Source organism: Pelodiscus sinensis, chromosome 4, assembly GCF_049634645.1.
Source record: "Pelodiscus sinensis isolate JC-2024 chromosome 4, ASM4963464v1, whole genome shotgun sequence".
In the NCBI taxonomy this organism is placed as follows: domain Eukaryota; kingdom Metazoa; phylum Chordata; order Testudines; family Trionychidae; genus Pelodiscus; species Pelodiscus sinensis.
The window spans coordinates 8427879-8499078 of record NC_134714.1 but is presented as its reverse complement, the minus strand read 5'-3'; the positions used below and the strand labels follow the sequence as shown (position 1 = coordinate 8499078).

The 71200-nt window shown below is 48.1% G+C and overlaps 1 protein-coding gene and 1 long non-coding RNA gene across 2 annotated transcripts; both read left to right on the top strand.

Annotated features, from left to right (window-relative positions):
* The first annotated feature begins 18643 nt into the window (after positions 1 to 18643).
* On the top strand, positions 18644 to 55460 carry LOC142829051 (uncharacterized). Its single transcript, XR_012903249.1, has 3 exons — positions 18644 to 19161; positions 20988 to 21082; positions 54837 to 55460. It is a non-coding gene; the product is annotated as an uncharacterized LOC142829051 (long non-coding RNA).
* A 557-nt stretch (positions 55461 to 56017) lies between these two features.
* On the top strand, positions 56018 to 59524 carry BMP4 (bone morphogenetic protein 4). Its single transcript, XM_075926224.1, has 3 exons — positions 56018 to 56177; positions 56809 to 57185; positions 58498 to 59524. The coding sequence occupies exons 2-3, from the start codon at positions 56816 to 56818 to the stop codon at positions 59334 to 59336; spliced, it is 1209 nt and encodes a 402-aa protein (XP_075782339.1). The 5' UTR covers positions 56018 to 56177; positions 56809 to 56815; the 3' UTR covers positions 59337 to 59524.
* The last annotated feature ends 11676 nt before the right edge of the window (positions 59525 to 71200 follow it).

The window sequence follows — 71200 nt, the reverse complement described above, 5'->3', positions numbered from 1 at the left end:
CATCTTGTTAGTCTTTAAAGTGCTACATAGTCCTGTATTTTGTTTCAGCTACACCAGACTAACACGGCTACATTTCTATCACTTCCCTTCTCATAGACTCAGTACTGCCTTTGAGCCTAGTAACTCTTGGTGCTCAGAATCAAAGGACCTTGAATGTTACGCTCTGACTTGTAATTCCAGTCTATTTTGAGCACATTAATTTATATTCCTTTTTAATAGTAACTAATTTTTAAATCCATGATTAATGGCTATTTTAAAAGTGAGAGAGCGAACTTTGTGTGGATACTTTATCTTCCATGCAGCTGTCTCTGAGGCTTCTCTATTACTGCGCTTCCTCTCGAATGATCATGTCATTATTTCTGATTCAACCACTGAGCCTTCAAAAATCTGTGATAAAACCAGAATGATCATCAAGGTATGAGAGTTTCTGTCATCATGGTGTGGTTGCTCTCAGCTTGTGACTCATTTATATATGAGGCACCATAATTTGTTCACACTGACAGTAGGATATAACAATGATAACTGGGTGGTTTCTCTCAGAAAAATGTTGACTATTAAGTGGCTACCAAAGTTATTCATGCTTAAGTATTTGTAGAACTGAGACCTAACTTCTGAACAAAACCATGCAGATTCGCCTGAAGGAAAATCAGAGGTGCATGGCCAACTCTAGTAACATCACAGGTCTGATTTTTTTCCCCTTTTTTCTTAAAATCCTAGTTCTTGGCATCGTGTGAGTATGTGAACATCTCAGCCTTTATTAAAAATGTAAAGTAATTTTTTATCTGTCATGGTTGTGTAGTAAAGCTTGAAAATGTGAGCCCAAAACCTATGAAGAAAATACCTCCCCCACATTTATTGTTTTTTAAAATCTTCTGATCTTCAGGGGCCTGACCCATCATTTTCAAAGAATTGAGGTTGGCAAAGCCAATAAAGCGTTGTCCATACCGGTGCTGCTTGTTGTTAAAACTTTTGTAGTTCTGCGCTGTGTTTTATCACAGCCCGAAGTGACAAAACTTTTTAACGAAAGTGCCAGTGTAGACATAACCCAAATGTTTGCAGGATCAGCACTTTCAAGAGAGTAGTCCAACATTTTCTGTCAATGTGATTTTCAGCTGCCAAAAACAAACAACAATTTTAAATCATAGATTTTTGGTTTTTCAACAGAGATGAAAAAAATGTTGATGCAAAGGAAATTTTTTCCATTTTCATCTAACTATTTTATGGAAACATAAATAATTTACTAATTTGGTCTAGCTTTGATTTTGCTGCCTTCAGCTGTGTTAGGGCATTGACTCAATGATATCGCGAGACCGATTTTGTTTTTAAAATACAAGTACATACACAAAGAGTCGATATAGGTATGGACAGTAATCTAATAGATTCACAGTTATGATAGATTGGATAAATACTATTTCAGCCACTAAACAATTTTCAATTAGGAACAGTTTTGTTGCTGCAGAGGTCGAATAGTTTGCCAAATATATTTCTTAAAAATCAAACATTTTCACAGAACCGAATGGGATCTCTTACTCTTCTATCTTTTTTGTGAGTACTTCTGTCATTCAAAATGGTCAAACTAAAAGCTCCAAGTCTACCAATATTTGCGTAGATGAATAACTTTGCACACATGGGTTCAAAGGGATTTCCCACATGTTTAAAGTTACCCACATATGAAAAGTTTTATGGTCCACTGACATGGGTACTGGGCTGAAAGAGAGATCTAGAAAGCTGGCTTCTATTACTAGCTCTGCTGTTATTCTTCTGCATGACCTTGGAAGTCACCCCCTTATTCCTCCTAGCTTTATCTGTCTTGTAAGCTCTTTGGGGCAGGGTGCATTTTTTACTATCAGTTTGTACCCTAACCTTAATCTCATCTGGGGCCTCTAGGCCTTGGCTAGTGAGTGAGCCACCCTCATCTCCGTGGGCCGCTAAACAGTCGTAACCAAGGCGCTTTCTCAGGATAGGGTAGTTATGGTAACTGCACTTGTGTACCTAGAATGTGCAGCGGGTGCCGGTTGAACTGTAGCAGTGCTTTTGCTTGACTTCAGAGGGAGCGCCCGGCTCTCACGGTCAGTGTGGTGTGCAACTAGCACGCACCTCACATCATATGCCCTGGCTTCCGTGTGTGCTGCTTTAGTAATACAGGCAGGAAAAACCAACACAGATGGAAACCAGGAGAATCTGGCAACGAGAAACAAAATATCTGGAGGGCCACACACAGAATCCCAATGGGCCACATGTGGCCCTCGGGCCGCAGGTTGCCCACCACTGCTCAAGATGCTACCATAATATAAATATTGACAGTGTGTTTGCAGGATTGGTCAACAAGTTTGGAACGAGGCTTATTTATGACCAGTATTCTAGAAGTTGTTTGCAGTGAACAGTGCCGATTGTATTATGCGTAAGTAACAGGAGAGCTATGCATTTTTCCACTAAGAAACATGCCGTGGGTAATTATTCCTGAATTAAAACGACATGTGGACATATTTGTGACATGCCGCGGTCCCATTTCTTTGAAGAGAAGTATTATTCTAAACAAGGTTAGCCACCACTCGTTCCAAGGAGCTCTTGCTTTTCCGTGTTTGAAGCACTTCTTGTGGCTTTCCTTGTCTATTTGATAATCATTAACATGCTCCGGCGTTAACCTTCAAGCCGCTTTGCTTGAAACTTTATATGCAAGTGTTCCAACATTTGCCTTGCATTGCAGACTGTGGTTTGCTGGGGCTGGTTTTATAATCACTCGTGGGACAATCAAGGAGATGAAAAATGGGCGGGTCTGGAAGTGTAGCTCATCCAACATGCGAGACCTTAAATTAGAGTGACGAGCACAAACGCTGCAAACAGAGCTTCTCCAACTGGATTGCGGTTATATTTGAAATTGCCTACAATTACCAGTGACCATTTCAAAGGTAGACGTTAAACTTCTGAGGCTCTCCTCCAGAGGGATCGCTGTTACATGTGCTATGTTGTGCAGCCGACTGGAGGGAGGCGAAAGCGTGAACGAGAGGCACGAATAGCAACTGTGTTGTGTTCTGGCACAAGCAGAGTTGTGGGGTTGCTACCATCGTTACTGGGTTGTAAATGTGCATTTCATTTTGGACTAAAATGGTGGGGTTTTTTTTTTTTTTTTTGAGGATGGCAATTGTGGAATCCACTTGAAAAGACCATGGAGCCAATTCTCTGCTGCTGTACATGGCCATAGCTCTACTGACTTCAAAGACTTTTAGTCATTTATTCCAGAGGAGGATTTGGCTCTTTATTTCTGACTCTTGCCTCAGAAACTGCTCTCGCTCTCCTCCCTAAAGGAGATCTGGAGGAGAAGTCAGAGCCTTGGCAATCCCTCCACTCCCTGGCCATACTTATTAGGAGTTGTAGCAGTGTGCATCAGGTTGCTGTGGAAGGCAGCATCCCTTTTTGAGCTGGAATGCCTCCCTGGGTTCCCTCTGCAGGGTTGTACCTCTGTGTTCTCCCCGCCCCCTGCTGTGCAATTTTCAGAGCGTAGCGCTTCCAGATTATGAGATCAATAAAATGCTTCCAAGTGTAAAGTCAAGGGACCCTGCTCGTTGACAGGAGGGACTGAACCTGCGACCTTAGGGGCTAAATACATGTACTTCTACAGCATGAGCTAAAAGCCAAATACTTCTCAGCTAAAGCTGAGTAGAGCAGACTTCGCTTTCTCCTTGGCAGTGGTCTCCATGCTTTTGGGTTACACAAGCTACTATGAAATTTTAGAGATAAGTTTTTTTAAGAAAAGACACTTAGAACAAAACTTTTTCATGCTTGTCCCAGCAGCTAGTGCCATTATCCTGTGCTCTTCACATGTGGACCTCAAGTGTACAGGGAAGGGTATAGTCAAGTCTTTCTCCTTGGACTCCCAAGAATAGGGAGTAGCCTACTCATTTATTACTGGCTTTCAGTAGGTCTGCATTCCTCCTAATCAATTGGAAAATACTGCTCACAAGTTCATCACACACGTCCTGCCTGTTTCCTGTTGTTAATTCTTCAACTGATTTCAATATATCTTCAGCAGCCACTACAGGTAGAAGGGTCTAAATTGTACACTTAATTACTCGAGAGTAAATCAGTGTTGCTGGAGTCATTCCATTTGATGGAGTTACTCCCATTTTACACTTGGGGACCTGAGGGAAGGATCTAGCCCAAAGCATATATAAGACCAGATCTACGCTAGACCTGGAAGGTCAGGTTAAGGTATGCAACTCTAGCTACATAAAATAGGTAGCTAGAGCTGGCTTATCTGAAGCCGAGCTTGACGCCGTCTTGACAGAGGAAGGTTGATGGGAGTAAACGCTCCCATCAGCTTCCCTTACTCCTGGTGACTGCCAGTAGTACCAGTGCCAGCCAGAGCCATCCTCAGCATTTGATTTAGCGGGTCTTAACTAGACCCGCTAAATCAAATGCCAGAAAATCGATCTCTGGCACAGTAAGTAGAGGCATGGTCTAAGAAATAGCCATAGTTTCAGCTTCCAACGTGACTTTGAGTCTTGGGAATTAGCATGTGCCAAGAGTGTCAGCGACAGCTTTAGAAATGGATTGTTTGCATAAACTTGAAAACGGTACAAGCATAAATGTATTTCCTTTGTTTAACTTTTCACTCATGTTTACTCATTCCTGATTCTAAAAGGCTTTGTAAGTAAACTCCCCAAATCTTTAAGTGATGCAGGCATTAAAGGGGGGGCTGGGAATCTGGGTTCTGTTCCTGGCTCTGCTTTTTAAATAGCCTTCGTACCTTGGGAAACTCATGAAAGGCCTGATCCACCAGGCACTGAAGTCAGAGGAAAGACTCTTGCCGCTGTCACTGGGCTTTGCACCAGGCTGTACATTTCATTGTGCCCGAGTGAAATCATAGAATACCAGGACTGGAAGGGACCTCGTGAGGTCATCGAGTCCAGTCCTCTACCCCCATGGCCGGACCCAGTACTGTCTAGACCTTCCCTGATAGACATTTATCTAACCTACTCTTAAATATCTCCAGAGATGGGGATTCCACATCCTCCCTGGGCAATTTATTCCAGTGTTTAACTACCCTGACAGTTAGGAACTTTTTCCTAATGTCCAACCTAAACCTCCCTTGCTGAAGTTTAAGCCCATTCCTTCTTCTTTTATCCTAAGAGGCCAAGATGAACAAGTTTTCTCCCTCCTCCTTGTGACACCTTTTTAGATACCTGAAAACGGCTATCATGTTCCCCCTGAATCTTCTCTTTTCTAAACTAAACAAACCCAATTCTTTCAGCCTTCCTTCATAGCTCATGTTCTCTAGATCTTGAATCATTCTTGTTGCTCTTCTCTGGACCCTCTTCAATTTCTCCACATCTTTCTTGAAATGCGGTGCCCAGAACTGGACACAATACTCCAACTGAGGCCTAACCAGCGCAGAGTAGAGCAGAAGAATGACTTCTCGTGTTTTGCTCACAACACACCTGTTAATGCATCCCAGAATCACGTTTGCTTTTTTTGCAACAGCATCACACTCCTGACTCATATTCAGCTTGTGGTCCACTATATCCCCTAGATCCCTTTCTGCCGTACTCCTTCCCAGACCGTCGCTTCCCATTCTGTATGTGTGAAACTGATGTGCCTTCCTAAGTGGAGCACTTTGCATTTGTCTTTATTAAACTTCATCCTGTTTACCTCAGACCATTTCTCTAATTTGTCCAGAAATTGGGGAATGCAGTGCAGTGCAGTGCTCATCATCAGTGTTTCTAATGCATGCTGAGTTCCCAAAGTCCCATGGGCTTCACAAGTGGTCACACAAGCATAGGTACTGCAGGGTGGAGGGTCTGACCTGGCTAATTTTCAAAGACAGAGATTCTACAACTTCCCTGGGCAATTTATTCCAGTGCTTAGCCATGTGGACAATTAGGAACTTTTTCCTAATGTCCAACCTAAACCTTCCTTGCTGCATTTTAAGCCCATTACTTCTCGTCCTGTCATCAGAAGTTAAGGAGAATAATTTGTCTCCCTCCTCCTCGTAACACCCTTTTAGGTACTTGAAAACGGCTATGTCCTTAGGGTGCGTCTACACAGCAGGGTTTATCTCGAAATAAGCTATGCAAATTGAGCTATGTCATTTGCGTTACTTATTTCAGAATAGCTTATTTCGAAATTGGGAGCATCTACACAGCACTTATTTCGAAATAGAGCACTCTTCCTCCGATTTCCCTTACTTCTCATACAATGAGGGTTACAGGAGTCGGAGTAAGAAGTTCTCCAGCTTGACAGTATTTTGACATTATTTCAAAATAACTGCCTGTGTGTAAACGTGGACTAAGTTATTTCGAAATATTTATTTTGAAATAATGGTGCTGTATAGACGTAGCCTCAGTCTTCTCTTTTCCAGACTAAACAAACCTACCATAGTTTGGCAAATTCTCTGGTTTGGCTCCAGGTGCCAGATGGTGCCAGACTGTGGAGAGTCAACCTGTACTAATTTTGATTTGCACTTACTACGCTTAACATGAAAGGGCTTTCCTTGAACTGACTGGTACATCCACATTTAGGCCCCAATTCAGCAAATCACTTAATTATATGCTTCAAATTAAGTGTTTTACTGACTTAAGACCTGCCTTAGACAATAAAAAAGCTACTGGAGAAGCACCTGTATCATGTATATCCTGGTCTGTCTCAATACTCTGCGACTCCTCCACCAATTTTAATGTGATCCATGCTGTTCAAAAGCCAGTTAGCTGCAGAACTAGGAAAGTGTCTAGTTTTCAGAGCTTATGAGCATTGCAACTCTCACAGGAAAGCGAGGTGCTCAGCATATCTGGAAAGTAAGACCCATATTACCCTGGCTACTTTATTAAGTCAACCAGTGGCTTGGTGCTCATGAGAAATTGTCCCAAATAATCTGCAGCTCTTTTTGGTCTCTTTCTCTGACCATCCTGCGCTTACCGCTGGGTTCATGATCCACCTCTCACCAATGGTTGGCTTAGAAATAGGGAAGGTGGAAATACAAATGACGGGGAGATGGACATCTTCTGATCACAGTGACAAGTGTCGCTCCAGAGTTTCTGCAGTGAATAAGGTTCTTCCAGAGTTGCCCCAGGATAACTGAGTGCAGGGTCTGGCTCAGAGAGACGGGAGTGAGGCCATGACCTGAATAATGGGTGTGTTCCTCAGTATGACAACAGTACAATTTATTTTGTTCAATGAACCGGTACTCACTTAGAATCAGAGTGCAGTGGGGCAGATGCCCAGCTCTTGTGAAGGAAAGGTTAAACCCAGCCCTGGGAAAGGCCATGAGCCAATCAGCTGAAGGCAAGTAGCAGCCAATGAGGGCCCAGCTGGGGTGGTATAAACAGGGGCTGCTAAGCTCCTGGAGGTACTCTTGTTCCAGCTGTGGAGCAGGAAGGACCTGTCAGTCCAGTAAGCTAGAGAAGGTACCAGAGAGACAGAAAAATGCTGGGGGACAGTTAGACAGACTTGGGGAGCTCTGGCCAGGCAAACTCTCAGGCTGATGCCTTGCTTTCAAGGCTGGAGGGATACTAGGTTTGCAGGGAGGCAGCCAGGGCAGGAGGAAGCAGCCAATGAGGAGTGGCCATTTCAGACGGCAGTTTGCCATGGGGGCAAAGGAGAAAAGATGACTGTCAGTGAGTCACTGAGGCAAGATGTGCAAGGTTGGGATTCTCTGGGAGGGGGGTGCCCCCAGAGTGTGGGGGCACTGCCACAGGGCAGTACTGTGGGGAGAAGGGCATCATGGGCCTGGAGAGCCACAGTGTGGAGAAGAAGACAAGCAAGATCTCAGCCAACAGGGCACTCTAGGGCTGGCTAGACAAGCAGGAGGCCCCTTCCTGGGTGCTCCAACTACATCGCTACAGGGTTGGGAGGGACCTAAAGAGGCTGTCTAGCCCACCCGCCTGCACTGAGTCTGGATTAAGTATGCCTCGACCATCCCTGGCAGTGAACATGGAGAGCAATTATTACCGTCCTCTTTCTAACAACCTTACATATTTGAAGACTGTCATCATGCCCCCTCCCCAGCCTTCTCTAGATAACTCCCCCCCTGAATTCTTTCAAGTTAGGTCGTATTTTTTAATCCTCTTTTTATGCCTCTCCTATGGACTCTTTCCAATTTTTCCACATCTTTCTCGAATTGTGGTGCTCAGAATTCGACACAGTCCTCAAGCGAAGGCCTCCCCAGTGCCAAAGAAAGCGAGACATTTATCTCCCACGTATATTCCTTCTTTGCAACAGCATCCCCTTATTGACTCATATTCAATTTGTGCTCCACTGTATCCCACAAGTCCTTTTCCTCAGCACTATGGCCTGGCCAGTTATTCCCCATTTTCCAGTTGTGCATTGGATTGGTTTCATTCCTAATAGTGAGTCTTTGCACTTCATTTCATCCCCCTGATATCAGATCAATTCTTCCATTTATCAAGATGATTTGAAATTCTAATCTTGTCCTCCAAAGTGCTTGCAAATGCTTTCCCGCTTGGTGTCACTTGTTCGTTTCAAGGTGTGCTTTGTTGCATGGGGCACCAAGGATGAAGATGGGGCTTGGTCCTGCCGTGAGGGCAGGGGACTGGACTCAATGACCTCTCGAAGTCCCTTTCAGGTCTAATGTTCTATGATTCTATGAATGAAGCCTGGTGTTAGCAGCTGGTTACAAAACTAAAAGGAAAACAGAACAGGGCTAGGGGTGACGTGGCACCAAAAGATGCTTTAAAAGGTCTTTCTGTTTGTAGCTTACTTTCTTAACTCCCCATTTAATTCTAGCAGGAAGTAACTCTGGAAAAAAAATATTGTCTTCAGAAACTAATGTAAGTTATATAGGTGAGCCACGATTTTCAGAAGCGGAGAGAGATTTCGGGAGTCCAACTTAGCGACACCATCCAGAAGCCTTATGTTAGAGGGGCAGATCCTAGATCCTTTTTGAAAATCAAGCCCTCATTCCGTGTCTCAAGTTGGGTACCACAAATCACTGTCCGCTTTTGAAACTCTTGGTCCTAAATACTAGCTCAGAATCTTTGTGCACAAAGTAAAATGCAACAAAAATCATTTAAACCTCCCCGCCCCCCAAAAAAGCTGTTGGACAACTTGTGCTCTGTCTTGAACCCTCCACAGCCCAATTGGAGTGAAAGGAATTGCATAGGTTTGAAGTCAGCACGGAGTTTGGCCTCGTATCAGCTGATTTTAAATCAGTAATGTAAGAGTGCAGTCAGCTGGTACTTACATCAAATAATATTCATGTGTAGTATGTAATTACCATCAAGTCTGTTTACACTCATAATAAACAGTTTGACCTTGCATCCCACTGTGGTGACATGTATAGAATTCTGAAAAGGCTCAATATCTCCAAAGACTGTGCTTCAGGTTAGACGGGGTCTGATTGTCTAAATTAAAGACATGTCAAACCTCATGAAAAGTTAAGGACAGAAGGTAACCACACAGGACGTGACATGTAGGCCAGATAATTACAATGGAGTGAAACCACGGCAGCACGAGGGAGACCCTATCACCTGCCTGCTTTACAAAAGAAAAGCTCGTCTTTATTTTTAATAGGAAATAAACATTAGTAAATGCAATCTGTGGATCCAAGGGCACTTGAATAAAGAAAAACAAATGTTTATTAGCTAATCGCTTGTAATTCTCCTTACCCCCAACTCCAGTTCTTCATGGAGAAAAAGAAAACCGAGCATGTAGGAACCTGTGCTCTGAGAAAACATTTCTATCTTCAGTCATTTATCTACCTCACCTCTGGCTCAGTTCAGACCTCCATTAAAAGACAGGCAGGGTGCTATCACAGAGAAAGGTCAGCCGGGATCATTTCAATGCCTTTTAGCTGGGTGAACCCTGAAGGTTTTTTTCCCCCCCTTGTGTTTTCTTTCTTGTACATTTTGAGTCTGTTAAAAAGCAGAAAGTCTACTGAGCACAGAGCAGCTTATTCTTTGAACTGCGTTACTTGTGTTTGCCTGCTTCCGAAATTACAGTGTTATTTTGAAACAGTGCTCATTATAACCACATGCGAGCACCCGGAAGCGTGTTTATTACAACGAACACTGAACGAGTTCTAAATGGCAAGCCGCTTGTTCCAAGTGTTATCAAAGGAAAGTTATTTTAACATAACGTTCTCTTCTGCCTTTGTTCCTTTCTGGTGTGTGTGACTTTTCCCCCCTATTCAAACTGTTTCCCCAAGACAAACATAGTCACCCTCTTTGTAATGCAGCTTGTGGACTTTATGAAGTTATAGGAACAAGCCTCAAAACACACACCTTGTTTGTTAATGGTGCAGCTATTTTTGGTGAGTTGACGGTCGCTGAGCAAACGTCTCCCTCGTTAGCAGTGCTGATTTCATGCTGCCAAGCTGCCATTTTTAATGCATAATGTCATCATTAAGAAAGCTGGAGCTAGACAAAAGGCTCGTCAGGTGTCAGATCTGTTGCTCTGCTGCCTTTCACCGTGTCAGTCACATCGTGTCTGAGTGCCTCCCAAAGATAGGGAGACAAGGTGGGTGAGTAATCACTTTTATTGGCCCCACTTCCGCTGCTGAGAGAGGCACACAGAGCCACGCAGAGCTCTTCCGATCCGGGGGCAGGTCTATGCGACAAAGGCTGCATCGGTGCACCTGTGCCACTGTGGTGCTTTGGTGAAGACGGTCTAAGTCAGGGCTATTCAGCATGCGGCATGTTTGTTTGTGGCCCGCGGGGCGGTTTGGGTTTACGCAGGGCTCAACACTCAGCCCACGGGTGGGATCCTCTAAACATGGCCTCCGCTGGGAACCCGCTCCACTATGGTGAGTCAATATAACGGTCTTCTGTTGAGATGCATTTTAGTAGTTAAATTCCTGGACTGTCATTGCTCATTGAAAGGGCTGTCATATGGTGGAAATCAGGTAAATGTTGCATTTTATTAATATCAGCAGAACTGACTTAATGGGGCCTGCCTTAATCTTTGTATTCATGCCCATCAGTGTGAAAGAAACGATTTGCATATATTTGCATATACATTTGCATGTACATGCAACCACACTTAAGTTGTGGCCCTCGGCGTGAGCTATGAGTATCATTGTGACCCCCGGAGTTGAGTAGCCCTGGTCTAAGTCAATGGGAGTCTGGAGAGAGCTCTTCCATTGGCTTAGATATCCCATCGCAGCAAGGGGCACCGGAGCTAGGGCAGGGGGCAGGAGGACTGCACCCACCATTTTTACAAGTGGGAGGGCCGTGCCTGCCCATAGTTATAAGAGGTGTTGTTTTGGAGTCAGGGGATCACGTTCCCTCCCCAAATTACAAGCTTCAGGTGGGCGCAGAGCTGTGCCAGCAGGGCTGCCCTTCGTAGCCGTGGGTTTCCAAATGATGGGTTGGGACCCAGCACTGGGTGGTGAAGTGTCGGGTGCTGAGTCTCGTTGCTGCAGGGGGATCTGGTGAGCAGTGGGGGCGCTAAGGCAGCTCCCTGCCTGTCCTGGCACCGCAGATTGCGCTGCACCCCAGAAGTGGCCAGCAACAGGCCCGACTCCTAGGTGTGTGTGTGTGTGGGGGGTGAGCACCGGGCTCCGTGCACTGCCCCTGCCCCGAGCACTAGCTCCGCACTCCCATGACTGGGAGCCTGCTGCCGGCTGCTTCTAGGGCACAGCCTGGTCTGCGGTGCCAGGAGAGGCAGGAAGCTGCCTTAGTGCCCCCGCTGCACCGCTAACCGGGAGCCGCTCCAGGGAAGTCCCTCCTGCCCCAGCCCTGGCTCCCCTCGAAAGCCAGAGCCCCCTCCTCCAGCCCCACCCTGGAGCCCACACTCTAGTCAGATGATGTTGGGTTGCAGGCACCAACAATTTTCTTCAACTGGGTCATGAGAAAAAAAAGTTTGAAACCCCCTGCTCCATAGCAGGTCGATCAGCTCCCCCCGCCCCATGAAGTGAAGCTCCTACAGCTTCTTGCGGGTGAAGATGTGGGGAAGGGGATGAGGTGGCCCTCCCTTGCCATGAGGTCCATCTCCTCTCTGTGGACCTGCCCCTCTCCTCCTCTTGTCCCCATGGCTCCGCCCTCCCCCCCCCACCACCAAGGTAAAAGCAGGAGCTGCCCAAGGAGCCTGGGACAATGTGGGGAGTCCAAGAGCCTTTGTGATGTAGTGGGGGTGCTGTACACCCTGGTTGGGCATTTGCTGGTCGCTATGCCTGGGCTGTGGGCTGTGGGTGACCCCTACTGGCCTGCATCTGTAAGCACTGCCTAGCGGGGGTCTCCCTGCGGGCCCTCGTGTCACGTAGACCATGGCCCAGCCGGTTCTCACCTGACCAGGGAAGGGGTTTGAACAAAGGAAGGGTGTGCTTTAGAGAGGGGGCAATTGGAGTGTGGGGAAGCCTGGAGGGAGTAGACTAACCAGTGTAGGGGGGCTCAGGGGCCTGTAACCCCTTCCCCCAAGGGAACTAGGAGGCTGTCGGCCTATCCTCTTATGCCTGCATCGCGTCTATGCTTTGCTGTATCTTGGAGCAGCAATAAACTCTCTCTATTCCACTGGCTGGCGGCGTCACATCTTGCTGCGGACAGGGGTGCAGGGTCAGGGGTCCCCGACACGTCTTCACACCCTCCATCTGTCCTAGGCGGTGTGCTGTGGGGGGCTGGGATTCAGGCTGGAGCTTGCCCTAGGGCACGTCCGGTCTAGGGCAGATGGCAGGTGGATTTTTAATTCCTCTGAGCAATGTAGTGATAGCAAAGCAAGTGTGCAGTGTAGACATGTCTGGGAAAGGAACTCCCTGTCTCCTGGCTCAATGAAAGGGGGAAGAGATTTTTTCATCCAAGTAGCTAGCGCATATTGTAAGGGTGGAGCGGCCCGTTAACCCCTCTGCAGTCACAGGACAAAAAGAGGAGGCGAGCGGGTTACAGACTGTGGGAATAAGCCGCCAAGCCAATGGCTCTTTTCAGTCCGTGCTTTTTGGTGTCCAGCAGAGGAATGAATCTGAGCCCCCAGGTGCATCTTATGAAAGTGTCGTGCAGGTTTCCTGCGAGGATGCGGACTGCTAGGTCAAACACAGAGTGATCCCTCACGGGTGGGAGGGTGTTTTGGTCTTTTATGGTTTTCCAGGGTGAGTCCGTTCGCGAGCGGCGCGATGCTCTGGTTTCCCCTGCAGAGCTGTTATCGGGACATGTAGTGCACTGGATGAAGTGTAGCGCATGTGATAGTCGTGTGTCAGAGCCATCGAGCCTGAAGGGCATTTCAGGAGGTGTCGATCATGGTAGCAACGGAGAGTAGGGATGTTAGCTAACGGGTAATAGAATAGTTTATCCTCATGAATTTTTAGTGGTTAGTTGGCTAGTATATCGTCCCTGGAGGCAGAGCTGACAGCCAGAGAGCTCCAGCCCCACTCCTGGGGTGCCCCCTGCCATCTGAGGCAGCAGCGCGGAGGGCCAGGCAAGGCCCGCTCCACAGGAGGAGCCAATTTAAAAACCAGCTCCCCCCACAGACCCGCTGCCTGCTGCTCTGCGCTGCTGCCTCTGATACAGAAGCAGCAGCATGGGGTGGCAGCAGCCCATGTCCATGGAGTTCTGCGTTCCCCATGGACAGAGGCTGCTGGTGGGGAGGGAGCTGGGGATGCTGCTGTGAAGCAGCCTCTGTTCCTGGCCAGCCCAGACTGCTTCAGACAGAGGCTGCTTTGCAGCACCAGCCCTTGTCCGTGGAGGGTCTCAGGTCTGTGGGGAGCAGCCTCTCCCCGTTGTGGGCCTGGATAGAAGCAGCAGTTTGGTGGGGAGGCAGGTGGCACCGTGGAGACAGTGCTGGGGGAAATGGCTGTTAAGCCAGCTCTCCCCAGCACTGGCTCCTGCTTTCCACAGCCCCACTGCCTCTGATACACAGGCAGCAAAAGGGGAGGGGAACGCGGGCAGTGGACTAGATTAACTGATAATCCTGGATTAATCCTAGATTAACTTGTAAATCTAGTGGAGAGTTTTGCAGCTCTTGTTCTGGCAGGGTCCGGTGCTGCTTTGCGTTGGTGTGTGCTGGTTTTTATCATGCAATCAAATAGTACCTAAGTAATAATGGCAGCATTAACCCCAACCGTTAGGACTGAGCTCTGAACTGTGGTGTTAGATGCCCAGTCTGAGGCGTGAGTTATTGGCAACTCCAGCTTTCGGAACCCAAATTTGCAACTCCCAGGAAAGGTGTGTGAGAGCCAGTATCACAGCCCCATAGCGCCTCAGGGAAGGGGACATGGCTTTATTTCTGGTGGCAGGGGAGCGTACGGGAGGGGAATTCACCTCTTGGGTGGAGTGCGGATGCCTGTGTGCTGCCTCTTTGCAGTCCAAGGAGCTAGGCAGCAAGATGCTGGGCAACTCTTGGTTTCCCTTCCTTGGCTCAAGGTGGGGATGGAGCAGACAGAGCGGCCAGCATGGCTGTGGGGTACCTCCTCCCAGTGCAGGAAAGCCCACCAATCAGCCCCTGCCCCATTGGCTTCTGGCGTGGCAGAGGCCAGCCGCGAGCGTAAGGTGTGGTGATGTCACAGGCACCATGACGTGTCACCACCAGAAGCCCTCGCCCAGCTGACAAATCCCGACCTGGCAATGGCAAAGGGAGGGGATAGCTTTAATAACTGGGGCCAGGTATGGGACATCCTGCATGATGTGGGACACCGGACAGGGGTGGTTGTCAGCTTCCATCTTCCTCAACTAGCAGTTACTTCATTTTCGGATGGGCTGCTGCGAGGAATGAGTAAAGTTCTGTGGGAAATCCCCCAGCTTCTTGGGGTGTCCTTGTCCTCCTTTCACTGACCTTCCTCTGCAAGATCAAATCCACCTAAGCATCACTAAATTGGTCCGTGGCCTGTTTATCTTGGAAGTCCTCATTGGGTATCCGGGTTTGCAGGTCTTCTGCCATTTCAGTTGGGGAGGGGTCTCTTTTCTAGCTGTGACCTGGCCAACTCAGAGAGATGGCAGGTTTCACACAGCATATTAGAGACTTGTAACAGATCTAGATAACTCAGTCTCTTTGTTGGGGGTAAGTTGAGTAAACACGTCAACATATCTGAGTTGAGTCACTCATAGCTTCTATAAATTCCCTCTGTGTCTATCCCCCCAAACATTCATTGGGTCGGTGATGTTGCTCTGAGCCAAAGAAGCATCTAGGAAGTTTTTCCCTCAAAGGTAATGGGATTTTGCATTATTTGAACAGGGAGAATTTGACCTTTCCCCTTTGGGTCTCTGATCTACAGTTGAGGTGGAAAACTGCTATAAATGTCCTGTCTTACACAAATGTTCTGAGTTCCCCAAGCTGTCTGTCTGGCTTAATTACTCACCATGCTGACAGCTTTCTAGTGTGGTCCTCAACACTTTGAATTCCTTCTCAAGCTGATTGCATAGCTCCTTAAATCCGTGTAGCAGCTCATCTTTATTAGCAGGTTCCAAATTAGCCTGAATTTTCTGGGGTGTCCCCCCTCATGCTGTCCTGCTTGTGGTCCATGACACTCAGGTTGCTGATCACCTGTTGAATCTATTTTGTGAGTCCAACTTGAGAGTTATTTAGATGAACTTGTCAATCTGCCCAGACACTTTGTAGTTACTGCTCATCAAAGATTTTGTCTCCAACTGGAGGTAAATTCTCAGTCCTTTCTGGGAAGCTTCCAGGGAGCACTTTAATTTCTCTTGTAAAGTCTCCAATTCTTGTTTTAGGTTTAATTCTTTTAATTCCTTTTGTGACATCACCAAGTCCTGTTTTTAAATCCTTAGGGTCATCTTTGATTTCGGTAAATACCTCCATTATTAATTCCTCTGTGGCTCACAAAGAATATCAGTTCACAATTTCTCTCCTTGGAAATTGGATCCCACTGCAGCCACCCATTAACCAATATTTGGGAGCTCACACGTTATTTCTGTTAGGAGGAAAAAACGATGATAGTCAGGTATATCTTTGATTCAATCCTGTTTGTTTACACAGAGTGTACAAAATCCTGTTTCTCGGATCATACTAAGACAAATCACAGGAAGCCGTTTCCCAGCTCAGAATTCCAAGCCTGCATTTCAAGCATAGATCCGGACCGCACACAGCCCCTTTTCCAAGCCCCACACTCTCTCTGCCTCTTCCTGCCCCTGCTCTCGCCCCTCCATCAGCACCTCCCACCCACTGCCAAACTGCTGATTACTGTGCATCCACCTTTTTCCCCCCATGAGTGCTCTGGGGTTTCCTGTATAGTGATGGTTTACAACTTTTCTTCATTTGTGGGCTCCCTTCCCCCCATAAATGCTTTTGAATGGAGGTACAGACTATGTTGGAATTCTTTGCAATGGTTTTCAGACCCCAAGGGTCTATGGACCACACATTGAAAACCACTGCCATAAATCAGTGCACAGCCAACCTGTGGAACTCCTTGCCAGAGGATGTTGTGAAGACCAGGAGTTTGGGTCAGGGTTCATAAAAGAGCTAGATAAATTCCTGGAGGATAGGTCCATCAATGGCTATTAGCCAGGATGGGTAGGAATGGTGTCCCTAGCCTCTCTTTGTCAGAAGCTGGGAATGGGTGATGGGGAAGGCTCACTTGATGATTACCTGCTCTGTTCAGTCCTTCTAGGGCATTTGGCATTGGTCACTATCAGCAGACAGGATACCGGGCTAGATGGAGCTTTGCGCTGACCCACTATGGCCATTCTTATGTTCGTATTATAAGCCTGCAAGGCAGGTATTGTCTCTGTTTCCGTAACACCCTGTACCATGATGCTCCAATCCCAGTTGAGGCATCTGGATCTTCAGCAACAACAATGCACAATATGTTCTCCTCTGAAAGGTCAGCTGTAGGCTCTCATTCAGCATCTTGCTCCTGGGACTTTTTTAATCCGCAATCTTTAGGCACATGAACTTCCTCAAAACACCCCCCTTTGTTTCCCATTCCAAGATTTAAATCCTGCAGTTTTTGCTCTAGCACTGAGAATTGCGGACGCCATCACATCTAATTTCAGTCTTCTAAATTGGGTTCCACAAGATGGGTCAGGGACACATACCACCATCCTGCCCAGAAAACCACGCTGAGAAAGTAAGGTTGGGTAAGCATCAGGCCCTGTTGAAATCAATGAGTGTTTTGCTGTTCACTTCCCAGGGGTTAGGCTTTCACCTGATATTTTTAAGCAAAACCTGATCTGTATCTCCAAGAGATTAAAAAAAAAAAAGGAATGCCACAGTATTCAGAAAATGGTATCATTATTCCTGCACGCTAGCAGATTCTGGAAGCAGAAGTGTTCTTTCTATTTGGAAAGGTAGGTTCAGCGCTGCCTCTACGATCTCATGCCAACAACGTACATGATTCACATATAATCCACATACCTTCTGGGTGTGGTGCTGTCCCTTCTAGAGACAGGCCACTTACAGAAAGAAGAATGAGTTTGCTCTGCCACTTTAGCTAAGAAGCAGCTGGCTTTTAGCTCAAGCTGTAGAGGCCTGTCGGCGTTACACACTCTTAACTTTAAGAATGTAATTGAATTGAGTTCAGCAGGATTTGCTATATGCTTAAAGATATGCATGTGCTTATGAAGTTTGCTAGATCAGGAGGAACAGACTTCTCAACCCCTTGCAAGATCAAGCCCTAAAGTCGTTCTTAAACTCCTTGGCAACCCCATCCAGTTCCTTCTGAGCCATCTTTTTACAACAACTACTTGCTGCAGTTTTTTGGTCACAGTGTTACTTTCTGGTCCTGCAAGGTTTTCCGTATCACTGTGATTTCTTTGATTAGTGGCCTAGAATCAGCCTTAAAAGTGTGTAACTCCAATTCCAGTGTGCCTTGTCCAATCTATTATTTCTTTGAAGGTTTTTATAGCATGGGTCAACAAACCTGTTCATTCTTAACAACTTTAAGGAAAGTGCCTCAGTGTAATGATCAAATCTTTTGTTCTTAGCTTTGCTGGACAAAACCCTGAGCTCCAAGTCCGAAGAGAAACATTGACATCAGCAGCAAAGTCTGCAGAAATCTTCACTCAACTGTAGAAGGCAAGCTATAACCTACTACTTTCTTCTCCCCCTGCATTGGACCAAAAAGTATAATGAATACCTTGGGGAAACTGTTGAAACAGGGTATTTATTGTTTCAGGTCTATACTGGTGGAGAAAATCCATGTAAGATGTGCATTTCCAGCTTCAACAATTGGATAGCTGGAGATGACTTACCTTACATTGATTTTCTGGGGCAGCCCCACAGTAACTCTCCCATCAACTTCCCTTACTCCTTGTGACTGAAACTGCAATGAGTACCATGGTCAAGGGGGGTTCCCTCAGCATTTGATTTAGCGGGTTTTTTGTAGACCTGCTAAATCGAACTCCGGAAGATCAATCACTGGAGTGTTGATCTCCGGTAAGTATAGACAAGGCCTAAAGTTATAAATTGCATTTATCCAGGGTCTTTTTTTTTTCTAAATGAAATCTCAGAGGATGATGGGAAATGGAGGGCATGGAATTTTCAGTTTCCCATTGTGGGGAGGTGTGTATGAAATTTGACTTTTTTCACCAGAAAGAGACACGGATTTATTGGCTTCTGAAACAAAGTGGCTCTGTGTGTCTACTAGGCCCTGAGCCTGAGGCAGGTTGGCTCATTGTGAATGTTTTGATTGCACCCTTCATTAAAAGGAAAGTTACCCCAAATTAGAAGGAAAGTAACACTGAAAAAATCCAGCTGCATCCCCGTTTTATTTCTCAATAAAACATCTGCATTGTTCTTTCAGGATGGCTCTGCCAAACGAGTCAACAATAAACCAAAGACCTGGCAATAGACGAAACGTTGGAAAGCGCCTTTTTAATATGGAAAAGTATCCTGCAGTGTCACAAAGTCCCCCGAGTGGAGACTGCCTCTCGCCCCTGTGAAATGTATACATAATATAGGGCCAAATCGTCGGCTGATGTAAAGTGACCTAAGTCTGTTGAAGTCCATGGAGCTATGCTGATTTACACTGGGTGGGGGAACTTGTCCTATTTTTTTTGTTTGTTCATTAAAAAAAAAAGCTCTTTTTTGGGTCTGTAGAAACTTTGCAAGTTCCTTGTTTTATTGTTAGCTCGTTTGGCAGGAGCAGCTGAGCAATAGAAGTGTTTTGTTTGGAAATACTTTAGGGGGAATTTGACAGAGTCCTAGCTGCCTTATGGTTGTTCTAGCTCTGAGAGGTTTTCACCTCTTCTTGGAGGCTGCACCAGGCTCGGATTATCTCATTTGATTTCCTTGGATCGGCGTACAGCTGAGAATTGAGGAAAATTAAAGGTTAGTGAAGTTTGCTTTCATCTCACACTGAGAGCTTTCAGTTATTTAAATGTAACTTGTTCTCTCTCTCTCTTTTTCCCCTTCCTGACAACTACCTTCTTGTTTTTGTGAACTAAAAATACCACTCGAGGTTTGATGTAGTTTGATTTGGTTCGGTAACCAAAGTGTGACCCAAACAGCTTTTTCTCCTGTGCAAGAGAGACTTAGAGGAAGAGGAATGGGGCCAGATTCTGATCTCAACGACGTGGGTGTAAACCCAGCGTCAGCCACTGACAGCTGAATCCGACCCTTCTATTTGAATATCAGGTGTGGAAACGTTCCGTTTTTCATGGCCAGCAATAACACGCCGGGTTGTTTTGCTCTGTGTTGTCACACAGCTTACTTTATTGCTCTCCAAATCTGTAAAAACCTCATCACCAAAGCTCTACTCACTTGCAAAGAATGAAAATAAACCAGGAAACCGCTTCTTGTGCTCACACAACCACCTCTTTCCTCTGCTTCCCAGGTCGAGGTCAGAGCCTCAGTTTCCTCAGTTGATGACAACTGGCACTGCTGTGCTCACGTAAACCACCAGCATGCCCTGGATGTGCTGAGCTCCTTTGAAAAGTGGGATATTTATCTTTGGGCCTCTTCTGCCAGTCTGGCTGGGAATGTGGGGGCTGAAAAGCTAGCTCTAAAATTCTAATACTGGCACCATCTAGACCATCCCTGACAGGTGTCTGTGTAATCTGGTCTTAAAAGCCCTCAATGATGGAGATTACACAACCTCCCTCAGCCATTTAGTCCAGTGCTTAACCACCAGGACAGCTACGACGTTTTTCCCTGATGTCCAACTTCAACCTTCCTTGCTGCAATTTAAGCCCATTGCTTCTTGTCCTATCCTCAGAGGTTAACGAGGACAATTTACCTCTCACCTCCTTGTAACACCCTTTTATGTACTTGAAAATAGTTATCATGTCCCCCCTCAATCTTCTCTTCTGCAGACTAAACAAACGCAGTTCTTTTAATCTTCCCTCACAGGTCATGTTCTCTAGACCTTTAATCATTTTGTTGCTCTTCTCTGGACTTTCTTCAATTTCTCCACATCTTTCTTGAAATGTGGTGCCCAGAACTGGACTCAATACTCTCGTTGAGGCCTAATCAGAGCAGAGTAGAGTGGAAGAATGACTTCTCATGTCTTGCTCACCACACTCCTGTTAATACATCCCAGAATCATGTTTGCTTTTTTGCACCAGTGTCACGGTACTCCTTCGTAGTCAGTCATTTCCCATTTTGTATGCGTGCAATCGGTTGTTCCTTCCTAAGTGAAGTACTTTGCATTTGTCCTCATTGACTTTCATCCTATTTACTACAGACCGTTTCTCCAGTTTGTCCAGATCCTTTTGAATGTTAACCCTGTCTTCTGGTCTTAGCCTTCTCTCACCTGGAGAGCCCAAAGACTTGAGGATGGGAGAATCCCTGATCATTTGAGGGAAGAGACAATGAAGGGTTGAGGATGGTTAATTTTTAACCTTTGTCCATTGTGCTTTGCGTTGCACTGCATCTTGGAGAAGGTCAGTCTGGCAGCATCCGTACAGCGCTTGCGGAATGTGCAGCTCTTGGAATGAATATAATTTTACAATTGGCCCGAAAAAACTCCATCTAGTTGTCAAGGTTCAAGAATGTTGTTTTATTAGGATTACGGCCTTGTTCTTCTTTGGTGTCAGCAGGCGTTTATGACTGTTACAACAAGAATGAAAAGCTGGGTCTGGAATAAGTGTTGCTTTCTCCTGCCAGGCGCAGGGTTCACCGTGGAGGCCAGACATATGTCTTTCTTTCTCCCCCAGATGCGACTTTCTTTCTGGAGGAGGCGGTGGACTGCACCCTCGCACTGGAAGAAGTGGCTGACGGCAGCTGCTTGCTGTGGGTTTGTAGGCCGAAGGTAACTGAAGGACCGTGTCACCCCCTCTGCCTCTGCAGGTGGAGCAAACCCTGATGAGTATGACAATGGAGAATGGGGAATGCCACAAGGATGCCCCTTAATGGGAACTGTGCAAGGTTGCCTCAGGCTGGGGTGAAGTGGGGGACAGAGCAGGGTTGGGCTAAGTGGCCAGTCACTAGCTGTAGCTTGCTCCTTCCCTCAGCTCAGCCAGTCTGTCATGGGTACATTAATCCAGATCCTGGCTCCCCTGCTCCAGGATGGAATCCGTCCCAGGGGGAGTAGGCTCTGCTGACAAGCATGAGATTCCCATAACTGCGCAGCCCCGGCCCAGCCATTCTGTGAGAGCCAGAGGGACACAGGAGAGCCAGAAGAGAAACCAGTGCAAAGGTCTGGGAGGCTCCACATAGCTTCCCCGGGCCTCCACAGATCCCCTGTGGTCCACGCAGACCTTGGCAGGTTGTTTCCAAGAGGTGACCAAATTCTGCCTGGCCCCAGGGAGCAATGTCTGGGAAGTCTGCGCCGAGACCCTGACAGAGCTTTCAGGCCCCTTGTGGGTCCTTCCTGCCTAGGGCACGGCCAGGCCATTAGCACTGTCATCATCAGCAAAGCCTGCTGAGGTTGGAAAACTTGGCCGGCTGTTTGCTTGTTTGTTTGTTTTGCCTGAGGAGCTCCATATGCCTTTCGGATTTGCTGGCCATCAGGGGGCTGAGGAATAACGAAGTGTCCACATCAGTGGAGCTGGGTTTTTGTTTGTCTGTTTATTTGAAAGAGCAGATGGAGGGCGGATAAAAGGGGTCTCCGTTGTGGATGGGGAGAACTCTCATGTCATGGTCGGGACTGGACAGCAGGACCAGCATGGCCGTGCGCAGTGTGGGATGTCAGGGCGGGGGTCTGCCCAGAAGGTAGAGGGATGAATTGTCTTTTGGACACCGACGGGGGGATTCTGAGCAAACCATTCATTTTATCGTACAAACAACTGGTTTTTCACGTCCATGAAGGTCCAGTCTCTGGTGTGCAACCCTGAGCTTCCTCATGCCATTAGAATTAATGAGGCTGGTTCTATGAATAAGTGTAAATAAGGTCGCAGAACGGACCTTACACAATGCCCCATCCTGAAGTCCTTACTCAGCTCCTATTCAGTCCTCATTTAGCCAAAATATCCATGGACTAAACATGGTTATGTAGGACCCTCAGGACTTGGCCCATACATTCCAGCTGTAAGTTTTGGGGCTGAACATTAATTATGTTAGATTTATCTTACCCTGACAGTCCCGCTGAATTCTACGGGGTGTCAATGTAGAACAAGGGCTCTGTCGTAATGTTCTGTGAGAAAAGAGCTATAGTTACCGTGGCTTGCAGGGTCTTGGTGGCTCTGTTGTATGCAACTCCTTGGGAGATCTCAGATATAGTGCCTCACCCTCCTCGGTGGTCCTGCTGCCATCACCAGCCTGCTTCCAGAGAAGGCGGCGTCTCTCCATTTGTGTCCCATTGCTAATCAGTCAATACCGCAGGTCATTTCTGCATTCGAAATACGTGACGCTGGAATTCCTTCGACAGCATAATCTGCCCTCATGACCAGAGCCTCTTGGGTTGCCACACAGCCAGAATGAGAGAACTGGAGGTATGTCTACACTACCCTCCTAGTTCGAACTACGAGGGTAATGTATGCATACCGCACTTGCAAATGAAGCCCGGGATTTGAATTTCCCGGGCTTCATTTGCGTAAGCGGGGAGCCGCCATTTTTAAAACCCCACTGTTTCGAACCCCGTGCAGCGCGGCTACACGGGGCTCGAACTAGGTAGTTCGGACTAGGATTCCTAGTGGAACGAGGTGTACCGGTAGTTCGGAATAGGGAAGCTCCGTCTACACCATCCCTGACAGATGTCTATCTAACCTGTTCTTAAATATCTCCAGAGAGGGAGATTCCACCACCTCCCTTGGCAATTTATTCCAATATTTGACCACCCTGACAGTTAGGAATTTTTTCCTAATGTCCAATCTAAACCTCCCTTGCTGCACTTTAAGCTCATTACTCCTTGTCCTGTCCTCAGAAACCAAGAGGAACAAATTTTCTCCTTCCTCCTTGTGACACCCTTTTAGATATTTGGAAACCGCTATCATGTCCCCCCTTAATCTTCTTTTTGCCAAACTAAACAAGCCCAGTTCATGAAGCCTGGCTTCATAGGTCATGTTCTCGAGACCTTTAATCATTCTTGTCGCTCTTCTCTGTACCCTTTCCAATTTCTCCACATCTTTCTTGAAATGTGGCGCCCAGAACTGGACACAGTACTCCAGCTGAGGCCTAACTAGTGCAGAGTAGAGCGGCAGAATGACTTCACAAGTTTTGCTTACAACACACCTGTTGATACAACCTAGAATCATATTTGCTTTTTTTGCAGCAGCGTCACACTGTTGTCTCATATTCAACTTGTGGTCCACTATGACCCCTAGATCCCTTTCCGCCATGCTCCTTCCTAGACAGTCGCTTCCCATCTTGTATGTATGGAACTGATTGTTCCTTCCTAAGTGGAGCACTTTGCATTTCTCTTTATTAAACTTAATTCTGTTTACCTCAGACCATTTCTCTAACTTGCTAAGGTCATTTTGAATTATGTCCCTATCCTCCAAAGAAGTTGCAACCCCACCCAGTTTGGTATCATCTGCAAACTTAATAAGCGTACTCTCTATCCCAATATCTACATCATTGATGAAGATATTGAACAGTACGGGTCCCAAAACAGACCCTCGCGGAACTCCACTTGTTATCCCTTTCCAGCAGGATTTAGAACCGTTAACAACAACTCTCTGACTACGGTTATCCAGCCAATTATGCACCCACCTTATCATGGCCCTATCTAAGTTATATTTGCCTAGTTTATCAATAAGAATATCATGCGAGACCGTATCAAATGCCTTACTAAAGTCTAGGTATATGACATCCACCGCTTCTCCCTTATCCACAAGGCTCGTTATCCTATCAAAGAAAGCTATCAGATTAGTTTGGCATGACTTGTTCTTCACAAACCCATGCTGGCTATTCCCTAGCACTTTATTACCTTCCAAGTGTTTGCATATGATTTCCTTAATTACCTGCTCCATTATCTTCCCTGGGACAGACGTTAAACTGACCGGTCTGTAGTTTCCTGGGTTGTTCTTATTCCCCTTTTTATAGATAGGCACAATATTTGCCCTTTTCCAGTCTTCTGGTATCTCCCCTGTCTTCCATGATTTTTCAAAGATCATAGCTAAAGGCTCAGATACCTCCTCTATCAGCTCCTTGAGTATCCTGGGATGCATTTCATCAGGACCTGGTGACTTGCTGACATCTAACTTTCCTAAGTGATTTTTAACTTGTTCTTTGTGTATCCTATCTTCTAAACTTACCCTCTCTCTGCTTGTATTCACTACGTTAGGCACACCTCCAGACTTCTCGGTGAAGACCGAAACAAAGAAGTCATTGAGCATCTCCACCATTTCCAAGTTTCCTGTTACTGCTTCTCCCTCCTCACTAAGCAGTGGGCCTACCCTGTCCTTGGTCTTCCTCTTGCTTCTGATGTATTTATAAAAGGTCTTCTTGTTTCCCTTTATGCCTGTAGCTAGTTTGATCTCATTTTGTGCCTTTCCCTTTCTAATCTTGCCCCTGCATTCCCGTGTTGCTTGCCTATATTCATCCTTTGTTATTTGTCCTAGTTTCCATTTTTTATAGGACTCCTTTTTTATTTTGAGATCATGCAAGATCTCCTTGTTAAGCCAAGCTGGTCTTTTGCCATATTTTCTATCTTTCCTACACAGAGGAATTGTTTGCTTTTGGGCCCTAAACAACGTCCCTTTGAAATACTTCCAACTCTCCTCAGTTGTTTTTCCCTTCAGTCTTGCTTCCCATGGGACCTTACCTACAAGTTCTCTGAGCTTATCAAAATCTGCCTTCCTGAAATCCATTACCTCAATTGTGCTGGTCTCCCTTCTACCTTTCCTTAAGATCATGAACTCTATTATTTCATGATCACTGTCCCCCATACTGTCTTCCACTTTCAAGTTCTCAACTAGTTCCTCCCTATTTGTTAAAATCAAATCCAGAACAGCTTCTCCTCTGGTAGCTTTTTCAACCTTCTGAAACAGAAAGCTGTCTCCAATGCAGTCCAGAAACTTATTGGATAGCCTGTGCCCCGCTGTGTTAGTTTCCCAACATATGTCTGGATAGTTGAAGTCCCCCATCACCACCAAATCTTGGGCTTTGGATAGTTTTGTTAATTGTTTAAAAAAGGCCTCATCCACCTCTTCCACCTGGCTAGGAGAGGGCTCAAAGTTCCAAGAGTATGTCTAGACTGCATCCCTCTGTCGGCAGAGGGATGCAGATTAGGCAGGTCGACATTGCAAACGAGGCAGGAATTTAAATATCCCGTGCCTAATTTGCATAAAAATGGCCACTGCGTTTTGCCGACTCAGCACTTTGTCGGCAAAAAGTGGCAGTCTAGAGGGGGATCTGTCGAGAAAGAAAACCTTTTTCGACAGATCCTGTAAACCTCCTGCCAACAGAGGGATGCAATCTAGACATACCCCAAGTGTCCATCTGTGCCCCAGCCTGGAGCAGCCATTACAGGGCAAGTCCTTATGAGCTCCTAAAGTCCTGAGCTGAGCATGCTGAGTCGTTTTGTGGGGATGGCGCATGTGCAGTCTGGACTGCACTAGGAATGAAGGTTGGAGCATGCTCAGTAAAGACAGACTCTTTAGAGAGTTAAAATGAAAGAAGTCGCCCTACATAATTTGGCCAACTTTGGGTGGATTTTTATGAGGATGCTAAAAGGCGCATCTCTGGTACAATGGCCACTTCCTTCCCAAAATTCAAGACTCCTTCTCAAAAGTATGGGCATGATCAAGTTTTTCAGAGACAAGGTCTCCAGAATGTTTTGTCATGGGCAAAGCAACTTTATTTTCCATAATTTCAGTCTCACAAAATGACAGTGTGGACTGAAATTTTCATAAGAACATACTGGGTCCAATCAAAGGTCCATCTAGCCCAGTATCCTGTCTTCTGACAGTGGCCAATGCCAGGTGCCCCAGAGGGAGTGAACAGAACAGGGAATCATTAAGTGATCCCTCTCCTGTCACCCATCCCCGGCTTCTCCATTCCTGCCCATCCTGGCTAATAGCCATTGGTGGACCTAACCTCCATGAATTTATCTAGCTCTTTTTTGAACCCTGTTAGTCCTGGCCTTCACAACATCCTCTGGCAAGGAGTTCCACAGGTTGACTGTGTGTTACATGAAGAAATACTTCCTTTTGTTTGTTTTAAACCTGCTACCTATTAATTTCATTTGGTGACCCCTAGTTTTTGTGTTATGGGAGCAAGTAAATAATTTTTCCTTATTCATTTTCTCCACACCAGTTATGATTTTATAGGCCTCTATCATCTCCCCCGCCCCTTAGTCTTCTCTATTCTAAACTGAAAAATCCTGGTCTTTTTAATTTCTCCTCATAAGGCAGCCATACCAAGCCCCCTAATCAATTTAGTTGCCCTTTTCTGAACTTTATCCAATTGCAATATATCTTTTTGGAGATGAGGTGATCATATCTAATTTTTCAAAAATACTCATCCCATGGCAGCCACCTAGCATGGAAAAATCATCTCAAATAGTTAGAGTTTGGAAAAATTGCCCAACAGAAGACAGGGTGTTATAATGGGAAATGCTCGGCACCTTTAATAGGGCCCTCCCCCTACCAAGACTTATGTACATGCTTTAAATTAATCCTGTAAATCTTTACAGGATTGGGACCCTAATATAGAGAAAGCTAGAGGCTAATAAAACCAATTAAGCACACCTGAGTTTAGATTACACTGCCTTTACTTGTGATTATATCAATGAAACAACTCAGCAGAACTAGCTGGAAAAGGGAAGATCCCCATTTATAAGTTACCTATTGGGGAAATTATTTTTTCCCCACAGGAAAATGTGAAAAATTGTCTGAAAAAAAGCCTGCTTTTCCTAATTTCCTTTTTTGTTTTCTCATATTCCCTCTGCTTATGACTGTTTTCCAATGGGAAAATAAAGTCTGAATGTAACTTTCTCTCACCTACAGAGGACATTGAAGAGTGAAATGGTTACTTTTAAAAGTGAAAAGCAGCACACTTTAAAACTCTTTAAAAACAATTCACCGCTTTTCTTGGCGCGGGGATGAATAACAATTAAAAAATGGGGGGAGAGGAGGTTCAGCATTTCCATCATTTTGAAATGAAAAAAAATCTTCAAAAATAATTATTTTTCTCCAAAACTTCTCATTGAGGTTTTGTTTTTCAAAAAAAAAAGAGAAATGTTAAGAAGAAAAATTTTACGTGCAAAATATTGTTTTTGATTAAATCTCACTTTTTACTAGAAAAAAAAACCCTTTGTATTACTCTCTAGAGTCGACGTTACTCAGGGGGTAAGTTACTGTTCCTCTTGAAGAAGGGTAGCAAAATTTGCCCCTTAAATTTTAGATACAATCTGCAGCCCCAGAATTTATCTTTGTAGTAAAACTCCTCACAGGGGTGCAGTAAAAAAAAAAAAATCACTGTACAGTAGGGAAACCCCTTTTTTCTTGTAAATTAGAAAAATGTGAACAATGCCAATAAGTGATTATGCAGAAATCTGAACCCACCTGACCTATCTTTTGTTCCATTTTTTTATAGTTGCCTTAGTTAGAAAGTAGACTGATAAGCAAGTTGTTTATTGCAAATACAGCATTCCTGGAAGTCAGATTGCTCCCGTGGCTTGACGTGCATTGTTGTGAGGGAAGAGACCCCATATTGGGGAAGGAATTGCCTTTTGTTCATGAAATTGCCCAGTCGCACATTTCAATGTACTCAAGTACCTCCAGCAATGAGATTTTTAGTGACTCTTCAGCCTCTGAGTGATCTACTGTCTTCAAGAAGTGTTAATTGTGATCTGTTTCGACTGGAAGAACCAAAGGAGATTGTGGTAGACTGAGCAAGGCAGCAGTTGGCCTACAAAAACAATAATGTTTGAAATGTTATAGTGTCTCCCCGGAATACATCCGTCATTCTAGGTCTGATTTATGGGTGCCTGGGTTATGGGTTCAGAACTTGAAGAAAAAGGCAAACACTCATTCTGTGTATCCATATAAACATGTTACACATGTGTTTAAGTGGTCGTGGCATGTAAAATAGGGCTAGAGTGGCAATTAAAATATTGAGATACATAAAAGCCACCTGCTTTAAATGAATACAGTAATCTACACAAAGCTCAGTGAGCAAAGCTGCGTTCAGAACGAACCCTGAACCTGCATACTTACCTATGCTTAACAACATAATCATTAAAAGAACAGAAACCTTTCCTTCTAATCCCTCTCCTACAGGCCAACATGTGGATGTTAGCATATTTGAACTGCTTCACATTCCTTCTTGCCTGCTTTTGAGAACATACTACATTTTAAAACTTGTTGGGTTCTTTCATGTTTTATTTGACCCTATGTAATTGCATTCCTGAAGGAATAACAGGCTTCCACAGTGATTTATACCCTGTATTAAATGTCAGTTTTGAAGAGACACAGTGAGCAGTTTGGTTTAACCTCCTGTCTTCCTATGGAAGTTCAAAACTGCACCGTAGCTGGAGTTCTGAGGGCGAAGAAATGAAGGGAACATGGGCTTAGAGAAGACATTGCATGAAGCGTATTTGCAATGTCTTTAAAAGCACCAGCACAATATTCCATAAAGCCATCCTTTTTTTTTTTTAACTATTTGTGTAGTTCATTGCTGGCCCCAAGCACCAGTGAAGGCTGTAAATCAGCGCAGCAGAGTGAAATTGCAAACGCTCTCTTCCTTGTAGCCACCCACTGCTCTGACAAGGGAGACTCCAACAATAGGCCAGAACATTTTTTTCCCCTCCAAAACAAAACAAAAAAACACCCGTTGAATAGTGGGTTTGGCATCGGGCCCAGTAATAAGGCCAGGAAAATAAATTGTCCTTGTAATTTAGTGTCGGGCTGTTGTCTTTATGCACTTAATTTTCTGAATAGGTACACTATTATTGTTTCAGCTATTTCATTCTCGTTGTAGATTTCCTTATGCACAGTGAACAACTGCTTAATCAAATGTTATGAACTAATTATGGGGGGGAGAAGTTAAATAAATCTTCCTGGAATGGCACATTCCCTGGTGCATGTGTGTGTGTTTGTGTTTAAATCTAAAAGGGAATACAGCCCATGATATAATCTGGCATGAGACTTACAGAATCATTGTCTTTAGAAGCTCTGATCCTAAAATATGTTACAAGATAACCTCCCTAAAGACTTAAAAACTTATTTCTTGCACCCAAAACAACCTTCTCCAGCTCCCCCTAACCATGGCTCACTTCAAGGTGTGAGGGGGATGTTCTAACTTCCCACAGTGGAAATTTAGCAACAAACGCCGCAAGAATGAGAGTTTCCCTTTACCGCTAGAACAACATGTTTGATCCACCAAACCTTTTCTCATGTGCAGCATTATCCTCACTGAGGAAGGACTGCGCCAGTGCACAACAGTGTGCAGAATCAGAACTGCCCAGCAATGGGCACATGCTCCATTGAAGACAGGAGCCAGATAGTCAGTCGGTGTAAACCGGTGTGGCTCACTCCACTGATTTCTATGGTGTGACACTGATTTATACCAGTCGAGGATCTGGCTCCGTGTTTGGCTTTTCCTACTTAGAAAGTCTAATGGAGATTCTATCATTGATGGGGACACAGAGTTACTAACTGTTCACCCTAGGCCTAGGCTATTCATCTCATGGTCTGGATACAAACTGGCATAACTCCACTGAGGTCTTACAACGTACCACCAGACTTGTGCTCCTTCAACAGGCTTCTCTGCACACAGTTCAGTCACTATCCTGCCTTGGTCCTGCCATGCTTGGTCCTGCCGTGAGGGCAGGGGACTGCACTTGCTGAGCTCTCGAGGTCCCTTCCAGTTCTAGTGTTCTATGATTTTATGATTCTATCACTAATTGTGCCTATTGTGCTAATGACTCAGCCAGGTCATTGCTCCTTCCCCAGCAAACTCCCCATGGAAATCAGCGAGTGTTTTGCCCAGGTGAAGAATCTGTGTGTAATAGTATGTCTCTGTCAGGTTGTTCTGGATACTCTCTGCATAGGAGATCAGTGTATGCACCCGCTTAAGACCCTCTCGTAATCTGTGCCTTTCTCCCCAGATGTACGGTTTGATGGATGCGGTATCTTCTTTGCACTTTTCTCTCCCCTCTTTGCATGCAGAAGATAGGCATTCTTTCTGCTGCTCTTTGGTGCCCTTCCTGGAGCTGCAACAATTTAAATCAAATAATCAGAGCTAACATTAAGATACAAGTGAATCACCTAACTTCATTTCCCTCCTAAAAGGATAGATAACTGGTTAAAATTAACATCAAGCCAGCTAGAGGCTCCTCATCGATGTGTTATTTTAAAGTTTCAGCTAATGAGACGTCACTAGGATCTGATCATTCGTATCGATAATAAGAACTTGTCTACATTCAACAGGGCCTATCATAAGTCATCTGGGAAAACATATTTAAAGAGGAAAATTTGGTTAAAGGCCCCAATTCAGCAAAGCACCGATTTAAGGTCAGGTTAAGGTATGCAACTCAAGCTACATAAAATACATTGCTGGAGTTGACTTACCTTAAGCCAAGCTTGGTGCCGTCTTCACAAAGAGAGATGGGAACAAATGCTCCTGTTGGGTTTCTTTGTTCCTCGTGACTGCCAGGAGTACTGGAGCAGACCAGGACCACCCTCAGTGTTGGATTTAGTGGGTCGTAACTAGACCCACTAAGTCGAACGCCAGAAGAGTGATCTCCGGCACAGCAAGTGAGGCGTGGCCAAAGTAGATTTAAGCATGTGCTAAAATACTTCACTGAATCGGGATTTAGAAGAGCCATTTTTAGGTGGCCAAAAGGCAAAAAGTGAACCTCACCGCATTTTCATAAGCAAAAGGAACACTGTTAGTTGGGTTTGTGTCTTGTCTATACTAAGAACTTTTGATGCTTTAAACATACTAGTGTATTTAAAGTGTTACCACCTCCCTTACTGTGAATGCAGTTTTTCTGTATAAAAGTGCTTATAGCAACATAGCTTATTCCAGTGCTGTTTTTGTAAAAAAAAAAAAAAAAAGGTTCTGGTACTCAAGGGGAAACATTTTGAGCTCTGACTGGAGGTGCTGGTACTGAGTACCGGGCAGTACCATCACAAAAAAAGCACTGGCTTATTTTAGTTCAGAAAGTGGAATAAGCTATTTCTGTAGAAGGCACCTTTAATAGTATTTATGCTAAGGCTTATACCGCGTATAACCAGCATACTCTCAGTTTTGGTCACAGAATCTAGTGGGGAGGGTCCTTTGGATTCGGGGCATTGCTTTACACATCAGAATAGCCCCGACCAGCCAAGGAATTGAAGCAAAAGCAAGAACCGAGTGAGGGAAACCAAGCCTGTTACCAGAGCAGAGCTGCCATGATGTCATTACACTCAAACAAGGAAGCAACCAGATGTCCTAGAGACAGGTACATTTTAATTCCATTTGACCGCACAAGGGAAAACCACTGCGGAGACCAAAATGGGAAGAAGAAAATGTTTTCTATTCAGTCCTCAAGAAGGTAACTCTAAACCAGGGGTGGGGAACCTCAGGACTGGGGGCTGGATCCGGCCCCCGAGGCTGAGGGACCTCCTAGCATTGGGGAACCCGTGCTAACACTCCAGCCCCATTGCTGCCCCACCAAGGGACTGGAGCACACAAAATCTACTAGGCTTGGCCCCCTTCCCAGGAATGTGGGGAGGGGCTTTCTCCTCAGTCAGGGGCCACGTCGGTGAGCGTTGGTGTTTGTTTTTTTGGCTTCTCTCTTATGTGCCCCCCCCCAACTGATTTTTCTATGGTTCAGGGGCTCCCGACCCCCAAAAAGTTTCCTCACCCCTGCTCTAAACATTGGAGGGGAGGGGAGGAATGATGGGCATGAATTTTGAACCCGCACGCATGTGAGCAGTTTCATTAACATCCATGGGATTTTACTCACATAAAAAGAGACAATTGGTTTAAGGGTTTCAGGAGCAGCCCCTTTTATTTGGGAAAAATCATTCAAGCACTTCTCTCTGACACCACCACGGTTCCTTGCAGCTCTGGAAAAACTAATATTTCATTGACTTCCTTTCGACAAATCTGCTTTTCACCGCAAGTGAACAAAATCCATCATTTCCCACAAAATAATTTAATTTCCCTGATTAAATTTTGAAAACCTTTTCTGCCCAGTTCATATGTGGGCTTAGGTGTCTCATTCATATAGCATGCTAGAGGGTGCAAGATTAGCTGGACCCAATACAATTACTGCGTCTGGATATGCTTGGTTTTGGTTGGAGCAACACTTGCCTAGTAAGGATGACAAAACACTTCACAGAACAGTGAGGTGAGGCTCTCCTGCAGACAGATGGAGAAGATGAGGTGGAAGGAAGAGTGAGCAAAAAGAAAATAAGAGCGTCTTTATTCATCTAGCCAGGCTAGTTCTGAGGGAGGAGAAGAAGTATGTGGAGACAGAAAACTATTATGTGGGGAGAAAGGGGTTAAAGACAATTTGCAAAGGGGAACAAACGGGACTGTGCCCGTTTTTTAAAAATCATTAATGTAGTAGTGCAGTAATGCCTAGGGTGGGGTGGGGTGGGGTGGGGTGGGGTGGGGTGGGGTGGGAGGGCGACAGAATTTCCGGGCCACTGGGCAAGATGGGGAAGGCCGACAGTGTGCTCCCAAAAAGAAAAGGCCCTCGGGTGGAAGGGGTGTGGCTGGGGCTATCCTCCCTCCCGTCAGCCATTCAGTGCCGCCCAGAGCATGTTGCCCGGGGCTCCAGCGGTGATTTAAAGGGCCCTGGGCCTCCTGGTCACCACTGCTGCCCTGTGATTCACTGGGCACTAGGGCAGTTGCCCCCTTTGCCCTCCCCCCAGTCCACCAGCGACCCTAGTTGTGGCCAGGAACCCCATTGTGCTAGGTGCTGTACAAACAATCTTGGTATAAGACAAGTGCCCACACAGGGATGCAGGCAATTGGGGGAGCTGAAGGAACCAATGAAATGATATTGGTGAGCATGGTCAACCCACTAGCTGCCCAACTATTTTTTTTTAAAATTTTGTTATCGTGTCTAAAGACTGATCGAAAGGACATTTTTTTAAAGCCTTGATATTTTTATTTTTTACCTCAGAAATGCCAAGGCTGTGGCTCCACGCTTCTGTCAGAGGCTTCCTGGAGGAACCCGGACAATTCCTGAGTCCTTAATTGAAAGGGCCAGTTGTTGAATTGAAATAAAAATATCTTTTCTCCTCAGGCCCCACTTGTTTATCCGGCCTTGGAGTTACACAGGTGCTAACAACAAACCCAAACCAGAGTTGTAACCGGTCAATATCAAACCCCCATCTCCTTTCAGTCGTTGGTAATGTCGTAATTGTATTAGCTCCCCTCATGCCTGTGGAGTCTAGCGGGAGAAAAAACAGAGATGTCACCTCCATTTGTAATGACAAAATTAAGCAGGAAAAGAAACTCTTGTAAAAACAACCCAAGAGGAGCCAATTTTTCAGACTTATTTTGTGTACCAGAGAGCGCAAAGGTTTTTCCTTCTCTCCCTTACTGAAGATCGCCTGCAACGGGATGAGAACCTAAGGCCCAGGGGCCAGATGTGGCCCCCAGCTTGCCTGGATCTGGCCCCTGAGGCTCAGGGCTACTCCCCCCTCCCCTCCCCAGCATTGGGGAGTCCACACTGGCACTCCAGCCTTCCTGCTGGCCTGGAGCAAACAATCGACAAGCCTAGGCCCGGCTAGGCTGTGGTGTGTGAGTGGAGTGTCTTTCTCCTTCTCAGTCAGAGGCCACATCACTGGGTTTTGGTTTTGGTTTGGTTTTTTTGCTTCTCACTTGTGTGTGTCCCCCCGCTCCCTCCCCCCCCCCCCCCCGCCCCGATTCTCCAGCCCTGACCTATAATATCAAAAGCTGGCTCGAGTTGTAAGAGGGGTTTCCTAGACTCCTTGTTCCTGCCAGATACCTCAAGCTTCATTCAGGGTCACCCATCTTTGAAGCGGGTTGTGCGGTTCAAGGGCTTCCCTGGGCAGGATGTTCTGTTATGCTGAAAGGTGTTAATGACGGCCCTATCAGTGGCTCTTTGATCTATTTAGATCAGTCACCGAGCCAGGTAAAATGGATGGGTCTGCTAAGCACCTTTCATTCAGCCAAATGAAAGAGCAATAAATGCCCCTTTCTGTGATGATGGCTGAAACAGAGGAGGCAACTGCCCAAGGCCCTGGCCTGGGGGAAAGGATTTGGGCAGAGTCTGAGCCCCGTGGGCAGAGAGATTTCCTGCAAGGGCTGGAGAACTAGTGCCTGGAGGTATGTGTGTGTGTGAGAGAGAGGCAGAAAGCACCAGAGAGCTGCAGAAAGCCAGCGGACAGTGAGAGAAGCAATTGGGAGCGTGGTCCTTTCAGGGAGTATAGACAGAACTCTGGGGACGTGGAATTGGCTGGAACGGCAAGCTTGGCAGTCATAAGTAAGGAGCTGTTTATCCCAGGGGTGGGGAACCTAAGCCCCTTAGGTCAGATGCAGCCCCCAGCTTGCCTTGATCAGCCCCTGAGGCAGACTCCTTTCCCCCAGCATTGGGGAACCTGCACTGGTGCTCCAGCCCTGCTCCCCCCACCCACCGCGGGGCTGGAGCACACAAAATCTACTAGCCAGGGACCCCTTAGTCTCTGGTGTGTGAGGGGAATGTGGGGAGGGTCTTTCTTTTTCTCATTCAGGGGCTGCACTAAAGAAACACCTTTATGATCAGTTTCTGCTCCTAACAGAAACAGTTCAGCAAGGCTCTGAATCATGGCTGGTCACTAGGTGCACAGGGAGGAATATGTACATGCTTCGGGCTAGGGCAACATTTCTTCAACCAAAAAGGGGGAGAGGGTGAAATCTTTGCCCCACTGCAGTCAATGGCAAAATGCCCATTGGGCTCAGTAGAACTAGAATTTCACTCCAGGGGACCAAGAAAGAATTATCCAAAAATTAACCTAAAGGATTAGAAATCACTAAAAAAGAAACTCTCCGGGTGCTCCGGAATGTGGTTTTTTTTCTCGTAAAAATCAGACCAAAATAGTCACACTTGCCTTAATCTTGAACCCAGGCAATTGTGGTTCAAGTGTGTGAACCACGCAAGACGCAGCATATTACAGTGTGCGGCTCTGACGGATAACAGTATCATTGGACAAGAACGGGCTGCGACGGTGCTTCCGCATTCTGGAATGATGTACACAGTGTGAGGAACACGCCCTTCACCTGGACCATTCAGGTCTGTGCACACCTGGAGGACTTAAGAGATACATAGACGTTGTGCTGGCCCTTTGCAATGGAGTGAATTTCACAGCACGTCTTTACATAAGCACAGGAACTAGCCGCACGAGGGGTGCTGCAGCACCCCCAGGCTTCCTGCCTACTGTCCAGGGTTCCAGTTGCTGCCCCACATGCCCGAGGCTCTGCTGCCAGCCCTGAATGTCAGGGGGTCTACTGCTGGCTCCAGGCCTAGCGTCCTGGCTTCCAGCTCTGCATACTGAGGGCTCTGCTGCCAGCCCCATGCCCTAGGTCCCAGCTGCTGGTCCCACATACCAATGCTTTTTTCCCAGCCTCAGCTGGTGGGAAGGGTAGGAGGAGGGATATCGATAAAGGTGGAGTGTCGGCCCCTCTACTATTAAAAATGTTCCCATGCCATTGCGCCCTTAGAATAAGAAGCAATATACAAAGAGCTCTGTATAGCTCAAAAGCTTGGCTCTTTCACCACAGAAGTTGGCCCAATAAAAGAGATCACCTCTCCCCCTTTGGTTAACATCCTGGCATCACCACAACTACAGCAACACTGCAAATTACTTGTGTGTGAAGAGAACTTCAAGGAAAGAAAGATTGAGATTGAAAAACAGAGGTGAGTACCCCCCCCCCCTTTGCACAGTCGGGGGAACTAGAAGGATGTAGCAAAGGGCCACTGGAAAGGTGAGAGGTTTAATGTATTCTGGTATTTGTGATGCAGAAATGCACACTTCTCTCTTGGATCCCTGAGTGAATGGAAAGCAATCGGTGAAAAGGGCATGTCTTCTCAGGCTGATGAAAGCCTGTTTTGGGGACTGGTTTGGAAACAGCACACAGCCAACCTGTGGAATTCCTTGCCAGAGGATGCAGTGAAGGCTAGAACTTTAACAGGGTTCAAAAAAGAACTAGATAGATTCATGGAGGTTAGGTCCATCAATGGCTATTAGCCAGGATGGGTAGGAATGGTGTCCCTAGCCTCTCTTTCTCTGAAAGTGGGTGACAGGGGAGGCTCTCAGGGGGATTACCTATTGTGATCCCTCCCTCTGGGGCATCTGGCATTGGCCACTGTCGGCAGACAGGATACTGGGCTAGATGGACCTTTGGTGTGACCCAGTATGGCCGTTCTTATGAGCCTTCCAAAAGGACCCATCACCAAATTGCTTTAATTGACCCATCAAATCTAAGGATCCTGTTTGTTCCACGTGAGGCTTTCTCTGTGGTGACGATTACGGAGAAGCTTTCTATAGCTCATCAGCAGAGGAATGAAATGAAACAGATGTGGTGCAGAAAATGATAGCCACTTGGCACAAACGACTGAACAGAAGGGAAGCCCTTTCTCAGACGTTGCCATGTGATCCACAGTGCAAAGGTTCACTAAATTCTTAAGAGCCAGATTCTAAAGGAATGCAGCCAACATTTTCTTTGAGCAAAGTCGTGGGAACCAGTGCAGTATTTTAACTGAAGGGATATCTGTTCTGCCCTTCATATGGATATATGTTGATAGCTTCCACTGCTGTGGCTATGCTTTTATAGCGGATTCAGGGATGGCTACTGTGTTGTAGTACAGTTAAAAACCAATAAAGGATGAAGTATGAACAGAGGCATCAATTAGGAATGTAAGAGATTAGCCAGTTAACCCGTTACCTGGTAAGCAGGCGGCTTATCAGCCTGCTTGCAAGATAACCAGTTAATTGACCCAGCTAGCTGGACCCTCCCCACAGCGTGGCTGGCAGGAGCAGCCTGCACCAGTTAACTAAATGTTTAACCAGTTAACTACAAAATGTTTAACCAGTTAACTACAAAACGTTTATCCAGCTAACTATTTTACGGCGTTTTTACATCCCTAGCACCAGCACAGCTACAGACTTTATGGCCTAATTCAGAATCCAGTGAATGGAAAGACACGGCCATTGATGTCAATGGGATTTGGAGCAGACTTAAAAGCAGATAGTGAACTTCTATATCTAGAGTCTTCTTCTGGAGGTTCCTGCTCGTGTATCCAGATGTTGCTGGTAAAGATTTCTATTGACTATTGCAAAAGGCAAGAATGGCATGTTTCTGTGTCTTGGAATATATGCACATAAGTATAGAGAATAACTATTCTGCGACAGTGACTCATATCTAATGAGAGGTGGGTGTTCTTATGACATTCCCTAGTTTTTGTTACTGTGTCCTTAATTTTTCTTGGTCCCATTAAACTTAAAAGGAGTTTTTGCCATTGACTTTGCTAAGAGAAAGAGTGACTCCTGAGCAGGTTTCCTTTCTGAGGTGTGATGGGGCGGGCAAAACAGAAGAAATTCCTTCCGCAAATATCACCTATTTGAGAGGGAAGTGTTTGCCTGATAGGGCCCTTGGGTCCCATAAAGCCTGATTCTCAACCTTCCTCTTACTCATGTTGAAGAGTCCCAGATACCCCAAGTGGTCCCATTGACCTCACAGGAACTATGTTGTCGCTCTGTGCCTCAGTTTCTTCATCTGTAAAATGGGGATAATGAGACCGTTCTTTATAAAGTGCTTTGAGATCTATTGGTGAAAAGTGCTATAATTTATTACTGCTTACAGTGTAAGATGTTAGTCTGCAGGAGTCAGGATATTCGACTCTGTTCATCTCTCCGTGCCCTAGTTCACTATCAAAAAATGGGGATGATCATTCCTTTCTCTGACGTCTGTCTTGTCTCTTTAGATGGGCTTTTAGATTTAGCGTTGTGAGGCAGGGACAGTCACTGACTCTGTGTAAATTTTGCACCCAGAACAATGTGGCTTCCATCTGTTAGGCCATCTAGATGCTATCATAGTACAAAGCATAGCCGTGATACCAATGACCTGCCCACTTCCCAATGCTTTTTGAAGCAGTGCATCTCAGCAGTTAGCACACAAGTCATAGGATGTTTTAATCATCTAAATTCTAGAGATTTTATGTTCCTTTTCACCCTGCTTTATCACATCCTTTATTTTCCAAATTCTCAAATGTGAAGAAAAGATGTAAGAACTGGGTCTCTCTTTTCACTAGCTGCTCAGACGTCACAGTCAAAAATCACTCAAAGCGCTTTCTTCTCTCAACATCAAACTAGATTCCGGCATCACAATCAAATGGCAAGAATGGAATGTCTATAGAATGCTGGAAAGTCATTGGAGACTTCGACGTTTTCCATCAGTGAGTTCTCATGTCATTTTACAGCACTTTGAAGTTGTAAACCAACCGATAAGCGCTAAATATCCTTGCTATTATTTTATTGTTATCTAATTTCATTGTGATTCTCTAGTAGGACTCACTTCTAACTGCTCGCCCAGAAGAGATGTTTTTTGTCTATAAAGCATGTATCTTCTCCTTTCTTTTTTTCCTTTGGTGCTTTTTCCTGAGTGGAATCTGCAGACCCTATTCACATAAAATAATCCCACTGGCTTGAAATAGCTATGAAGAAAAATGTTAACTTCTTGAAAGAGCAGAGAGAAAAAACACTTTGGTTGCTCAAACCCAGATAATTTTAGACTTGAAGGCTTTCTCCATAATAAACCTTGACAATCTAACAATCATCTTCGCCTTTTGCACTGCACCGCGTTTCTTTACATTGTTAAATGCATTCCACGTTTCAGTAAATGACACCCGGATCACCAGCAGCGAGTGAGTGATTAGTTTATCATCCTCTTAGTGCAGCCATCTAGATCTTTAACTCTTGAAGCAGTGGCATTTAAAGCTTGAGAACACCCAGGATCATGCCTGAGGCTTTAGACATTCTCAATTCAGACAAATCTTTGGATATCAAGAGAACAAGGAATAGAAGAAAATAGGCAGGTCCATTCCGATTAGATAAATTCCGATTAGGCCTTAGGCAAATCAAATAAGCTAAATTGCAAATAAGCGCCGTGCGTTTTGCAAAGGAAACCTACTCCTCTTTCGTAGGACCAGATCCTGCACCATTAGGAGAGTGAGCATCATAGGAGTTGTGCAGCATAAAATGAATTGGAGCATACCTAATAGCTAGGCTTGGAAGGAATAGTATTTTCAATTGATAAATGTCAATTCCGCTGTATAATAGAAAATATATCCATTGATGAGAATTGAAGTATATAGATAAGCAAAGTAAGAAAAATACTGCACATGGAGTTTGATGTACATTTATTTACTCTGTATGTTTTGACATATAAATACAACTTTAAAAAAACAAGAGTAGTCCTCTGGCACCTTAGGGTATGTCTACACTACCCTCCTATTTCGAAATAGGAGGGTAATGTAGGCATACCGCAATTGCAAATGAAGCCCGGGACTTGAATTTCCCGGGCTTCATTTGCATAAGCTGGGTGCCGCCATTTTTAAATCCCCGCTCGTTCGAACCCCGTGCCGCGCGGCTACACGCGGCACGAACTAGGTAGTTCGAACTAGGCTTCCTAGTTCAAACTACCATTACTCCTCATTCCACGAGGAGTAACGGTAGTTCGAACTAGGAAGCCTAGTCCGAACTACCTAGTTCGTGCTGCGTGTAGCCGCGCGGCACGGGGTTCGAACGAGCGGGGATTTAAAAATGGCGGCGCCCCGCTTATGCAAATGAAGCCCGGGAAATTCAAATCCCGGGCTTCATTTGCAATTGCGGTATGCCTACATTACCCCGCTAGTTCGAACTAGCGGGGTAGTGTAGACATACCCTTAGAGACTAACAAAAATATATATAGTATCATGAGCTTTCATGGGCAAAAAACCCACTTCTTCAGATGTTCACAGTGTGAATTTTTTAATACAGTGTGTTTATAACGCTTTAGTTCTTTGAATTTCAGCTTCCACTGTCATTAAATAATTATTGTCTGACCCCCCTCCCCCTCACTCTCATATTTCCCCACAACTGGGAAAATTTAAATTCATAAACGTAGAAAAAAAAGCTTTACAACTTTAATTGTATCTGTCAAAATTGTAAAAAATAAAACTTGATTTCTGCCAAGCCTACTGGTAGCACATGGAGGAATGAACGGTAACAAAACTGCATTTCCTGAGAATCAAGGCTATTGAATTGGTTTTGTGATGTCTGCTCACCTTTCGGTAGGCAGTGAAGCTCAAGGCATTGCAAAGCAACTGGCTATGACAAATATAACTTAGCTACTTACACCTGATTTGAGCAAAGCATAACTTTATGCACAGTATGTAATATCAATAGGGCTACTCAGTATGTTAGCTAAGCATGTACATAAGTCTTTGCAGGAACTTATTAAAAGAAAATGTAGAAATAAGCATGATCATTTTCAGAAAGGAAAAGGAACGCTGTAGGCTCAGCTCCCAAGAGATATAGATGCTGACTCCCACTGATTTCTTGTAAGGAACGAGGCCATAGGGCCTGCCGTGTTTTTTAAAAAGAAAGATTATAATGAAAAGGGGGCTATTCAGGTTAGCAAATAGCTTTTCTATTTTTTATTTCCATCTCGGTTTTTTCTGACAGATGAAAGGGGTGTTGTGGCCCAAAAATGAAGTAGCTGCAAGTTGAGTTTAAATGATACGTTTGCTCATTGGAATCAATACCCCTTTTATGCTTATTATCGCTGATCACTTTTGTTTGACCAGTAAGAGGAAGGATGGTTTTGTGGCTAAGGCAATGAACTGGAACTCAGAGTATCTGGGTTCACCCGGGGTCATGGTGTGACCTTCCGCAGACCTGTTTGGGTTCCTTTCCCACTCTGAGTGGCCACCTGAATAGCCCAGCTCATAGAGCACTTCCTTTCTGCTACAGCACCATGCACCCTCCTGCAGATTCCATGGAGTTTCAGTGAGCTGCCTAGAGCGTCCTTCCCCAGCCCTCTCTCCCCGCAGCAGCTTGGGGCCAGGTGAGAAGCGCCTCTCCGTGGCTGCTGCACAGGTGGGGGAGAGGTGCCCGTCCCCTGGCTGGGGCAGGTCCAGGTTCATTTGCCCCCTGCGCCCTCCAGCCAGACTGAGAAATGGAGCAAACCGTGTGCTTTCCCCTCACAAAGGGGAACAGCCAGCAATGTTCCTCTATGACTTGGGGAAGGGGGAGCTTCAACCCACCCACCGCCCTCTTACCAGGGCCGGCTCTAGGCACCAGCAAAGCAAGCATGTGCTTGGGGCGGCACATTTCCAGGGGCGGCATTCTGGCCATACTTGTGTGTACTGTGCTGTCCCTGTTCTGCCCCCCACCTGCCAGCAGCAGCCCCTTCCACACACTCCCCCATGCGGGGGGAGGGTCCCAGCACCCAGGCAGGTGCCCCATAACCCTGCCTCTCCACGGGCGGCGCTGCCCGAGTCTCTTTCCTGCGAGGCTGGGACCTGCATGTGCCCCACTGAGCGTGCTGATTGGCTGGCTGACGCCACGTCACAGACCTGGCGGGACCCTGTGGGGAGACTAGGAGGAGGAGGGGCACGGGGCCCTGCGGGGGGTCATCCATCTGGAGGGGTTGGTCAAGGAGCCCCCAACCCCTCCCCACCCGGTCACAGTGCTTGGCCGCGCAGGGCAGCAGCATCTCCCTGGCTCCTGAAGGGGAAACTGAGGCAGCAGGGAAATGACTTGTCCCAGGCAAGCTGGCAGCAGGGATGGGGACAGAACCCAGGTGTTCAGGCTCCAGCCTGGTCTTCTGGGTCATTCGGGGCCAGTCCTGGTCTCAGGCCAAGCTCCTATCCCTGTGCCAGGCTGTGCCAGGCTGTGCCAGGCCAGATCCTGTGGCCCAGGCCAAGCACACTGAGCAGAACGTCCCCTCCCTCCACGCCAGGGGGCCTAAGCCGCAGCCGGAGCAGCCCCTGCTCCGGGTTTGGGTCACTGCCAACAAAAAAAAGGTGGAGCAGCCAAAAAATGTTGTGCTTGGGGCCACAAAAAACCTAGAGCCGGCCCTGCCTCCTATTAACATTCCTCAGATCCAATTTCTCAGCCCCCCCCCAGACTCAACCCACTCCATTCGCCCTCTTACAGCCCCCTCAAGCCCCAACCTCACCCATCCTCCTTCTCAGACCCCACCCTGCCTTCCCAGCATCAGCAACTTTCCCCTGTTCCAGCTCCCACTCTGGGCTGTATCCGTGGGAATGGCTCAGTAGCTGCCGCATAGGGCCGTGTCGTGAGTCCTGGAGGGATGCATGTTAGCGTCCTGGGGGCGGGTGGGATGAGCTAACGTTGGGGACATACAGCGCGGCGCTGTTGTGTTGCAGACACCCTGCTGGTTGCTATTCATGGCGATGGCTGTGCATGTTCACGAAACAGGTCAACCGGCCCGTCTGCCTACAAAACCTCCTTTCCGCAGCGACGGTTTTTGTCATCGCTGAGCGTGGAAGAAGGAAATAATGTCTCCTCAAGGAGACACGACGGGCAGGGCTGGAGGGAAGGAGAGGGGGGTGAATGAGTTCCTGGGGGAAGACATGGTGCCTTCGTGTCTGTGACTCAAACACGGCCAGCATCCAACCCTCAAAGATGGATCAACAGTTCTTGTCATATGCACTGAAGTAGCAGGATCAGCGTCTTTGCTGGTCCCTTTCATGCCAAAAAGCCAGGGACTTGGTTCATTTCCTTTTGTGCCTGGGCAGGAGTGTGCCCCCTTTGACTGAGTCCCGCGGGATACAATTCCTACCTGTGCAGAGAGCTAGACCGTGCCAGTGTTTCCCAGTGAATTAAACCATGTTTTACAGACTCTAGCGTGTGAGGCATTGAGTTGGCCCTTTGCACAGGAGAGTTTCCCTTTTGGTCTCCATTTCTGTCTCTTCGCAAGTTTCCCTCCTTCTACTCAGTGTTCCTGCTGCTCCTCCAAGCCAGGGCCCTTGTCCGGCATATTCAACTTGACTTCAGTGGAACTGCTCTTGTGTAAGTGTTGGCAGGGTTTGGGTCTTGGCTGGGTCACCCCTCCTCTTAGCCCCTACCCACTCCACCCTTTCTTAGTGGCCTTTTCGCTCTCCTCTGCTCTTACTTTCTAAGTTTTATATCTCTCCGCTCAGATCGTCCTTCTTTCCCACCCTCTTCTAAGCGTCACCCTCTTGGTTTTCTTGTCCTCTACGAAGGCTGCTCTAGTTTAAAAATGAAACAACCTAATAGGCAGCCCAGTTTTCCTGCGATGTGCCCATATGTATAGTACATGTCATGCCGGTCTCCTCCCATCACTGGGAGAAGGCATCAGCAAGGACATAGTATTCTCTCACATGGAAGCCTGCATTTGCATGCTAGCACATTGGACTTCCCCTCAATTCATGAGCCTTCAGGCTGTCATCCAGTAATCAAAAGCTCTCATTACTATTTCTGGAAACTTTTGGAAATCCGCCTCTGGCTGTGCACACGATCCTTGTTTCCAAACACGCGCACTGTCTAGTCTTCCTCGTGCAGGAGATTTTGTTTCCCTAGTTTACAGGATGTGTCCCAGACACAACATTTCCCTCTGCCCTTCAAGTCCAACCTCCATGTCACTCTTAAAAAACAATCAATCTAAATTCATGTCTTATGAAATCAGAAATGCAGTGGTCTTGTTTCTGTAGGGCAGTGAACCAGAAATATTGGGGAGTGTAGATAGACGAGGCAGTAGCAAACCTTGCAGGTACTCTTGTGCTGTAAGTACGGGATCAGATAGCATGTATATATAGCACAGTGATCTCTGGTGAGTTGTTAGGAGCAGGAGCACCATTTTGAAAGCATTACTGTGACGGGTTAGGAACCTCACTGGAACAGAGGGTGCATGTCCATGCTGAGTGAGTTTCCAACAAAAAAAAAAAAAGTCTTAGAGGGGTAGTGTTAGTCAGTAACTTTAAAAACTGAGTAGTCCTGTGGCACCATATATATATATATAGTATCATGAGCTTTCACAGGCAAACCCCACTTCTTCAAGATCACCTCATCTGAGGAAGTGGGTTTTGCTCACAAAAGCTCATGGCACTATCTATATATTTTTGTTAGTCTCTAAGGTGCGACAGGACTTCCCATCTTCTGCGCCCTTTGTGCTTGGGGCCACAAAAAACCTAGAGCCGGCCCTGCCTCCTACTAACATTCCTCAGATCCAATTTCTCAGCCCCTCCCCAGGCTCAACCCCCTCAGCCCTCTTGCAGCCCCCTCAAGCCCCAACCTCACCCGTCCTCCTTCTCGGACCCCACCCTGCCTTCCCAGCATCAGCAACTTTCCCCTGTTCCAGCTCCCACTCTGGGTTGTGTCCGTGGGAATGGCTCAGTAGCTGCCACATAGGGCCGTGTCGTGAGTCCTGGAGGGATGCATGTTAGCGTCCTGGGGGTGGGTGGGATGAGCTAACTTTGGGGGCATTCAGCGCGGCGCTGTTGTGTCGCAGGCATCCTGCTGGTTGCTATTTATGTTGATGGCTGTGCATGTTCACGAAACAGGTCAACCGGCCCATCTGCCTACAAAACCTCGTTTTTCAAGACTGTCAAGAGTTCCCCATTTGATGAGAAATGAGAACCTCTCGCCCCACATCCTAACAGTTTGCCCAGCCCTGAACCCTACTCCATCTTTCTTTCATAGCTTTCTATGATTGTTTTTAGATTATAGTCAAGCATGTACTTAACCTGTTCTGAATTAGCTCCTTGGTGACGCATTCAAGAGCTCACAGGGAGCCCGTGACAAAGCCAGGATGAGATGAACCTAGATCTCCTCAAGCTTAGTCCAATTACTTTCACCACAAGACCATCCTTTCTCTTTAGAAGTCCCCGCACTTTTAACACCTCACTGGGACCCCTTGCTTTTTAACTCCCCAGAACATAGCGAAAGAATGATTGCAAGTACAGAGGACTTCTAGTCTGGACTAATGCATGCCACTGTGTATGTTCTGACTGTGCTTTGAATGGAGGCATTAGCCGCTTCACATATCACTTGTCTACAGGAACAAGTGAATAATTTGTAACAATATATGAGATTCATGCCATCTCTTTTTTTATCTTTTTGTGAATTGTCTGTGGGAAGACTGTGGGTTTTCTCAGCGGTCTCCCTCATTCAAGATTATTCATTGAATAATTTCTGTGAGTAATTCCCAGTCTGCGGCTCCTTCTTTACCCAAGCATTTCATTGCACATAGCTGATTTAAACAACGCTCACTGATCAGTTTAGGTTGGACACAGGCTATGGGAGGTTCTTTCTGTTCCCACATTGGAACCTGGGAGTCAATATGACTATTCCTGTGAATGAATTCAAAAGTTCCCTTTTTGCAACTGTTTCCCGAGGGCGGGAAGCATTTCAGCTAGTCAGCCTGTTCTTCAGGACTATTAATGGAAAGCAAACCCAAGCGTGCGCACGTGTGTGTGTGTGTTTGTGAACACAGTCAGCGCAAACTCAAGTCAAACTGCTATTCCTAGATGTGCATTTCCAGGAGCCACCCACTTCTGCTGCTTTCAGTTTTGCCCTGGTGTTTGAAATCACCACTAAAGCGTTTGGTGGTAGAAGATCTCAAGACATGATGAAAGGGCGAAGGCTGAGGTCAGCATTCTATTATGGTGCTCCCTGGCTGTAAAAAGTGGTGAATTTGGCATCAGTGCTTAGACAGTAAGGCAAAGTAAAGCATGATACATATCTGTGTCAAAGCAAATCTCAAACAAAGCCACATATCAGTGTGAGAGGCACAGAAAAGGGGTATTTAAAGAAGCTGCCAAAAAGTTTGTGGTATTCTTAAAGGGGACCATGACTCAATGGATCCAACATGAATGTGCTTATCTTAGATCGCCGTACAGTTCTGTGGTGCATGCTAGAAGAATAGCATTCTTTATTAGTGCCAGCTACTATTTCGGAACAGGAGGACTGTGTTCTGCATCTTCTGGAGCTACTCATTAGCTGTCAGAGTTGCAGATTGATGGGGAGGGGGATTAATAGAGTATGGATGTGTGTTTAAAAGTGAAATTTCACTTATGAAACTGCATGGGGCTGATGCCTGGTCTCCCCGTAGCACTGATCAGGGCATGGGTGACACAGACAAGAGAAAGCATTGACTCCCCAAAACTGTCTGCTGGCCTCTCAGAAGGGTTGGGGCCACCGAATGGAAGGCCTGGCTACCCAGCCACCCAGGAGAACAGGGGCCACAGCATGGCAACCCAGCTACCCCATGTGCAAATACACACACAGGCCCCCTGTTACTTTCCAGGACACAAGAATCAAATCACCCCCTTGTCAAAAAATTATTCTTAGTAACAAACAAAAGATCTACTTGATAAAGCCTACTTGGTTGCTAGGTGTACAGAGTCACGGAATAAAACAAATTAAAACAGAAAAAATCTCTGGGAACAATGCTGAGATAGTGAATAGGGAAGGGAAGGGAAGGATTCACACAGAGAAGTTTAAACCAAACAACCAAAACAAAGACAAATACCCTGATCGCAACTAGATCCACTTTCCCCTCTACTCATCATACATGCTGAGCTGTACTTCAAGGTCCAGCTCACTCCTGTGTCCAATATTTCTTATAGGCATGGTCATTCTGAACTGTGCATCTGCTCTCTCCAGCCCGTTTCTTAGAAATCCCCCAAGGAAAGAACAGACCAGGTATCTAGATCCAATTCAGATTTCAGCACTGTATCCCCATTGGCTCTTCTGGCCCCCTGCCAACACCCTTGCTAGCTACCTGACTTTAACCCTTGGTCACCGGATGCTGGCCAGCACTCCTCCTATCCATCACATCATATTTGTGAAAAATGGCTTGCAATGAGGTAGCAGTCTTGGGTCCCATTCTGCTCTCCGTTGTGCTGGGGTGAATCAGAAGTCACCCCACTGATACCAAAAAAGTGATTTGACTCTGAAACCAAAGTAGGCTCAGAATCAGGCCCCTTGTGTGTAATGGGAAAAGCCTGAGTTTCTTTTTCAATGTGCCATGCCACAAAACTTGTCAGGTCACAGCTTTAGCAAGTCCTGAAGAAAACGGAATAAATCCGTGAGTGGTTCAAAATATCCCAGTTGCTGTTCAAGCATGTGCACTTGTTCTTGCTTAGTCTAGGCTAGTCTCTAATTAGGAGCTACTTTGGACAGAAAGCAGCCGGCTCCTGGGAGTTGTTCTTTCAGTTCCCTTTGTCTTAACTGACAAGCGTGTCCAGTTAAAGAGCAAAAGACAGGAGAGATTCCCTCCTGCTACTCTGAGGGCGCCTGATCCTCTAACCAGAGGCACCGACTCCTCCAAAAAGGAAAAAAAGGGGTGCTCTCTACTCAGCACCTATAGGGTCACATTAATCTTTTGTGGGCCCCACAGCCTGGACCTCTGCCCTACCCCCCTGCTCTATCCCAGGCCTCGCCCGCTTTCCATCCCTTCCCCCGAGACCCACCCCACCTCAGAGGCATAGCAAAGGCAACATTTGCGCCCCCCCTCCACCGCTGTCATGTGGCGGGGCCCCGAACCTGGCACACGGCTGAGCCAAACCCTGCGAGAATGGGGGGAGCTTGTACCACATCTTCCCCCGCCCACTTTAGCTTGGAGCTGGGCCCCTGCATGCACTAACCCACTGGCGCAGATGGAGGAGGGTTGGGCTGGGGGCAGAGAGGCAGGGAGGAGGCTCCAGCTAGTGGCGGCGGGCGGAGGAGGAGCAGGCGAGACGAGGAGAGTGGAAAGGGGACTAAATTGGTGCCCCCCTAGCATGGTGCCCGGGGGCAACTGCCCCTCTGCTCCCCCTCGCTACACCACTGCCCCACCTCTTCCTGCCCTGCTCCACCCCCACCCTGTCTCTTCCTGCCCCTGCTCTGCCCACCTCTTCCTGCCTGTGCCACCCCATCCTCTGCGTGCCCCAGGCCCCACTCTACCCCCCCCCCAGCTGCTGAACAGCTGATCCGCCATGAGTGTGACATGCTGGGAGGGCAGCTGGGAGGGGCTGCTTGGTGGTGTTGGAGGGGGCGAAGCAGATTGGAAGGGCTGCCAGTGGGTGCCAATCTCCTATAGGGGATGGGTTCCCTAAGGAGGTGGTGGAATCTCCATCCCTAGAGGTTTTTAAGTCTCGGCTTGACAAAGCCCTGGCTGGGTTGATTGAGTTGGGATTGGTCCTGCCTTGGGCAGGGGCTGGACTTGATGGCATCCTGAGGTCTCTTCCAGCTCTAGGGTTCTATAATATATGATTTTGGATAATTCTACAGATTGCAAAAAGAAAGAAAAGAACCGGCAGCCTCTTCAGGCAGCAACGAAATCATCGGTGGCAGGCAACGTAGTTCTGAAACTCAGTCCCTGGTCATCCCCTGGGCACCGTGAGGCAGGGAGTTTTGTGGGAATTCGTCTCTTTTCGCCCTGGACTTGTTCACAGCGTGCAGGCCTGGAGATCTCGGCCTGGACGTGCTCGGCTCCAAACGAGGCCATCCGTCTTGCTGTACAGTGCCTTCATGGGCAGGTGCTCCTCAGACAGCAGTTCACTGAGGTCAAAGTGGAAAAGACTGTCTGCAGAATCTCCACCACAATTAAGGCTGAAATTCCAGACGGGGACTTGTATAGGCACCTCATTCAACTAGGCGAGACTTGAGCCCCGGTGGAGTTTGTGTGCAACGTGTATGACCTGCAGCCGCTCCTATTTTAGATTTGGTGGATCATTAGTGTACACAAGGTAGCTGTGACACTGAATTAAGCAGTGTTTGCTTTCCTGACCTTCCATACTTTTATTTTTAGCTGCATTTTGACATTCACTGTTTTGGTTTGACTGTATATCACGCTTGGCTCCTTAGGAACCAGGGGCCAGATTCACCCCCTGTGAAACGCCATTTCCTTCTGAGGGCGTACATCAGGGATGAGTTTGCCTCCCTGGATGTAAGGAAATACAATCTCTGTAGGAATATATTTCAGTCCCCTCAGTCAATGGTACACTATTTCCATGAAGGGTTATTTCTGTTGTGGTTTGGGACTTATGTATTTACATCTTAGGGAATACATGCTAAATTAAACAGCACAGTTTTCCTCTATGACTAACTCTTTTTAATAACCAATAAGCCACTAAAACACCCCCAGACTTCCTCGAGTTTCAGAGACAAGAACCTAAACCACATCATCTTCTACTGGATTTCTGTCCCTTTACAGATGCTTGGTTTATCTGAGTGGTGTAAGTGAAATGCTTTGTATTTCCCTTTAAAAGGCTAGTTCACTCCAGAAAGATATGAGGTACCAAATAAAGGGATTAAATTGCTTATATTGACAAAATGTTCTCACTAAACTTGGAAGTGTGTGTGTTGGTTATATAAAATCTGTGTGGGCTATTTGGACAGGCGGAATAAAATTCATTCATTGTAGGCTTGTTTGCTTGTCCCACAGCAGTTCAGAGTCAGTTTCTTTTACAGATCCAGTGTTTTAAAAGCAGGATTACACAGGCACTCCAATAGCTTTTGTTTATAGACTGGAACATTTTCAGTGAAAAGTGATTTGACTTTCATGAGACGCACAGTAGTGACTTTTCAGATTGTTTCCCCCTGTTACGTGTAATGCACCGTTCAACATATTTGAAACGGTTATGGTGATGTTTGACCAGTTTGGCTGGGTTCGGCCATCAAATACTTTGCTAATCAGATGTTTCTTTTAAATAGGTTCTGCTAGAATAATGCAGGGGAGTAACTGTGCTGCCAATGTAGCTGTGGTGGGCTCTTTAAATAGCTGCTGGAGTGCCTGGCCACACACTTTGCATGTGGAATCTCCACCGCTAGAAATATCTAAGAGCAGGTTGGCTAGACATCTGTCAAGGATGATCTCCATGATGCTTGGTCCTGCCGTGAGAGCAGGGAACTGGACTTGATGACCTCTCAAGATCCCTTCTAGTTCTAGTGTTCTGTGATTGGATGGCTCTGAGGGCTGGGGGGAGGGGTGCGCCGCTGTCCGGGCAGTGCTGAGGGCTGGCTGTCCTTGCCCTTCCTCTTCCACCCAAGGTCCCATCCCTTCCAGGGGCGCAGAGCCAGCCTCCCCTCTCTTGTGGCTGTTGGCCCCACTGATTAGGGGACAATGCCTGAAAGATTGGAATTGGTCACCAAATGGAATTAATAGGCAGCAGGTTTCAAACAAACAAAAGGAAGTTTTTCTTCACTCCACACACAGTCAACCTGTGGAACTCCTTGCCAGAGGATGTAGTGAAGGCCAGGACTTCATCAGGGTTCAAAAAAGAGCTAGATAGATTCATGGAGGTTAGGTCCATGAATGGCTATTAGCCAGGATCGGTAGGAATGGGGTCCCTAGCCTCTGTTTCTTTGGAGGTGGGTGACAGGAAAGGAATCATGAGGATTACCTGGTGTCTTCCCTCCCTCTGGGGCATCTGGTATTGGCCACTGTTGGAAGACAGGATACTGGGCTGGATGGACCGTTGGTCTGACCTAATATAGCCATTCTTATGTTCTTGTGGTGGTGTTTCCTTCTTTTCTGAGGCAGCGGGGCAGTCTGCTTTTTCTCTCAGTACTGTATATGGAAGTCTTACAGCCCTTCACTGAGGGAGACTTATGCTTTGTCCACACATATGGCTGCCAGTGGAGTGCCGCCACTACGATGCAGTCGCATGCTGCAATGAAAGGCTCTGGCAGTAGGACAGAAAACAGCCGTGTAGACTTGGGAAACCTGGCACGGGTGAGTAGAGAGCTGTGTAAGGTACGAACCTTAGGGCATGTCTACACACGGAAATTATTTCAAAATAACTAAATTTGAAATATTAACTCCCAAAATAACTATTTTGTAAAAAGCTTATTCCCCGAGGAAAGCAGGAGCACAGATTTTGAAATAACCAGCCTGGTATTTTGAAATAACGGGCTTAGTAGTGTGGATGCTCTGTTTATTATTTTGAAATAGGGGGGTTATTTTGAAATAACTCCCTAGTGTAGACCAGGGCCCAGGGTTCAGGTGTGCGGGCCATGCTATTTGCCCAAGCAAGTCTCACTGCCTACACATCTGACAAAGTGTTTTTTTACACACAAAAGCTTATGCCCAAATAAATCTGTTCGGCTGTGTCTAGACAGCAGGGCTCAACTCGGAATAAGCTATTCAAATTGAGCTACATAAATTGTGTAGCTTATTTCAAAATAGCTCATTTTGAAATTGGGAGCGTTTACACAGCGCTTATTTCGAAAGAGAGCCCTCTTCCTCTGACTTCCCTTACTCCTCGTACAATGAGGGTTACAGGAGTCGGAGTAAGAAGTCCTCCTGCTTCACAGTATTTCGACATTATTTCGAAATAACCGCCTGCCGTGTAGACATGGACTAAGTTATTTCAAAATAATATTGCTATGTAGAAGTACCCTTAGTCTCTAGGGACAAGTCTACATGAAGAAATTATTTCAGAATAACTAAATTTGAAACAATAGTTCCCAAAATAACAAAATCAAAATAGTGTGTCCACGCTACAGAGGAGCCTCAAACTTAGTCCGAAGCAGGCTCTGTTATTGTGGATGCGCAACCTTGACTTGGAGCCCCAGGAAGCAATGGGGAGTAATTACTTTAAATGACTCTCGGGAGTCATTATTTTGAACTAGCAGCAGTGGAGCGTTCACACTAATGCTATTTTGAAATAAGCATTATTGCCCGAGGAAATCAGGAGTACAGATTTTGAAATAACCAGCCCATTATTTCAAAATAACGGTCTTGGTAGTGTGAATGCTCTGCTTATTATTTCAAAATAAGGGGGGTTATTTTGAAATAACTCCCTAGTGTAGACCAGAGCTAAAGGACCACAGGACTCCTCGTTTTTGCAGATACTAACACGGCTCCCGCTCGGGGACTTGTCTACACTGCCGTTAATACTCATGCTCACTGGACGTGTGGCGTCTGTACTCACCGCGGCAAGAGTAGATTTACCTTTTGAAAGCTGCCTTGTCCATCACCATCTCTTTCGGGGGGTTTCCCTACCTCTCCAAGATGACTGCAGTGTGTCGCCTGCAGATGAGTCTGACCCAATGCGAACAGCCTGGAAGCGTGAGGAACGCAGATCTGAATGGGGCAGCTGGCCTATGTCTGTCATGAGCTAAATGACTCCCCTCTCTGCTCCGGATCCCAGTCCCCAACTCTTGGGACAGTTTGGACTCCATCACTAGTTCAAGCAATCAACGGCAGTGGCTCCTGTGATCGGGATAGTCTCCATATTCCAATGTATCAAGGGTATACCAATCAGCGGCAGGTAGCCTGTGCAAGCTGGGTTGCCATAGCATGTGGTCTGCTAGCCTGGCCTGGCTGTGGAGGGAGTGACTGACATCCTCGGAGGGGGCGGGGCTTGTAATGTAGCAGCCCAGTGAGCTGGCTGGTGTGGGTTAGCCTGGTCCAGGGAGAGAGGGAGGGGGGAAGGAAGAGAAGAGGGCGAGAGTGAATGCTGACTTCTGAAGCTGGCTCTGGCTAATACCCAGGCAAAGTCCCTTTCACAAGGACAGAGGGTGCTGGCAGCTGACTGTGGCAACCCCTCTGTGCTGGGATTAGCATGTATCCCCCCCACCCCAGATCACTGAGCATGCCCCCCTTGTTCCCACAGCCTGCATCAGAACCAGACAGTGATCACACTTACCTGGGTAAGAGCTCAGGGCCGCATCTGGCCTTTCACACCCAAGGGCTCCCGTGGGGCAGGGCTGAGGAGGCCAGTATGCAGGTCTCTTTGCCCATCTGGTGGGGAGGGGGAGAGAGATCAGATCTCTAACCATCCCCGGGTGGCTGCTTTTCATTGCCAAGCTCCCCCTCCTCTAGCTTAGAAAAGAGGAGACTAAGGGGACGGATATGATAGAGGTGGAAAAAGTGGTGTGGAAAAAGTGAATAAAGAAAAGTTATTTACTTATTCCCACAGTATAAGAACTAGAGGTCACCAAATGAAATTAATAGGCAGCAGGTTTAAAACAAACAAAAGGAAGTATTTCTTCATGCAGAGCAGCGTCAACCTGTGGAACTCCTTGCCAGAGGATGTGGTGAAGGCTAGGACTTTAACAGGGTTCAAAAAAGAGCTAGAAAGATTCATGGCGGTTAGGTCGATGAGTGGCTATTAGCCCGGATGGGTAGGAATGCTGTCCCTAGCCTCTGTTTGTCTGGAAGTGAGTGACAGTGGAAAGATCACATGAGGATTACCTATTGTGTTCCCTCCCTCTGGCATTGGCCACTGTTGGCAGACAGGGTACTGGGCTGGATGGACTGTTGGTCTGACCCATGATGGCCGTTCTCATGTTCTCTACTGCAGGGAGAGATGACTCCCAAGTTTCCCTTTGCAAGGCAGCGTTATGAGTGGTCGCTGGGGACATCCAGTACCATCCTAGTAGAATTATCTGTGTTGTCCCCTCTCCCATCCCCTATTGCTGGGGATGATCCAGAGACCCAGGGCATTCTCTGATGTCCCCCAAGCCAGCACAAGGTAACCTGGTTCCACTTTGTTTCCAAGGATGCTGCCGGCGTGGCCAAACCCAACGGGGTTTCACGGGATTTGAGAGGTGCTTCTCCCGGGGGGAGGGGGGCTTCTGGGAGACAGACAGACAGAGGGACTGAGTCTCAGAGGGGTAGCTACGATAGCTGGAGCCACAAAAACAAGGAGGAGCCCTGTGGGATCCGAAAGACTACCAGATTCATTTGGGCGTAAGCTTTTGTGGGCCCAAACCGTGAGTGTTTAGGCGGATGCCCAAATAATTCTGTTGTCTGTAAGGTGCCACAGGACGCCGCCTCGTTTTCACAGAGGAACCAGAATCACGTGCAGCAAGAAAGGGGAAGCGGAGAATCCCTCTTTGTGTGACGTGGCTTCCGGAAAGTCGATTCCAATCCACTTTGGTTTGCTCGCATACGCAAAACCCTGCTGGGATTTGGTTGTGAAAGGGGATCTGAGGGCTGGAAAGCCGCATATTTCCGCTGACTCAGATGGGGAGGGGGCATTTCCCCCTCCCCTGCAGGTAACAAGTTCTGCAAGTCCAACCCGGATCTCACAGCCCAGGTCCCATCTGAAATCTCCTTATTCACACGTCTTAGAGTTTTCTCTGGGCTCTGGGTTTTCCTTTGCATGCCGCGGAGGGACCCTGCCTTCCAAATGCTGGGAAAGCGCGGGGTTTGCCTGCTTGTCTTCCATCACAGAGTGATGATGGGAAAAGAAACCCCCTTGCCTGCCTTGGAAAATACCAGCGTTTCATACTGAAGGCTCACTCAGCCCTGCTGGAGGACAGGACACCTCTAGCCCCTCAGGACCTCCAGGGGAGATCTCACATTGAAATAGTCCTTACCCTTGTCAGCAGGAGATGCTGGTTGTCTCTCTGCCTGGCTGTGGATTAGCTGGGCGATGTGGAACTCTTTGATGGACCAAAGGCTGAGCCTGGTTCTGCTTCAGAGGGCTTCGGTCCGGAAAAGGTGCCGCCCTGATTCTGACTTTGCGCTGTGTCATGGGTTTGATTTTTGAATAGGTCCTTCCTGATGACAGATTCCTGCTCCCAGCATCCCTCCATGCCTCCTTGAGCTGTGGCGAGGTGCAGTTCTTGGAAGTAGCTTCCTGAAGCCCGCGTTCAGCAGTAATAATTAACTTAACACACAAGTGCAAAGACGGGAAGTGGGGGGGAGAGGAGGAGGAGCGGATGCCCAAGGCTATTTCATATTTTTCATATTTTACTTGCTCCCAGAAGCTGAGAAAACTTCCCCAGTGTCCCATCCCTCCGGCTGGAAGCTCAATGCTAGGGAAAGCTTGGTGAGTCTTCTCTTACTTTGATGGTACTAATGAAGTTGACTGTGCTTTAATTCGGAGGGGAGCTCTCACACCAGCAAAGCAGGCCCCTGCCCTGTTCACAAACACTCCCATTGATGGGTTAAGCCCTTAAAGTTTGGCATTGCATTTAGTTTAGCTCCCCCTGGCTCCCTCCCCTGCCAGACTCAGTGCTGGCAAGATTCTGGCTGGGTATGGAAAGCAATGGGGCAGATCCTCTAGTGCCCTGGGTGTTTTTAGGGTTGCCAAATGTTTTCAACAAAAATACCGGACACACTTGACATGACATCACAATCTGCATTCCATCTGATTTAGAAAATACCCGACACACTTGACATGACATCACAATCTGCATTCCATCTGATTTAGAAAATACCCGACACACTTGACATGACATCACAATCTGCATTCCATCTGATTTAGAAAATACCCGACACACTTGACATGACATCACAATCTGCATTCCATCTGATTTAGAAAATATCCAACACATTTGACATGACATCACAATCTGCATTCCATCTGACATCACAATCTGCATTCCATCTGACATCACAATCTGCATTCCATCTGATTTAGAAAATACCCAACATTTCTATTTTCTCTATTTGTTTCCCAAACAGAAAGCTCAAATGCTGGACTGTCCGGTTCAAAACCAGACACCTGGCAACGCTAGGTGTTTTGCATCCAGGGGGTTGCAGCTGGGGAAAGGCAAATCAAGGGGGGTTACCAGTGGGGAAGGCCTATGGCACTTGGTTTTCATATAGAAGTGCTGCTTTAGGCTAAGGATACAGCAAGCAGGGCTGAGCTGGGGGCAGTGGGGGGGATGTAGTGGGGTGGGGATGAGGGCAATCGCTCAGGCACTGCAGGTGGGTGCAAGGCAAAGAGGAGCCTGCAGTTTAAAGTCCTGCTCCCATTGAACTTGTCCCCCCGCAGTGGGATTTTATCAGCATCAGGCCGGCCAGCCCCCTTAGCAAGAGAAAGTTTCTCCCCTAGCAAGGAGATTGACAGGGGCGGCGGGGCGGGACATCCCTTTTGGAGCCGGGTGGGCGGCGCCCGGGCTGTGAGGGACAAGCGGTGCAGGAGTGACTTGGGGCCACGTGACTCGCCTGGGCTGGAAGAAAAACAGAGCCAGTCCGCTTTGGAGCCTCATTGGATTCGAACGTCCCTCGCAGGAGCCGCTCCGCAGCTTTTCCACCCGTTTGTTCCAGATTGGCTGGCTAGAATCATGGACTGTTTTTCCATGCCTTGCTTTCTGTCAGTGAGTAGCCCCTTCTCCTCCTCCTCGCCCCCTCTGATCCCCTGCGGACTCGAACGTGCAACCCCCCCGCCGCCCCCCACTTCTCCCTCTTCCCAGGCGCTTGTGCGAACAGAACTTTTTGCAACTTTCTGTCTCTTGTGTCTGCAGGGACCTTAGCTCCAAGTCCAGTGCCCCCCTCTCTGGCGGGTCTCGAAACCCAGTTCAGGCCGTGGCCAAGCGGTAGCGGCACTTTACAGGGACAGCGCCAAAAAAAGGGGGGGGGGCAGGGAGAGTAACTTTTGTGGAAGTGCCCCCCCCCCTGTGGTCCCTGCTGATGGATCCCCCCGATCAGCTGCACTTTAGCAAGCCTTTAGGATAGGGGAGGAGGGCAGGGGAGAGATTCCATCGGAGCCCAGTGTGGACGGTTTATTCTTGCAAGCAGTTCGGGTCCGGGCTAAGATAGCAGGGGCCGAAAAGATGAGCCGGGCAGGGCGGTGGGGGCTGCAAACAAGCGGGAGCTAGTCAGTTACAGCTGGCGAGCCCTTTGCCTGCGAGACGCGGCCGCTGCGGGTGGGGGAGGGAGACGGGGGCTGTTTTTAATCTTGACCCTCCTTGTTTGTTGTTGCGGGTTTTTTCCCTGTTGAAACCCCAGAGACACCATGATCGCTGGTAACCGAATGCTGATGGTCATCCTATTGGGCCAAGTCCTGCTCGGCGGTACCAACCATGCCAGTTTGATACCCGAGACCGGGAGGAAGAAAGTTGCCGAACTCCAGGGTCAAGCCGGATCCGGACGCCGCTCTGGGCCAAGCCATGAACTCTTGCGGGGTTTCGAGGCCAGTTTGCTGCAGATGTTCGGGCTCCGCAGGCGGCCCCAGCCCAGCAAAGCAGCCGTCATCCCCGCTTACATGCTGGATCTCTATCGGCTGCAGTCCGGGGAGGAGGAGGAAAGTTTGCAGGATCTCAGCTTGCGCTACCCCGAGAGATCGACCAGCCGGGCCAACACCGTGAGGAGTTTCCACCATGAAGGTGAGTGCTGCGGTGGGGTGGGGTAAGGGGCTGGCTAGGGAGGCGCCGGGAAGCGATCCGGATTGGAGACTCCCAGTGCAGATTCGCAGCAGCATGTGCCCAGCCCTCGGTGGAAGGCGACTCCCCCAGCCCGCTGGCCGGGATATTCCTGCGGCTGGATTTTCCAGCATCCTGCCTCGACTTTGAAATGAACCCGTTCTTGCACCGGGGCTGCTTTGCTCCCTCCAGTTTGCGCCCTGAGCGCCCACCGGCTTCACTCCGGAGGAACCGAGCTCCGGCCCGGGCTTTGGAATCTCAAAGGGCGCGCTGCATTACTATTAAGATTGCACTTTAATTTCAAAAAGAGCAACCCGGACTTGACTTCAGTGCCGGCAGCGGCGTGTTTGCGAGGCTCCTGCCGGAGGGCCCTTGTAATCCGATCCAAATGTGTCGTAGCGGATGTTTCTTTTCCAAAATCAAGCGGAGTTTTTAATCCACCAGCATCGCTGCTGGGTCGGAATTTACCTCCCCCCTCCCCCGCTCTCCCCGGAATGGGATCAACAAGGCACGGCTCCGTGTTTCCCAATCGCTGGGCACGGTCCGTGAGCAGGCTCCTTCGGGGGAGGGCGGGCGAGGCTCTTCCAGAAGTGTGTGAAGTTTCTGTGCCCGTGTGAACCAGGCCCGGAGGCTGTGCTGGGCAGTAGCCGGGTGTGCGTGGGTCGGGGGTGTGGGCGCGGGAGCCGGGTGTGCGTGGGTCGGGGGTGTGGGCGCGGGAGCCGGGTGTGCGTGGGCCCGGGGTGTGGGCGCGGGAGCCGGGTGTGCGTGGGCCCGGGGTGTGGGCGCGGGAGCCGGGTGTGCGTGGGCCCGGGGTGTAGGCGGGGGAGCGGGGTGCGCGGGGGCCGGGAGTGCGCGGGGGCCGGGGGTGCGCGTGGGCCGGAGGTGTGGGCGCGGGGGCCGGGGGTGCGTGGGCCGGGGGTGTGGGCGCGGGGGCCGGGGGTGCGTGGGCCGGGGGTGTGGGCGCGGGGGCCGGGGGTGCGTGGGCCGGGGGTGCGTGGGCCGGGGGTGTGGGCGCGGGGGCCGGGGGTGCGTGGGCCGGGGGTGCGTGGGCCGGGGGTGTGGGCGCGGGAGCCGAGGGTGCGTGGGCCGGGGGTGTGGGCGCGGGGGCCGGGGGTGCGTGGAACCTTGTTCCTTTGCGCGTCGGGGGGCGCCCGGTGAAATTGACAAGCAGGCTGAAATCTTGCAGTGCCTAGCCAGCGGCAGGTGAAGGTCAGCGCCCGGGCAGCGTGGCGGGGAAAAGCAGCGCGTTTTAACCCTCCCCCTCCCTGCTTTGCAGAACATTTGGAGACTCTCCCGGGGCCCGGCGAACCCCCCCGCTTTCGCTTCCTCTTCAACCTCAGCAGCGTGCCAGAGCACGAAGTGATCACCTCGGCGGAGCTGCGGCTGTACCGGGAGCAGGTCCCGGAGCCCAGCCCCGCGTGGGAACGGGGCTGGCACCGGATCAACATCTACGAGGTGATGAAGCCCCCGCCGGCAGGGGGGCCGGCCATCACGCGGCTGCTGGACACGCGGCTGGTGCGCCACAACGTGTCCCGCTGGGAGAGCTTCGACGTGAGCCCCGCCGTGCTCCGCTGGACCCAGGACAAGCAGCCCAACCACGGGCTGGCCGTGGAAGTGGCCTCCCTCCCCCCCGCGCCGCCAGCCCCCCACGTCCGGGTGAGCCGCTCGCTACCTCAAGGGGCGGGGGAGTGGGCCCAGCTGAGGCCGCTGCTGGTGACTTTCAGCCACGACGGCAAGGGCCACGCACTGATCCGCCGGGCCCGGCGCAGCGCCAAGCCCCACGCGCGGGCCCGCAAGAACAAAAAAAACTGCCGCCGCCACGCCCTCTATGTGGACTTCAGCGACGTGGGCTGGAACGACTGGATCGTGGCCCCCCCGGGCTACCAGGCCTTTTACTGCCACGGGGACTGCCCCTTCCCTCTGGCCGACCACCTCAACTCCACCAACCACGCCATCGTGCAGACCCTGGTGAACTCGGTCAACGCCAGCATCCCCAAGGCCTGCTGCGTGCCCACGGAGCTCAGCGCCATCTCCATGCTCTACCTGGACGAGTATGACAAGGTGGTGCTGAAAAACTACCAGGAGATGGTGGTGGAGGGGTGCGGCTGCCGCTAACCCCCCCTCCCTCCACCGCCCCCCCTTGGAACTGCGCCTCCTGCCAGAGACTCTCCCCCCCCCCCAACTCAACCTCCACCTTGACCTTATTTATGACTTTACAGTGCAAATGGGTTTTGACAATAATGATCATATATTTTGACAAAATATATTTATAACGACGTATTAAAAGGAGAAAACACAATAAAGCGAGTGGTTCTTGGCGGGGAAGGCAGCGTGTGTGTAGGGGGCAGGCCCGTTCCTCCCCTGGGAGTGGCCAGGGTTTTTTTTTAAGTGGCTAGCTGTAGGGCGGTGGGGGGGCAGGCCCGGCTCCGGGCCTGGGGGGCTGTTGGAAGTTTGCATGTGAAAAGAGGCGGCAGAGGGCTTATGCAGGGATGGTTTTCTCCTCTCCCGGCTCCTCTCTGTCCCCAGCTCCTCGCCTTTATTGGGGGGGGGGGGGGGGGACTGGTTCTGTGGAAGGCTCCTTTGCAGACCAGATCTCCCAATGTTCCCTCCGATCCGGAGCGGCTGGACGCGGGGGCTGCGCAAAGCTACCTGGCCCCGGGCTGCGCAGCGGGGCATGGCCACTCCCGCCGGGCTGGAGGTCAGAGCCGGGCCAGGGCTGGAGCGCACGGGTGCAGGCGCGGAGCCGAGGCGGGCGCTTTGTCTGCAGGGGGATTCCCGGCGAGGTGAAGTTGGCAGGCGGGGCGGCTGGAGAGGTAGCCCCGGGGGAAGGGGACAGGGGAGCTGGCTTAGCAGGGGAGAGATCAGAGCCGCAGGCGGGGCAGGGCCAGTGCGGTGCTCCCCCCTCCCCCACCCCCAGCCCCGCTTGGCTTTCCTTGGCCCCGGCTGGCAGGGCCCGATCCGGAGCGCGGGGGCTAAGGCGGCTGGTGCGTGCAGCCAGCTCTGGGGGGGATCCGCCGCGAGAGCCCCGCCGCGGCGTGGGAAATACAGCGCCCGCCTGCACCCGGGCCAGCCGCGGGGGAAAGGGGGGGGGGCTCTCTGGTCCGTCCCCCCCGCAGCGCCTTGCCCCGCTGGCCAGCCCGGCCCGGCTCCCTGCGGCCAGGCTCTGCAAGGAGCGAGTCCCGCAGCCCGCGGTGGCAGGAGCGGCTCCGAGTCCCCGTGGCTCTGCGGGCAGCTGGGTTCGGGCTTTGCTGCTCTGGGGGGCTCCCCCTCCCCCCGCTCTCCTGCCTGGCTTGAGCCGGGACGGGCCTGGCCCGGGGCAGCGGCGACCCGCTGCCTGCGCTTTGATGGCTGCGGAGCAGGCGGGGCCCAGGCAGAGAAAGAATTTCGGGGGGGGGGGGGGGGTAGCGCCTTGCAGCTGCCTGACAGGCCAATTACATCCCCGCTCCACTGATCGGCCCAGGGGGATTTGCCCCCAGAGCCCGGGATCCTCCCCAGCCCCTGGGTCGGGGCAGGCGTGAAGCGGGCAGGGGGCAGGGCATGAGAGAGCTGGGGGGACGGGGAGGGGGTTGCACTTGTGTAAAAAGTCACTATCACTGTTTCAAAGGGCTTACTTTTAGCCCCTCCCCCTCCCGTCCACCTGCTGATCCCCAGGGTGGGTTGTCCTGGGATCATGACCGCCCCCCCCTCTGCGTGTCTGCAGCACTGGGGGCCCCTAGATCATGCAAAGGGTGAGGGTTATAAAAAAAATCTGCCACTGTTAAAAGTTGTTGATGTTTTGCCTTGAGCTGGCTCCAACAAGGGCCCTTGTCCATGCTCAGAGCAGACTCAGGGTGTGTCCACAGCTAACCTTGAAATAAAATACGCAATTTGTGTGGCACACATTGCCTATCTCATTTCGATTTCAATTTGAAATTTGGCACATTGGCGCGGCACCAAATTTTGAAATCAAAGTGCGATTTTGAGCCACCCCTTGTTCCCCATGCAACGATGTTTACCGGGGAGGCGAAATAGCACGCCTGTTATTTCGAAACACTTTTCAAAATAACGGGTAGCTTGTGTAGACACAGGAGAGCTATTTCGGATACCTCGACAATGAACGTTGGGGCAAGGTGATAGGGCAGGAGAGACCAAGGGAATGTTTCACCCCTACATTTGACATCGGTGGGGCTTTTAAATCCTTAATATTTCTGTGGATATTGGCTCTTATATGTTCCTTTAAACAGAACCTAAATGGTGGGCCTAACCCACGGTCTGGTAGGGTTAAGCAATTAATGTTACAATAAGTGATGGTGAAATAGCCACGGAGCGTATTTACACTTTGTGCACAACTTCTTGGGCGATTCTAAACAGGTAGCGAATGTTAGGTGGGTGAATTCCAATCTCTCTTTCTCTCTCTGTCTCACAAGAGGGGTGAGCTCATTTCTTTCATTGGACCAACTTCTCTTGGGGAGAAAGACCAGCTTCGGAGCCCCACCGAGCTCTTGCAGAAGCTGGAAAGCTTGTTTCTCGCTCACCACCAGAAGCTGGCTCAATGAAGGACATGGTCTCGCCCACCTTGTCTCCCTAATATCCTGGGACCAGCCTGGCCACAATAGCATGCTGTGTCCATCTGTCTGTGTGCCCATCTATCATAGGTCCAGGTAAACAGCCCAACAAACCACTGAAGAAAGTGGGGAGACGAGAGGCCCTGACAAAGGACTGCAGTGTAAAAATGTCTGCGTAAAACATTTCAAACCTGGTAGTGCTGATGCCAATGGAAATGCTGACAGTCACCTCAGTGTGGTACCCATGTCGTCGCAGGAGGAATCAAAAGGAAGATTATTAGTCTGGTTTGTGCCCACGCTTAGCAAAACACACCTGGCTTTCCATCCTGCTCTTCTTGAAGTTAGTGCGAAAGCTAGTGGAGAGTTTTCTTGCCGAGTTCTACCTGTCTTAGACATCCGGACTTGGCTGTGTTTTAACTAATTACCAAGAGACACTCACCTTGCTCAGAGCAATAAAGAGATGCTGGAGCCCTATTTGGGCCGTAAGCAATTACTCAGGGTTGCTTTCTCTGCAGCGACCACGTTTCTCTTATGTATGTGTTGGGTGCCTTTCACAAAGCCCGTGACTTTGGGGGTGTATTTTCTGCAGATCTGACTTATTTCCCCAGGCTTGAAGGCTTTCTTGGGGATGCCCATGGCAATGCCTCAACTTGGCATGGATTTCATTCAGCAGCTCCAGGAGTATCTGGCTCTGAGATCATCGAAATTGAATCTGCTAAAATGAAATGATTCAAATTGAAGTTTGAAAAAAAAAAGGGGGGGGGGAGAGAGGAAGCTGATTATTGGGTCAAACAGTCCGGAGCATTAATCGATATAGCTCTCTGCCATCTCATGGTATCCGAACTGAATGGTTTTGAATAGTACAAAGAGCGAGCCCCTGCCACCAATAGTCTGGACCTATTTCTTTCTTGTGTTTGTGCCTTGATTTTTGACAGGGCCGGTTAGCACTATTGAAAGATTAGAAAGGCAGCAATGGAACGGATGGTTCCTCCATGGCATGGCTCGAGGTAACAACTTTATCCTAAGTCAGGGCTATTCAACACGCGGCCCATGGGCCGCATGCAGCTCGCAACCTGTGTGTGTGCCGCTCGCGGTGCAGTTTGAGTTTACGCAGGACTCAACACACAGTCCGCGGGTGGGATCCTTTGAACATGGTTTCCATTGGGAACATGTTCCATAATGGTAAGTCAATATAACGGTCTTGTGTTGAGATGTGTTTTAGTCGTTAAGTTCCTGGACTGTTATTGCCCATTAAAAGGGCTGTCATATGAGTGGAAATCAGGTAACTATTGCATTTTATTAATATCAGCAAAACTGACTTAAATGGGGCCTGTGTGTTGTGTAGTCTTGCCTTAATCTTTGTATTGATGCCCGTCAGTGTGAAAGAAGCGATTTGCATATATTTGCATATATATTTGCATGCACATGCAACCACAATTAAGTTGCGGCCCTTGGCGTGTGCTGTGAGTATCATTGTGACCTCCGGGGGCTTCCAAAGTTGAGTTGCCCTGTTCTAAGTGCTCTCCTCTGGCAGACTAGTTTATGGGATTGCGGGGGGAGTGGCCAGTCAATCTGGTTGTAGTCAGTCAGACTGTCCTGTACTTATTCAAAGCGCAGTGATTGGTGAGGTTACGGGACTGAGCTTCCACAGAGAAATGGCTTGAAACCTGACTCCAGCGAGATGGCTCTCTCTCTCTTTGTGCTGCTCTCCTGGCTCTCCATCGTGGCAACGGCTCAATCCCTTTCGGCACTCAGCCGCTTGGATTGGACCATGTGGTCACACGATCAAGTGCTCCTGGTTTTTAGGCCCCTTAGAACGTCTTGGTGGATTTTTTTTCCAACATGCCAAAATGTGCCTGCAAGACAAATTTCCCAGCACTGTGTTAGGAAAGGATCCTGCAATTGCTGAGTAGCACTTGAGGAAAACTCGTTACACGGCCGGGCGTTGCGTGTGTCTCCCCACTAAAGGGAATGAGGCTTTGTAAATTAGTTTCTATCGTGTGAATCTGAAGAAAAATGTAGAGGTTTGCACATCACTACGCAGGGACGGATGCTCAGGCTGTTCCACAGAACGAGCAGGTGTTGGTTTGGGGTCTTTTCATTTTCCGTTCCACACGGAAGCAACCAATTTTGTTCTTTCCTGGTATTTATTAGCACATTCCAGCTGTGATGGCTTGAAAAATTGACATCCTCACATAACAATCAAGAAAAGAAACAAACAAGAAAAGAGGAGACTAAGGTGGGGGAGGGGATCTGACAGAAGTCTATAAAATCATGACTGGTGTGAAGAATGCGAAGAAATAAAAGTTATTTACTTGTCCCCATAACATAAGAACTAGGGGTCATCAAATGAAATGAACAGGTAGCAGGTTTAAAACAAACAAAAGGAAGTATTTCTTCAGGCAATGCACAGTCAACCTGTGGAACTCCTTGCCAGAGGATGTTGTGAAAACCAGGACTTTAACAGGGTTCAGAAAAGAACTAGATACGTTTATGGAACCTAGAGGTTCTTGCAGATGGTAGCATGGGCCACATTTATGAATTTGTCTTTTCCTGCCTTTTGTTGTTGTTGTTGTTCAAATCATACCTATTTCGGGATCTGCACCATCCCCCAGGCAGGAGTAATGCAAATCCAGTCATGCACACTTTGCAGATGGATGAATGTGACCAATAACACAGCAGATACAGGAAATGGATGGAAAATGGAGGTAAGTCTCTCAAATGCTGATGCCATTCCAAAGTTAGAAGACTAAAAGGGCAGATCTGAAATTGCGCTAGAATTCTTACCCAGCTTAATTTATGTGGCTGAGAAAAGCAGCAACTGGAAAGTTAAACTTTCAATGGATATGCTTAAAAACTGTACTATGTGTCTTAAATTTGGGCTCCCGATGGCCTGGTCAGTTCCAATTTCTCTACGACAAACCCATCCCTGAGTGTGGGTGGCCATCTCTTAAGGGACCTCCGTGTTCCCCCTGCCTCTTCACTTTTCACTTAAATGTGCTCATTATTTCGAAATATTTTTCATAATAACGGGCATGCTATTTCGGCATCCCTGTAACCCTCATTCCACAAAGGCTAAGGGATGTGTCAAAATAGCGTGTTATTTTGAAATTTGGTGCCGTGTAGACGCGCCAAATTTCAAATTTTGCTATGTCGAAATACAATAAAAAAATACGCAATTTGTGTAGTGCAAATTGCATATCTTATTTTGAGTTTAGGACGCTGTGTAGACGCACCTCTAGTGATTTGGTTCTGTAGCATGAATTATTCTGCTCGTGGTTGAAATGCAACCACAAACCCCTTGTCAGTTACAACATAAGTCTTGGCTCAGCCCAGAGTCCCACAGGCAAAAAGCAAGTGCTTTTTTCAACTAATCCACTTGTCCCTCACCTCTCCCTCCAGTAACATGAGATGATATGTTATGAAGTAATAACTTGAAACAGTCTGTGCTGTTTTACATATTAAATTATATGGGGGACGGTAGGCACTTGACATTGCTTTCATTGGCTTTGTTCATTTTGTCTAAACTGTAATGAACACCTGTTATTTAATACTAAAATAAGTAAAATCCTTCATGCCGAGATTAGCTAAGGCATGCTAAATTGATTATAGACCTTGTTTGGGAGGGAGTAGGGAGGGCTTGTAGGAGCATAGTCTAACAATGGAGAGACCCTGAAAATCTTTGAGGGTTTGCTGAACATATGAGGGGCATAGCTCTTATTTTGCAACTTTCACAGAGGGGTGTGAAGAATAAAGCGGCATGCACAGATACACGAGATGCTGGGTGCATGATCTCCTAGGGTATGTCTACACTACAAAGTTAATTCGAACTAATGGACGTTAGTTCGAATTAACTTTGATAGGCGCTACACAAGCGCTCCGCTAGTTCAAACTTAATTCGAACTAGCGGAGCGCTTAGTTCGAACTAGGTAAACCTCATTCTATGAGGACTAAGCCTGGTTCGAACTTACTAGTTCGAGTTAAGGGGTGTGTCGCCCCTTAATTCGAACTAGTGGGAGGCTAGCCCTCCCCAGCTTTCCCTGGTGGCCACTCTGGCCAACACCAGGGAAACTCGTATGCCCTCCTCCCGGCCCCGGACCCCTTAAAGGGGCATGGGCTGGCTACGGTGCCCGTGCCAGGTGCAAGCCTGCCAGCACCCAGCCAGCAGACCCTGCACCTGGCATGGCTCGAGCCAGCCACCCGATGCCCCCCAGCCCTCCCCCTCTTCCCGGGACCAGGCTGGTGGCTCCCGGGAGCTTGCCCGGGACCGCAAGAGGCGGGCACCCGCCTGGTCTAGTGTGGACATCGTGGACCTCGTCCCCAACCTCCGCACTAGGCACAGGAAAGTGGCCGTCTAGGGCAGGAGAGCTGCCAGCCTGGCCACCCAGGAGCAGGTGTGCATGAAAATCAAGGTGGTCCACTGAGACCCCCGACCCTGAGCCCTGAGCTTACAATGGCCGTACTGGGTCAGACCAAAGGTCCATCTAGCCCAGTATCCTGTCTGTCAACAGCGGCCAACCCTAGGGACCCTGGAAGAGATGGACCGAAGACAATGACCAAGCCATTTGTCTCGTGCCATCCCTCTCCAGCCTTCCACAAACTTTGGGTAGGGACACCACTCCTACCCCCTGGCTAATAGCACTCCATGGACCCAACCTCCATGACTTGATCTCACTTCTCTTTAAACTCTGTTCTAGTTCTAGCCTTCACAGCCTCCTGCAGCAAGGAGTTCCACAGGTTGACTATTTGCTTTGTGAAGAAGAACTTTCTGTTATTCATTTGAAGCCTGCTACCCATTCCTTTCCTTTGGTGTCCTCTAGTCCTTCTATTATGGGAACTAATGAAGAACTTTTCTGTATGCACCCTCTCCACCCCACTCATGCTTTTAGAGACCTCTATCCTGTCCTCCCTCCGTCTCCTCTTTTGTAAGCTGAAAAGTCCCAGTCTCTTTAGCCTATCTTTATATGGGACCTGTTCCAAACCCCTCATCATTGTAGTTGCCCTCCCCTCTCCAACCTTCTCTCTTCCCCTCTCCCATCTCCTTTTCCCAGTCTCCCCCAGTTTTGTTCAATAAAGAGAGATTCTATTTTTGAACACAATTGTCCTTTATTTTGCACATCAGGAAGGGGGGCTAGGGAGGGGTAAGTGGAAGGAGGTGAGGGAAGAATGGGGAACGAGTCCCGATGGGGAGGACTGGGCTGGCTCTGCGGGCTTCTGGTGGTGGAACCTCTCCTGCAGCCCCCCAATTGCCCCCTCTCCCCGGATGGCTGCCTGTGGCAAGTGCAGCCGGTCTGATGGCCGAGTGCTGTGATGTGCCCAGTGTGGGTACTCCGGGCACTCCAAGACAGGACTGCTTTGCAAGCGGGGCACCCCTGAGAACTGTCTGTCCGGGGTGGGGGTCGGGTCCCTTTAAGCACAGCCCTCGGCTAGCCTGAGACAGCAGCTCCACGCTCTAAGTCCTCATCTGATGCCCTGCCGGCATACTTCTGGCCATCCTTAACCCCGGTTCAGGGTCCACTCTGTGTGGATGCGCTAGTTCGAATTAGCTTAGTTCGAATTAACTAATTCGAACTAAGTTAGTTCGAATTAACTTTGTAGTGTAGACATACCCCTATATAACATGAACTTAATAAAAGTTCATGACTGCTTCTCTGATTGGGAAAACCCAGGGGAGAGAGCTCAGAAAGTCTTTGCAAACAGCCAATCATGCATTTCTTTCTCACCTGTCATATTCTCACCAGGCAGTTACCCCTTCCCCCCATGGAATAGATGGTAGGATCTTATGGATCTATGGATGCGAAGGCGAGAAGGACTTATTGTTTTCACCTAGTCTTGCCTCCTGTTTAATGCAGACTCTAAATCATGCCCAAAACAACCCCCAAAGCAGATCGTGGAGACAAACATCCACTCTCGATTTAAAAATTGATGGGGAATCCGCCATGACCCTTGGTAAATTGTTCCCATGGTTAATTACCCTCCCTATTAAAAATGTACGCCTTATTTGCAGTCTGAATGTATCTAGCTTGGACTTCCAGCCATTCGATTGTTTCTATCTTTCCCTGTTAGATTGAAGAGCCCATTATTAAATATTTTTTCCTATAGGTACTTACAGACTGCAATTGCTAACCCTTAACTTTTCTCTTCATTCAGCTAAACATATGGGCTGTGTCTAGACTGCATCCCTTTTCCATAAAAGGGATGCAGATTAGACACATTGCAAATGCAAATGAAGTGGGGATTTAAATCCCCTTCTGCTTCATTTGCATAAACATGGCTGCCGCTTTTTTCCGGCTCGGAGCTTTGCTCTTAAAAAAAGGAATAAGGGATCTTTCGGAAAAGGCTTTATTTTCTGAAAGATCCCCATCTAGACTGGCGCTTTTTTCCGGCAAAGCTCCGAGCCGGAAAAAAGCGGCAGCCATGTTTATGCAAATGAAGCGGGGGGGATTTAAATCCCCGCTTCATTTGCAATTGCGATGTGTCTAATTTGCATCCCTTTTACGGAAAAGGGATGCAGTCTGGACACAGCCATTGTGCTCCTGAAGTCTATCACTGTAAGTCAGGTCTTTTAAATTCTCCCCAATTGATTAACATCCTTTTTTAATTGTGGATGACAGAACTGGACCCAGGATTCCCGCAGCTGTGCCAAATACAGGGGTAAAACCACCTCTCGTGGAATGAGGAGTAACGGTAGTTCGAACTAGGAAGCCTAGTTCGAACTACCTAGTTCGTGCCCCGTGTAGCCGCACTGCACGGGGTTCGAACGAGCGGGGTTTTAAAAATGGCGGCGCCCCGCTTATGCAAATGAAGCCCGGGAAATTCAAATCCCGGGCTTCATTTGCAAGTGCGGTATGCCTACATTACCCTCCTAGTTCGAACTAGGAGGGTAGTGTAGACATACCCTTTGAGAATATTACATCAAAACCATTACCTTTATCCACCAAACTTGTAATCTCATAAAAAAAAAGACATCAGGTAGTTTGACGGGGTCTATTTTCTACACACCCATGTTGATTGGTATTCATTATATTACCTTGGTTTAATTCTTTATTAGTCAAGTCCCACTCTAGTTACTTACTGGGGATCGATGTCAGGCTGATGGACCTATAATTATCCTGCCATCTCATTTACCCTTTTAAAAAATTAGTACATTAGCTGTTTTCTGGAACTTCCTCGGTGCTCCAAGACTTACTGAAATTCAACATTAAAAGTACAACCAACTCGTCAGTTATAGCTTTTAAAATTCTTGGATGTAAACCAACACAGTGAGTTCTTTTTTATCCTAATATATTGAAATCTTTCCTTCTTATTGTCCTTATTTCTTATGGCCATTGAGTTAGCCTTGGCTTCCCTTAGTAATGAATATAAATCAGAAGTTAGGAATTGTAGGAAGTTGATAAGGGAAGCAATCAGCTTTCCCTTTCTTCCATTTTTTATATATTATTATTTTTTACAGGTACCTTCATTTTCCCACTAACCCAGATTGGTTTTTTAACCAGCACAGCCTTCTTTCTCAACTGATTGTAATGAGAAGTGTATGTTTACTTTCAATATATGATTTAGTCATTTGTAATCTCTGTGTGATGCATAGAGTTGTAGATATTATTCAGCCTCTGGTAAATATGTGGAACAAAAGAGGAACTTGATCTGTGTGGAAGCCTGATTGTTTATAGCTGTTTTCTTTCATAAATGCCTCCTGTTTCAAATGGTCTGTGATTTCCTGTATCATGCTATTGCTGCCTCTCATGCTATTTAATTGCCCCTTCCTGTGGCCAGAGGTCATGCTGGCTGCCTAGCCAATGATCAGCTCACTCAGATGTAACCCTCTGGAAAGAGCTTTGCCCTCATCTTATTAGTGATGGTCTAAGCACGACTCCCTACTCTAGTTTTGAACTTGACCTGGGTTGTGAGTTTGTGGGAGGGAGGGAAGGAGAGACTGTTGACTTCTGTCTTTGGAAAAAGGTGGGACGGATCCTGTAATATTTGGGGAGGCTGTGGGGTGAGTTGGTGGCACCATGTTTTGACAGCCTGGCGATGCTCTGTGGGGAAGGCCAGTCTAAGACCCTCTGTGCTGATGAAGCACTGCCCAGGGATGGCACGAAGAGGTGCCAGCAGAATTGTGATGGGCCCCTTGATGTTTCAGAAAGGGTTTCCATACCAGCTGTGCAGAGGCTGGCGTAGGGATTGGGGTGCAGGGTCTAGGATGGGGTCTGGGCTTAGCATGAGGCAGAGGTTTTGGCTTATGTGCCATATGGGGCAGGAGTTGAGGGGCAGAGGGTTGGGGGAGGGAGGGACTGGGGTGCTAGAGGCAGGCCCTGTCTGGGATATTTATCTGGGTGACTCCTGGCCAGCAGCCCAGCACATTTGTCAGCCCGCCAGCATGTTCGCCTGCCCATCCCGGCAGGGGCCATGTGTGTTGGTGAAATGAAGCCTGAGGGGAGGGGGAATGGTGCATCACACAGTGGCCGTGTTTCAAACAGGCAGCTCCCATTGGCTAGAAACTGGCAAATAGGATTGTGCTGGGGGTGGGGGTAGCACATGGTGCATCTCTCCCCTTTCCCCTCCTCATAGCTGTGAAACACAAACAACCGGCAGCCGCTTTTCCGAGTGAGGCAGGGAAGGCAGGGAGTCTGCCTGAGGTTCCCTACTGTGTCCACTGGCCAGATCCAGTGGCTTGGAGGGCCAGATTTGACCCATGGGCCGTATTTTACCCAGCCCTGCTTTATATACATAAATCTTATGTAGCTAATGTTTACTCTGCTATATAAAGGCATCAATGAATAGGTGCAGAGGTGCTCCTTGAAAGACAATTAATACATCTGGACTCTGCCCCAGTCCTAGTTGACCCCAACGGATCATTTGCAAAATTAGTATATTTTGATTTGATTAACTGTTGTTATTGGCTCAAAGACATACAAATGTCTGCGGCCTAGGATTTGCCCATGAAAAATATTTTGCAATAAACTCAGCAAAAGATACTGTCTTGGTGAAAGAATGCTGAAGCAACAAGTGGAGTTTCCAACATGGGTTCCAAATAAAAGAGGCCACGTTGCTTACCATCTGTCTCCTCAGTTTTCTCATTTGCAAAAGTGGGCTAATCATGCTCAGCTTGGTGTTAAAATGCTGGCAATAATGTGCATAGCAATAAATCGTGCTCTTCAAAGTGCTTTGAGATCTGCAGAGGAAAAGGACCAGCGATGCTTTAATAATTATTTTACTGATTCCAGCTCAGCAAACTTGGTTTAGGTGATGGTGAATGACATCAGTCAAATTCAGTACCTTGTTGCCATGTGCCAGATATGTGCTCCGTGGATGGCAGCTCCAACCCTACCACCTGCGAAACCCATCATAAATAACACGCAGAGCCTCGCTCCCGAGCGATGGAATAAACGCCGTCATCCCCTGGACAGTGTTTCGCAGCAGGAATGTGCAAACACA

Bases quoted from the DNA above. Each gene is read 5' to 3' on its own strand.
- BMP4 (XM_075926224.1), top strand. From the start codon at position 56,816: ATGATCGCTGGTAACCGAATGCTGATGGTCATCCTATTGGGCCAAGTC. The intron at 57,186-58,497 runs GTGAGTGCTGCG...CCTGCTTTGCAG, and splicing joins GAGGAGTTTCCACCATGAAG to AACATTTGGAGACTCTCCCG.